General features: G+C 38.4%; 1 protein-coding gene across 1 annotated transcript; it reads right to left on the bottom strand.

Moving 5' to 3' along the window:
- Positions 1-20131: 20131 nt before the first annotated feature.
- PPP4R2 (protein phosphatase 4 regulatory subunit 2) lies at positions 20132-71805 on the bottom strand. The gene is made up of 9 exons (XM_027522263.1): positions 71524-71805; positions 70491-70572; positions 35283-35453; positions 26579-26672; positions 25107-25144; positions 24236-24310; positions 23860-23997; positions 22898-23187; positions 20132-22642 (listed from the first exon to the last, which is right to left on the bottom strand). The coding sequence occupies exons 1-9, from the start codon at positions 71555-71557 to the stop codon at positions 22326-22328; spliced, it is 1239 nt and encodes a 412-aa protein (XP_027378064.1). The 5' UTR covers positions 71558-71805; the 3' UTR covers positions 20132-22325.
- Between the last annotated feature and the right edge of the window lie 284 nt (positions 71806-72089).

Below are 72089 nucleotides of genomic sequence, written 5' to 3'. Positions count from 1 at the left end.
CCTTTATTGTGCCTACCTTTGCATGAAATGTTCCCTTATATCTCCAGTTTTCTTAAGGAGATTTCTATTATGTCCCATTCTAACATTTTCCTCTATTTCTTTGCATTGTTCACATAAGAAGTCTTTCTTATCTCTCCTTGCTATTCCCTGGAACTCTGAATTCAGGACAGTGAAGAACATGCCTGCAGAACCAGCCCGTTTATACCTGATGTCCCACACCTTGGAAAAGATCTCAAAATTCAGATCCAAGTGGGTCACCCTAACCTCAACCAAGCCGTGGGTACCCAAAACCCACTAAACTTTCGACCCACAAAAGCTCAGAAATGTCACCTGGTCTCCAAGTCTCCTGGCGCAGCCACCTTGTTCGCAGAGGCAGCTCTTTTCCAAGGACAGCAACATCTGCACAGCAGTTACTGGCAGCAATGGAGATCGGCCTCAGGGGGTGAATTCTTAGAGAAAAGAGGAGCTGAGAGAAACGCCCTGTGGTCTTTCTTCTGGCATAGTCTTCTGGAATCCACATGCAAGGAACGCAAGGTTCTCAGGGGTCTGCTTCCCAAGCAACCCGGGAGGTCAAGGAGCAGTGTCTCCGCCTTGTGGACAATTGTGGTAACTACAACATCTCTGCCAGAGCTCAGAGGTCTTTTCTATTCAAAAGGCAAGCGGAGCTGTAAAGGACACCTGCTTTGCAGAAATCGCCTGCGGGCAGGCACTTGGGAAAGAACTCAAAACGGGGAGGACCTTTAGCAAATCAACTTCAAAAGATACACATAACGCACACATTACCCTTTGACTTTCTTTTTTAAGAGCAAACGATTTAATAATTCAAGGGCTGCAAATGACAACGGGTAACCAAGTATTGCCTCGGCACAGGAGAAGGGCCGCCGGCAAATGTTTGAACCCGTGAAAGGGCCAGAGTTCGCGTGAAACCAAAGGAACGCCCCTTGGCCTCTTTGGGGAAGATCATGTGTTACCAGCCACAACGGCCAACGCTATGCTGCTAAGTCGCTTCAGTCGTGTCCGACTCTGTGCGACCCCATAGACGGCAGCCCACCAGGCTTCCCCGTCCCTGGGACTCTCCAGGCAAGAACACTGGAGTGGGTTGCCATTTCCTTCTACAATGCCTGAAAGTCAAAAGTGAAAGTGACGTCGCTCAGTTGTGTCCGACTCTAGCGACCCCATGGACTGGAGCCCACCAGGCTCCTCTGTCCACGGGATTTTCCAGGCAAGAGTTCTGGAGCGGGGTGCCATTGCCTTCTCCGACACTATGGGAGTCCCTAATAAAACTGACATGGAGCAAGCACATGATCCACATTCCCACTCAGGGGCCTGGGTGCAATGAAAACCACCAATTCAAAAAGACACTGGTACCCAACCATCTTATAATAGCCAGGACGGCAGGAAACAAACATCCAAGGGCTAAAAGTGGTACAGAGCTAAAAGTAATAGGGCTCACCCTAGAAAAGAATGAAATCAAGTCAGTGTCGCAATAACCAATCATCCGGGGATGATCGTACTAAGCACAGGAAGTGAAACAGGGAACACCAGTTAGCCAACAATACCAGTTTGGTGACATCTAAAAATCAATGCACACTGACTTAATTCTTAAACTGAAAAAGGCTTGCAGTATTAGAAGACATATTATGGCCCACATTTTTGCCCCTTTTCTGCTTTGGGAATATCAGTTGTTACCAGCCACGATGAAAGCAGTATGGGAGTTCTTGAGAAAACCGAATTAGAGCAAAGACCTGAAGTGCAATCATTTTCTGGTCTCTATCTGAGATAACCACCAATTAGAAAAGGCAGTTACATGCCTTCATACACTGCAGCTCTCTTTAAATAGGCAGGAGTCCAGGAGGCAACTAAATGTCCATGTTCCGTTGGATATACTAAAACAGTGTATAGAGTTACAATAGAATATGATATAGTTGTAGAAAATAATGAAATTAGGCCATTTCTGGAAATGCATGGACTTGGGGATGATCATACCAATTATGGAAGTTGCACCAGAAAAACATATAGCCTGTGATATCAGTTATGGGTGACATCTAAAAACTGATACACATTCACTCATTTGCTAAAGAGTGAAAGGCTTGGAGTTAGAATACACAATTGTGGCTCCGTGAAGGCCAACAGTTTGAGGGTAGGGGAAAGCAAGAATTCAGAGGTTAGGATTGGCATGCACACATACTCTGAGCAAAAGAGATGATCACCAGGGATGTATGTGTAGCCTAGGAAAGTTTCTTCAGTGCTCTGGAACAACCTATCTGGGCAAAGAATCTGAAAATTAATAGCTATGTGTATCTGTATAAGTGAATCCACGGCCCAGAGTTTGGGTATCACTGCTGAACCCCACGCTGTGCTCCAGAGCTCAAGGAAATCTCACCGTCTTCCAAGCCTGACTACCCAGGTGGCCCCTCCCGGACTCGCCTCATTCAGTGGACGGCAGTTGCTTAAGTCAAGTCGAAAATCTTGGCATCACCCTGGCTCATTTTTCTTTGCGCCCTAGAATTCCACCATTTGTTTTATTGTGAGTTTTTTCTCCCTGTCACACCCCCACAGTTTGTGAGATCTTAGTTGATCTTAGTCCCCCAACCAGAGATCTAACCCGTGCTTCCTGCCATGCAAGCATGGAATCTTAACCACTGGATTGCCAGGGAATTCCCTCTTTCATACCTTTTCTGTCCTTCTCTCCCTCCCTATTTCTTTTCATCACTCTCAATTTCTATCTCCACGTGACCATGTGGTTTTATTTCCTCCAAAGGACTTGCTTTCTGAAATCATCTTGTCGTTTTTACTTCCTTATGTGTTTATTCTGTCTCCCTCCCTCCCCAAAATGTAAGCTTCATGAAGACAGGGGCATCGTCTTGTTCGTGCCTTGATAGCTGAATCAGTAAAGGAAGTAGAGAACTTATATTCTTAAAAACTAGGCAGCAAGCTCGGCTTGTAGCACAGAAAACTGGAAATGGAAATTCTGCTTTGCTTTTCCACTGATGCTCTGCCTCTGTTTCTCAGCGAGTCTTCTTTTGGGTCCTTGTCCTAGCTCTCACACACCTGAGTGCTCCGTACCTCGCTCCCCTTTCAGATCTCACACGTTGTCCTTCAAAATGGTTTTGGCACATTTTGCTGCAAGATGCTGTCGCCAAGCCTCCATATGTGTCTGCATGTCTTCTGTTGTGGTTACTTTGAAGTTTGTTGAATTGTTTTGTTTTGACAGGACTGTCACATCTCAAAACTTATTGCTGACTAAAAACATATGCACGACCATTTTTTTTTCCATTCTTTTTCAATTTTTAAGAAACACCATTACATCTTGCAACTAAACATATGACCACAAGAGGGCACCCTGAGGCTGTGCTTTGCTCCGTGTTAAACAATGGAAAATTTAAGAGATGGCAGGGACCCAGCTAAACACCGGGACTCTCTCTTTCTTCATTCCAAGATCTGCATGTCTCAGTGGTTAGTACACCATCTGGGGAGCAGGCTTGGGAAACATCATTAATAATAATAAAAATGGCATTAAATAACAAACTTCAGAGCTTCATCCAGTTAATAGGAACTTAATTTTAAAAGTACCATATTTATTTAAATATGCTTATAAGTTCTTTTACCAGGGTTGAGTGGAAAAGTACAAACCAACAACTATAAGCAAAAATCAAAAAAATCTGGTACTCATAAATTACAGCCTTCGGGAAAATTTCCTCCATAATAGAATATCCACACAAGACTGGTGGAGTAGTTGAAAGGAAGAAAGGGAACTTGGGCACTCTTATCCCAAGAGGGCCATTCCTACTCCATTAACCTCTTAGATAATAACACCCTCAGCGGTAAATCTGACCTTCAGTAATACTGTAAAGGGGATGCTTTGATGGATTTGGAAGAAGTGAGGAGAGAGGGGATAAGGAAAGATTTTAAACATTCAAGTAGATGTTATCAGTTGCCCTGACATAAGGCTGAGGAAAAGGGAAAACTGACCTCCCTCCAAGAACCCCTTTTGATATTTAACTGTGTGTCATTACAAAGATTAATTAACCTCTCTGAGTCAACTTTTTTAAAAAAATCTGCACTAGGATGATAAGAGTACCTACTTCCAGGTTGGGAGGGTCAGGAAAAGCAAATCTAAATCCTGCAGTGCATAATGCTTTGGAAGGGCTATGCTCCATCATCACTGATTTCACATTCTAAGTCTGGAAAAGTGAAATGAATTGAAAAATGCTGCCTCTATGTCTTCTCTTTGAATTACACAAGAGATGCTAGGAAAGATTTCAGTTTTAAATTCAAATAAATTCATGAAAACGATCACCCTTTGATAAATGCCATTTGCTTCAGACCTTCCTACGAAGGCAGATAGAGCAATATTTAAGGACCTACTTTTTAGATCTTTTTGACATCAACATCCGGTCAATGGCTGAAATAAAAGCATCTTCAAAATACTTCAGAAAGCATCTGAATGACACGGGTTTCACAGAACATCCAAAGCCCGCTTTGTTCAAATTTTGGGGGGTGAAGGAGAGGAGCAGAGGACTCAGAAAGTCATGCCCTGCTGTAAAGAAGCCTCCATAAAAATGATGGGAGTTTCAATAACAGGTACCTCAAGGATTCACTGGAAGATCATATCCGCAAACTGTAATTTCAGGTGTCTAGTAGTAGCTCAGATGGTAAAGCATCTGCCTGGAATGCAGGAGACCTGGGTTCAATCCCTGGGTCACGAAGATCCCCTGGAGGAGGGCATGGCAGCCCACTCCAGTACTCTTGCCTGGAGAATCCCATGCACAGAAGAGGGTGGTGGGCTACAATCCATGGGGTTGTAAACAGTTTGACATGACTAAGAGACTAACACACACACACACACACACACACACAGTGATCACACGAGTTTGTAACCAAGGCTTGTGAGATGCTACTTGGCAGATTCATCACTTACTACACCAAGATGTAGTTCCCAAACTTTTATTAACCGAAACACTTGATTCCTGCTCAGCCAAGCCTCGTGTGTTGGTTTTTCACCTTCATGCTGGCCTTCTCAAAGGAGAAGATGGCTATTCTCTTCAAGACCTGGGTCTGAATTGCACTGTAGGAGGAGGAGCTCAGGGGAGGGAAGAGAAAGGGCAAAAGGCAAAGGAAACAGAGGCAAAGAACAAAGCCCTTTTTCCTAGTGAGGAAACGCTCCCTGTGAACTTCTGCGTTCACGTCACTGGCCAGAGTTGCATGATGTGCCTGCTTCTGGGAGCTGGGGGCCAGTAGTCATCTTTGCAGCCTCTACAGTAAAGGCAGGGAAAGGGAAAGGGGATGATCATGGCTTTGAGGCTGTCTGTTAATACTCTGCCACGGGCCCCGAGGATTTTCATTGTTTTATTTTACCAGCGAAAGACACTAACAGAGCACCAACTGCCCCCTGCTACCTCCATCATTTAATAAAAGAGAGATTTTAATGATTCAAAAGGAGCAAAGACAATCTCAGAACCATGACTGGTTCTATATAGTGCTGTCATGCAGTCATGTGAGAAGTTCTCCACATAGTCCTTAGTTTCTGCATTTCTTCAAAACCCAGTGAAATGTTCGGCCCAGAATGGTACCCATCCAGGAGATGGTGTGAGGAAGGGCTACCCTCCTTGTCTGCAGGGTGACCTGTAAGCCATAACACTGAGGAGTCTATGGTTTCTTAGTCACTACACAGAAAAAGACTTTCTTTTTTTCCAGATTTGTTCATCCTCATGACCATGAAATAAATCCTAGAGGAATTTAGTCTGGTTACAAACTTTTATGAGCTGTTGTAAATGAAGATGTAGGGCTTCCCTCGTGGCTCAGTGGTAAAGAATCCATCTGCCATGCAGAAGATGTGGGTTTGATCCCTGCGTCAGGAAGATCTCCTGGAGGAGGGCATGGCAACCCATTGCAGTATTCTTGCCTGGAGAATCTCATGCATAGAGGAGCCTGGTGGGCTGTAGTCCATGGGGTTGCAAAGGAGTCAGACATGACTTAGCGACTAAACAATAGCAACGAAGGGAGATGGACATTACTGGGCCAAACACGTCTGTTTCTGTTCCAGAGGAATATGCCATTATTAGAGATCAGGGGCTTCCCCGGTGACTCAGTGGTAAAGAATATTCCTGCCAATACAGGAGACACAAAATTCGATCCCTGGTCCAGAAAGATCCCACATGCTGTGGAGCAACTAAACTGGTGCGCCACAACTACTGAGCCTGTGCTCTCAACACGGGGCTGGAACTACCGAGCCCACGTCCCCAACTACTGGAGCCCTCATGCCCGATGCCCTGCACTCTGCAGTAAGAGAGGCCACTGCAATGAGAAACCTTCATACCGCGACTAGAGAAAACCCTCACAGCAACAAAGACCCAGCACAGCCAAAAATAAATAAAATATTTAAAAATATATTAAATATGAATTTCCTACCAGTTCAGCTCAGTTGTATCCGACTCTTTGCAACCCCATGGACAGCAAACACGCAAGGCTTCCATGACCATCACCAACTCCCGGAGTTTACCCAAACCCATGTCCATAGAGTCGATGATGCCATCCAGCCATCTCATCCTCTGTCATCCCCTTCTCCTCCTAGCCTCAATCTTTCCCAGCATCAGGGTCTTTTCCAATGAGTCAGCTCTTCACATCAGGTGACCAAAGTCTTAGAGTTTCAGCTTCAGCATCAGTCCTTCTAATGAATATTCAGGACTGATTTCCTTGAGGATTGACTGGTTTGATCTCCTGGCAGTCCAACGGACTCTCAAGAGTCTTCTCCAATACCACAGTTCAAAGGCATCAATTCTTCAGCGCTCAGCTTTCTTTATAGTCCAACTCTCACATGACTACTGGAAAAACCATAACTTTGACTAGACGGACCTTTGTCAGCCAAGTAATGTCTCTGCTTTTTAATGTGTCGTCTAGCTTGGTCATGGCTTTTCTTCCAAGGAGTAAGTGTCTTTTAATTTCTTGGCTGCAGTCACCATCTGCAGTGATTTTGGAGCCCCCCAAAAATAAAGTCTCTCAGTGTTTCCATTGTTTCCCCATCTATTTGCCATGAAGTGATGGGACCAGATGCCATGATATTCATTTTCTAAATATTGAGGTTTAAGCCAACTTTTTCACTCTCCTCTTTCACTTTCATCAAGAGACTCTTTAGTTCTTCTTCCCTTTCTGCCATAAGAGTGGTATCATCTGCGTATCTGAGGTTATTGATATTTCTCCCGGCAATCTTGATTCCAGCTTGTGCTTCCTCCAGCTTGGCGTTTTGGATGATAAACTCTGCATATAAGTTAAGTAAGCAGGGTGACAATATACAGCCTTGACTTACTTCTTTCCCAGTTTGAACCAGTCTGTTGTTCCATGTCCGGTTGCAACTGTTGCTTCTTGACCTGCATACAGATTTCTCAGGAGGCAGATCAGGTGGTCTGGTATTCCCATCTCTTTAAGAATTTTCCACAATTTGTTGTGATCCACAGTCAAAGGCTTTGGTGTAGTCAATAAAGCAGAAGTAGATGTTTTTCTGGAACTCTCTTGCTTTTTCTATGATCCAGTGGATGTTAGCAGTTTGATCTCTGGTTCCTCTGCCTTTTCTAAATCCAGCTAGGACATCTTGATGTTCACTGTTCACATACTTTCAAGTGTGGCTTAGAGAATTTTGAGAATTACATTGCTAGCATGTGAGATGAATGCAATTGTGTGGTAGTTTGAACATTCTTTGGCACTGCCTTTCTTTGGGATTGGAATGAAAACTGACCTTTTTTACAGCATCATCTTTTAGGATTTGAAATAGCTCAACTGGAATTCCATCACCTCCACCAGCTTTGTTCATAGTGATGCTTCCTAAGGCCCACTTGACTTCGCATTCCAGGATGTCTGGCTCTAGGTCAGTGATCACACCATCGTGGTTATCTGGGTCATGAAGATCTTTTTTGTAATAGTTCTTCTGTGTATTCTTGCCACCTCTTCTTAATATCTTCTACTTCTATTAGGTCCATACTGTTTCTGTCCTTTATTGTGCCCATCTTTGCATGACATGTTCCCTTGTATCTCTAATTTTCTTGAAGAGCTCTCTAGTCTTTCCCGGTCTATTGTCTTCTTCTATTTCTTTGCATTGATCCCTGAGGAAGGCTTTCTTATCTCTCCTTGCTATTCTTTGGAACTCTGTATTCAAATGGGTATGGTGGTGGTAATGGTTTAGTCGCTAAGTCGTCTTACAATCCCATGGACTGTAGCTTGTCAGGCTCCTCTGTCCTTGGGATTCTCCAGGTGAGAATACTGGAGTGGGTTGCCATTCCCTTCTCCAGGGGATCTTCCCAACCCAGGAATCGAACCCAGGTCTCCTCCATTGCAGGCAGATGATTTACCAAGTAAGCTATGAGGGAAGCCCCTCAAATGGGTTTATCTTTCCTTTTCTCCTTTGCCTTGAGATTCTCTTCTTTTCTCAGGTATTTGGAAGGCCTCCTCAGACAACCATTTTGCCTTTTTGCATTTCTTTTTCTTGGAGATGGTCTTAATCACTGCCTCCTGTACAATGTCACGAACCTCTGTCCATAGTTCTTCAGGCACTGTGTCTATCAGATCTAATCCCTTGAATCTATTTGTCACTTCCACTGGATAATCATAAGGGATTTGATTTAGGTCATTCCTGAATGGTCTAGTGGTTTTCCCTACTTTCTTCAATATAAGTATGAATTTGGCAATAAGGAGTTCATGATCTGAGCCACAGTCAGCTCCCAGTCTTGTTTTTGCTGACTGTATAGAGCTTCTCCATCTTTGGCTGCAAAGAATACAATCAATCTGATTTCGGTGTTGACCATCTGGTGATGTCCACGTGTAGAGTCTTCTCTTGTGTTGTTGGAAGAGAGTGTTTGTTATGACCAGCGTGTTCTCTTGGCAAAACTCTTGTTATCTTTTGTGCTTCATTTTCTTCTCTAAGGCCAAATTTGCCTGTTACTCCAGGTATCTCTTGACTTCCTACTTTTACATTCCAATCCCCTATGATGAAAAAGATATCTTTTTTGTTGTTAGTTCTAGAAGGTCTTGTAGGTCTTCATAAAACCATTCAACTTCAGCTTCTTCAGCATTACTGGTTGGGGCATAACTTGGATTACTGTGAATGAATGGTTTCCCTTGGAAATGAATAGAAATCACTCTGTCATTTTTGAGATTGCACCCAAGTACTGCATTTCAGACTCTTTTGTTGACTGTGATGGCTACTCCATTTCTTCCAAGGGATTCTTGCTCACAGTAGTTGATATAATGGTCATCTGAATTAAATTTGCCCGTTGCAGTCCATTTTAGTTCACTGATTCCTAAAATGTCAGTGTTCACTCTTGCCATCTCCTGTTTGACCACTTCCAATTTACCTTGACTCATAGACCTAACATTCCAGGTTCCTTTGCAATACTGTTCTTTACAGCATCGGACCTTGCTTCTATCACCAGTCATATCCACATCTGGATGTTGTTTTCGCTTTGGCGCCGTCTCTTCATTCTTTCTGGAGTTATTTCTCCACTGATCTCCAGTAGCATATTGGGCACCTACTGACCTGGGGAGTTCATCTTTCAGTGTCCTATCTTTTTTCCTTTTCATACTGTTCATGGGGTTCTCAAGGCAAGAATGCTGAAGTGGTTTTTGACATTCCCTTCTCCAGTGGGCCATGTTTTGTCAGAACTCTCCACAAGGAGTCCTGTTTGTTTGTCAGAACTCTCCACCATGAGTATAAGAAAAAATGAATTTCTTATACTTAAAAAAAGAGAGAGAGAAAGAAAGAAACCAGTCTGGACCTGTAGTTCCAACTTCTGAATGAGAAAAGGATACATGAGCGACCAGCCACCAGTCATCAAAATGCAAAGGCCTTCAAGAAGGGGAGAGCAGGCTGGGCCAAGTCTTGACTAAGTGGGCACACAGAGCTGGTCCTCCCAGCGTGGGGGCCCTAGACTCGAGGGGTCTGATGCCACCTCAGTGGCTCGACCAATGCTGGTACCACAACTGCCGATGACAACGTGTTGGGACGAGAGCTCCAGCGGGAGGTGCTGTCATTTCTCTTCTGTGAAGATGTAGTTTCACTCTTTCTCTCCTTTCCCCAAAGAAGACTCTGCACCTCTTAGTTGCAGCATATACAATCTAGTTCTCTGACCAGGGGTTCAACCCAGGCCCCCTGCGCTGGGAGTGTGGGGTCTAAGCCACGAGACCACCCAGGGAAGACCCCACTAAGTGTGTTTTTATGGCCCTTTATTGAATTTCATGCATCACAAATTTTATTTTTCTTTCAAATTTTTTCCCAACCATTTAACATGTAAAAACTTTTTTTTTCCTTACAACCCCATACAAAAATATGCAGTAGGCAGGTTGTCCACTCTTGAGCTAGAGAAATAAAACAGATAATGCATTCAGGAGCAAACTTAGCAAGAAAAACATGCAAAACCTACATAGGGAAATTAAACGATTTTTTGAAGTCACAGAAGTAAACTTGAACAGAAAGGTACCATGTACTTGTTTAGAAAGATTCAACATCATAAAGATGCCCATTCTTCTATAGTTAATTTTACAAAGCATTATGATTGATAAACAACAGGGAACTCTATTCAATATCCTGTGATAAACCATAATGGAAAAGAATATGAAAAAGAATATATGTATACGTGTGTGTATATATATATATATATATATATATATATATATATATATATGAAGTACTGTGCAAGTCGCTCAGTCGTGTCCAATTATTTGTGACCCCATGGAGTATACAGTCCATGGCATTCTCCAGGCCAGAATACCAGAGTGGATAGCCATTTCCTTCTCCAGGGGATCTTCCCAACCCAGGGACTGAACCCAGGTCTCCCACATTGCAGGCAGATTCTTTACCAGCTGAGCAACCAGGGAAGCCTATTGTGTGTGTGTCTGTATATATATATACATATATATATATATATATATATATATACACACATATGTATGTATAGAACTGAATCACTTTGCTGTACAGTAGAAATTAGCACATTATAAATCAGCTATGCTAGAATAAAATAAAAATTTTTAAGATGTATTATGATCAAATTAAAGTACCAACAGATTGTTTTTCTGGAATTGTACAAGCTGATTCTAAAATTCATATGATATAGCTAATACTAATAATATTGCATTACATTATGGAAAGTTAAGTGAACAGATTTTACTTTTAATTGGAGTATGATGGCTTTACAATATTGTGTTAGTTTCTGCTGTACAACAAAGTGAACCCCAGAGATAAACCCACATTAATGCACTTATGGTGAATTAATCTATGACAAAGGGGACAAGAACATACAATGGAGAAAAGACAGTCTCTTCAATGAGCAGTGCTGGGAAAACCAGATAGCTCCTTGTGAAAGAATGAAATTAGAACAGTCCCTAACATCAAACACAGAAATAGACTCAAAATGAATTAAAGACCTAATGTAAGACTGGACACTAGAAAACCCTTACAGGAAAATATAGGAAAAAACTCTTTAACATAAATTACAGTACTTTATAAAGTAATAAATAAAATGTATATACTATTTTATTTTTCTATTGTTTTCACTTACACAGTTTTACATGTTTAACATATTTTTCATGATTATAATTTTCAATAATCCCACAATATTCCATCATGCTATTATACTCTAATGTTTGTTTCAAATCTGTACTCAGGTTGATTTTTTATTGTGATTTGGTTTGCACTGGGTTGGGTGCAACTGGGTTGAGCTTTTTGGAAAGAAGTGGATTTGGAGGGGTTGTTTTTGTTGTTTGTTTTTATAAAGAATAATAAATATATTCTGGTAAAAAAAATACATAAATTGCAGTAAGATCTTTTCTGACTCATCTCCTAGAAAAATGAAAAATTTTTTAAACGTGCAAATGGAACCTAATTAAACTTTAAAGTTTCTGTACAGCAAAGTGGAAGTCGCTCAGTCGTGTCCGACTCTTTGTGACCCCATTGACTACACAGTCCATGGAATTCTCCAGGCCAGAATACTGGAAGAGGGGTGCTGGTCCCTTCTCCAGGGGATCTTCCCAACCCAGGGATCGAACCCAGGTCTCCCACATGGCAGGCAGATGCTTTACCAACTGAGCCCTCAGGGAAGCCCTCTGCATAGTAAAGGAAATCATAAACAAGAGAGTAGATCTTGAATGTTCTTCCCACAAAAAAGACATGGTAATGAGGTATTGGCTAATGGTAATCATTTTGTAATATGTAAATGTATCAAATCCACACACTGTACACCTTAAATGTGCACAGTTATATATCAATGATACCTCAATAAAGCTAGAAAAAAGCTAAGTTCACAAGAAAAAACAAGCAAGCAAGTTTAGGTTTGGGAAAAATACAGAAAAAGAAGAGCAGTGAGGAGGAGCCAGCTGTGCTAGAAAGTGAATAAATGACACTATAGACAGCAGCAATGAAGCCGATGAGGTACTGGCCCATGAACGAACAGAGCAGCAGGACAAAGAGAAAATCCGGAAATACACCCAAACGCACCTCCAAAATTTATGATGTGATAAAGGCAGCCTATCAAACCAGGGTGATAAAGATGGGCTTTTTAATAAATGATGTAGGATCTTAAAGACCCCACTACACATCAGGGTAAACTCCAGGTGGACCAAACATTCCATTCAAGAAATGGAACCATGTAACTTTAAATGGGGAAAGATTTTCTTAAAATAAATTTTAAAATAATTTAAATCCAAAAAAGATGAAAATACTCATAAATCCAGCTACATAATGTTTGCCTTATGATTTTTCTTTTTTCCAGGCAAAGACCAAAGGAAAAAGACCAACTTGGGGGGGGAAATTGATTGCAAGTCGTATCAAAAAGGAAGAGTTAATTTTCATAATATACAAACAGTTCTTGGAAATTATAAGGAAAAAGAGCAACAACCCACCAGTAACATGGGCAAGTGGGTGCAGGAGGAAGATACCGACAGCCCTTAACCAAGGGAGAGCCCCACAGGGTCGGTGACGGGGCTGTGGGAGCAGGCGCCGGACCTCGAAGTTGGTAAGAGGGTGAATGGCATCACTCCCGTGCAGGAGAACTACCAGAGGGCCTCAGAGTTACCTTTTGTCTCAAGATCCCACTTCTGGGATTCCACCCAGCAGACACTGCTGTGTGTAAATCAGCTGACATATTAGCAAGGTTATTCACAGAGACATTAATGTAGCAGCAAAGACTGGAAACAAGCGTCCGTCACCTGCTCTATGGGATACGGTAGAAAGAATGAGGACGGTTTCTATGTCAGGTATGGGGTGAGCACCGGAATCTATAATGTGAAAAAAGCAAGGAGCACAACTGTATTTAGCATGACAGCTTTGGGAAGGACAGGGCATAATACACACACACACACACACACACACACACACACACACACACACGTTTGTATTTGGGGCTTCCAGGTGGCGCTAGTGGTAAAGAATCCGCCTGCCAGTGCAGGAGACAGAAGAAACTCAGGAGACCTGGATTTGATTCCGGGATCGGAAAGATTCCCTAGAGTAGGAAGTGGCAACCCACTCTAGTATTCTTGCCTGGGAAATCCCATGGACAGAGGAGCCTGGCGGGCTAGAGTCCATGGGGCCGCAAAGAATAAGACATGACTGAACAATTGAGTGCACACATGCTTGTATTTGCATCAGGAAACAAAAAAGAAACAAAATATGAATAAAGAATGGTTACTTATAGAGAGTTAGGGGAAAGGGAGAGGGAGACAAGGGTGGAAGAGAGTTTTATGTCATCTTGACAATTTAACTATTTAAAAAATCTAATTTAAAAAACATTTCCACTTGTTTATTATTTTTTTATTTTGGCAATGCTCTGCAACTTGCAGGATCTAGTTCACCAACCAGGGATTGAACCCAGGCCAAAGCTGTGAAAGCACCAAGTTCTAACCACTGGACTACCAGGGTACTCCGCACTTGCTAATTTTTAAAAACTTTGGGCAATGCCCCAGTCTCATATTAATATGTGAGTGAGGGTGAGAGATGGGGAGGTAAGTGAAGAAAGTGATGCATGGTCATATTTTATCTATTTTCACATATTCAAAAAGGAATCTCTGAATAGCTTCTTTGATGCAAATGGAAAACAATTAAATCCCATTATTGAGAAGACAAACCTGGTTATTAATTGTAAGGGCACGAGTATGAGAAAGAACAAAGAATCCGAGAGATCTCACTGAATTCTCAGAGATGGACAGTGGCTGCCCTTTAGGGAGCAGAGCCCCTCTGTGTGGCATGACCGCCACACTCAACACAAAATGTCATTTCAGAGACACCCCAACATGATAGAATTACTGCTGCCTACCCCCATCTCCCCATCCTCCTCCCCTGCTTTACCTAAGTCCTTAGCGCTGATCACTGTCTTACATATGTTTCTACTTATCTTGCTTATCTTCATTATTTGCTGTTCCCCAGGCCTAGGTTCATAAAGTGAAAGTCGCTCAGCTGTGTCCAACTCTTTCCAACCCCATGGACTATACAGTCCATGAAATTCTCCAGGCCAGAACACTGGAGTGGGCAGCCTTTCCCTTCTCCAGGGAATCTTCCCAACTCAGGGATAGAACCCAAGTTTCCCGCATTGCAGGTGGATTCTTTACCAGCTGAGCCACAAGGGAAGCCCAGGAATACTGGAGTGGGTAGCCTATCCCTTCTCCAACGGATCTTCCCGACTCAGCAATCGAACTGGGGTCTCCTGAACTGCAGGTGCATAAGTACCCTTTTAATATGTTTGGATGAACAAAGGAGCAAGTCAGTGCCTGGACTGACTGCTGGCTCTTTTAGAGATATTGGATTCCACCATGCTGCTTTTAAATTCTCCCAAGTCTGGGTGCATCTCAAATGCCGCGGGCCAACGAGGGACGCTATAGCAGTGGCCACAGTGAGAGCATGTGCAAAGTGGCTGTCCTTCTTCATATTCCAATCGAGCAATGTGCATTGCTTGTGCACGATGTGTGTTGAAATTAATCCCTAATGAAAATGTCTTTAAAAGGGTTTTGCTGTGGTCCTCCATCAGATCAAAAGTTTTCATGTCCCCCAACTAAGAAAATTCTTGCCAAACAACAATCAAGACTTTGCAGAGTCTAAGAAAGAAAATATTATATAGTTACAAAGAAGTGAAGCTGTGTTTTGTTGCATTGCAGGACTATCACAAGCCCCCGCAGGGCAAACAACCAGCAAAATTCGCCAGGAGGCTGTTGTGACTGACGCAAGCTCTGTGCAAGAATATCACTAAGCTTGTCCCATGCTTCCACGGGCGGTTTATTTTCTTTCAACACAATTTAGATGGCTTGAAGTATGGTTTGCCTGACAGATAATTCCCCATTCTTCCTTCTACCACATCACCAGGGGCAAGGATGTCTGTTTTACACATAATAATTCTTTAAGGATTATTGAGACCCAAATAGCTTGGTTACCTTTTGTTGTTTTCCAGAGAAGGGGTTGGAAGGGCTGATTTTTTAATGTCCCAAACTGCTCACACTAAGCAAACTGGCCACAAGGCAAAGGTCACATGAGGCCACCTGGTTAAATAAACTGTGGTTCATCTACCACAGAAATATTACATCCCTGTTAAAATGACTGGGGTGGCTTTCCAGGCACTGATATAGAAGAATTACCACACAAATGTATTAAACAGGGAAGGAAAAAAAAGGCCACGGATATCCCATTGTATGTTACGTAGAGCCACTATGGAAAGGGAAGCCGGGGAATAGGAAGAGACCAACACTGTGCTTGCAGTGGAATTAGGTGAACTTTGGAAAGATAGATTTCTGTATAATACTGTTTTTGAACTCACAGCCACCAGGGAATATACATGCAGTGCTTATTACTACATGTAAAGCTCTTTTCTAGTGGTTAATCCTCATTACAGCCTTGTCAAGTTGGGACCTTATTTTCCAGTCGCACAGAGGTCACACAGCCAGCAGAGGCAGAGCTGGGACTGAAACCCAGGGAATTGACCCCAGATCTTTGCTCTCCAGTCCTAACCTGGATGGTACTGGGCATTTCCCTTCCGGTTCAGGTGGAGAATATAACGGAGGGATCTGGAAGCAATGGAAGTAGGACAGTAACTGTCTGATATATACTGTTCTATTTGAATTTTTGCCAGCTGTGTGCGTGCTAACTTTAAAAATGCATTAAAAAACCACCACTGATCATGTACTCAGAATGTCTAGCTGGAAAAACATGGGTGATAATAGAAAAAAACATGAAGTTAGATGGTGAAGTTCATGCAGTGTGAAACCAAGAGCTTGGGTTTGTGACTAATGAAGCCTTGAGTCTGTTCGGGTTCGTGGGCAAATCCGAGTGTCTCTGCAAATCTTCAGATATCTGGAATGGCATCCTCTCTGTTGCCCTCACCCTAAGTCTACAGGTCTCCCAAGACTAGGCATCGCCTAAGCATAATTGATAACCATCATTGGGCTTTGGACTCACCATCCATCTTCAAAGGGCTCCAGGGTCAGTTGCCGTTAACTCAAACAGCTCATCTGTAAAATGGGGATACTAAGCACCTCATAGGGTTGTTGGGAAGGTTGAGACAAGGTACGACACAGCTACAGACACACAGACCATAAAGTCAGTGCTCAGTTGAAGCTTACTATTACCAGGTATTGACCAGGATTCAAACTTGGATTCCAGCAAAGTTGTATTCCCCAGGGACAATACCTGTCTCCCCATACATGAGTCTCCTCTTTAAAAGAAACTTCAGGTCCTGAACTAGGTCTAGCTTTAAAACCATAATTACCTTGAATGCTCCCAATAACCCTCCCAGGAAGATAGTTATTTTCCCCACTGTATAAATGAGAAAATTGTAATTTACCCAAGGAACCTCAGGAGGGGACGCAACGCTGTGACTTTGCCCACACGTCTATACTCTGACCATTTATACCATGCTGCCTCCTTGGTTGTGCTGCTCACCCCTCAAGGCCAAACCAAACCCCACCTAAACCGAGAGGACTTCCCAGACTGCCACAACTGCACTGTCTGTCCTGTGCATCTCTTCAAGTCACAAGCCGCCCTTTGCTAAACACTGGCAGCTATTGTTCTCCAAACACAACTGAATGGACCGGGTCTACTCTTTTAGCTCTCCCCATACACAGCAATTCATACAAGTTGCCACCTAAAAATTTCAGGTGCCTAGATTCAAAGTGGGAGATCGCATACATCCTTGAATGTATATGGGAATTTAGTCACCATCAATTAAGCTTGCCTTCCCGTTCTGTAGCATCACAAGCAATGGAGAGAAAAACAATGACTCAAAATGAAGACAGCTAAATAATGACCATGTATTTAGCCCTCAAAGTCTCAGCAAACACAGGCACAGTTAAGACTTGCAAAACTACTCAACAGTGAAGATTTCTTGAAGCAACGCGTTCTTGACCAAATGTCAAGCCCCATCACAGATTAAAGCAGGACTTTGCTAATGACCCAACTTGCCACTTGAATAAACACCTGTCCCCTACCAGGCGAGGGTGTGGTGTGGTGGTGACTTTCTATAGGTCTGCTGCTCTAACACTGTCAAAATATGACGGTAGTGCACTCTTCGTTCTAAATGGGCAGGTGGGCCAGAGATCATGCATCTTATTCCTAGTCAGTAGAAGATTAAGTTTTCCTATCAGTAACCCCAAAACTCTGTACTACCTATGTTTAATACTGGAGTGAGTAGCCTATTCCTTCTCCAGCAGATCTTCTCGACCCAGGAATTGAACTGTGGTCTCCTGCATTGTAGGGGGTCTCTTTACCAGCTGAGCTACCAGGGAAGCCCAAATAATAATGTTGGCAGAAGTGAGAGATTAAATATGGATAAACTGCAATTCAATATTTAAACTCAGAAACATCCAGATTTGTACTATGTTCTGAATTCAGAGCCACAGATGTCATTATTTCCTATCACCTACTGTGCAGTACGAAGTATGAAGAAATGAGAACTCAGAACTGAAAATGGAATCTGTCTTTTCCCCTTAGGGTGACTTGTGGCTCAGACAGTAAAGCATCTGCCTGCAAGGCAGAAGACCTGGGTTCAATCCCTGGGTAAGGAAGATCCCCTGGAGAAGGAAATAGCAACCCACTCCGGTACTCTTGCCTGGAAAATCCCATGGACAGAGGAGCCTGGTAGGCTACAGTCCATGGGGTCGCAAAGAGTCAGACATGACTGAGTGACTTCACTTTCACTTTTCACACTAAGTAGATGTCTAAAACTGACACTTCTAAAATTATTCTAATAAAAATGTACATCTGCACATGCCAACTAGCACCAAATTACACCAAGATAAATTTCTGCATGTTAAATCTGGGTTTTTTTAGATACCAGGTTTGAGTTGCTCAGATGAACCATCTCTGCAGAAATACCGTTATCACTTAAGCAACAAGAGCTGTAATGAAGTCATGCATTACGCTCTTCTCCCTATGGATCAAGAAATGCTTGTGGAACCTGAAAACCACCTAAGGTAAGAGAAGACAGGGCAGGGGGTGGGGCAAAACACACCTACACCGGCAGAACAAAATACTCTGAAGCTCCATGCTTTAACAGGCCACTCCTCCTTACCCAGAATTTCCGGGATCCCTTTTCAAGCCAGAGGGTTTTATAGCCCTGATAGGCAATTCTAATGCTCCATTCACACTTTTCAAAGGTATTTAATAAACCACAGATTAAATCTAATAATCAACATTCAAAATAGGCCATTTCCCACTGCTCATTTCTGTTCATCAGTATTTTCAGAACTGAGAATGTATTTTTATTAATTTCACACAATTATGGCAAATAAAGTAACTCCACACATAGATTAATTCTTCTAATTTATATTTTATTGCATTATGAAAATAATACATTTATTTGGCAAAGTAATCTAGGCTCCAAGTTGAAATAAAAGAAAATTCTGAAGAAAGTATACTAATTATTTTTAAAATGTGAAATATTAGATATATTCTAACCAATACATACTAGCATTCTTATTAGGCCAATAATCCAATAAACCTAATTATAATAAGTCCATATGAAATTACAAGGTGTTTTTGCATTCAATCATCTTATGATTAGCACAAATCTCAAGAGAGAACTGAGCTTCATTTGATCAAAACCAATGTATTTAAGAAACTCCTGTTCAGAAGACATTTTGAAACACTATCCAGAATTTTTATTTCCTTTGGTTCTACAAGTTGCATTTCTGTCCTTACCACAAGTTACATTTCTCAAAATCAAACATCATAGCTTTAGATTCTGCCCCAAGTACCTTTATAAGTAAACTAGTATATTACATTATCTGAAAAATTGCTGATTTTACAAATGCAAAAATGCATAAGTACATGCCTATCTACACCAGCAAAACAAAATACTCTGAACCTCCATGTTTTAACAGGCCACACCTTCTTACCCAGAATTTCTGGGATGCCTTTTCAAGCCAGAGGGTTTTTATAGCTCCGATAGGCAATTCTAATCCTCCACCCACACTTTTCAAAGGCCTAGTTACAATAAACCCTAAGTGGATTAAATTTATCTAATAATCAACACTTAAAATAGGACACTTCCCACTGCTCATTTCTGTTCACCAATATTTTCAGAACCAAAGATTTATTTTTAAAAATGTTCTAGAGTGCTTTTACTTTTTTAAAAGGAAAAGTGCTAAAAACATATTACATATATATTCTCACTCTCATTAGCATTTCAAATTCTTTTACATGCTGGGTTCAGAGTCTAGAGTCTAACAGGTAAACAATCTGCTCAAGACAAACAGAAAATAATATTTTTAATCAGAGGTCTTATTTCTTCATTTAGATCTTTTATGACTTTGCTGATGTGTGTTAAGAAAATGTTCCTAAAATTAGCCTTTTAAAAGTACACATCTGAATCCGTTACTATCAGAACTGAGATTTTCATGAAGCAAAGTCTCTGTAAGTGCATCTATGCATACATGAGGAAGTTTACTTCCCACCAGACATCAGTAACCAGCTGAACAAGGTTTCCCAGTTTTACTACAGAAGTATCCCATCTATCCTAAAGAAAATATTCCATGAGCATTCTACAATTATCTGTATAAACAGCAACAAGTATGATCTATGATCAACATAAGAATATCTAATAAATATTAAAACTATTACACTATAGATTAAAATGCAGATCTCTCATAGAGTTGAGTGATGGCATTTTGGTACATTCACCATTATTATACTTTATTTAATAAAGAAATACATTTGCCCTTGCAAAAATAGCAACTGCAAGTATACAAATAAAACCACAGACCTCAAAGTCATGATGCTAAATCTTCAACTTATATCCAACAAAAGTAATTCAGTTTACAAGTGGTCCATGGCACAATTAAAATAAAAAATATCAAAAGGTCACAGGATCTTAAAGAATAGGTTTATTGACAATGATTTCATAAATATTCTAAAGAAAATTTCAAAATTTCTAAACTTAAAATGTTTAAAATCTATTTTCATTGGCAAAATATCCCTTAACAAAATAAAGAATAGGTCACTACAAATGAATGTCACATTTAAAATTTGCTTTAACATTTTTTGCAAAGTTCTTAAAAAAATTTACAATGTGTGATTTTTCTTCTCTCTTGGATACAGTAAATAAATCAATACTCAGTTTTTATTCCAACTATGAGACCTATTTCACAAATATATCATCTAGCTGCTGTGAACCTGACAATCAAGTCAGTCAGTAGTATAATACCCGACAGACATAAACGGAGCCAGCTCATTTTGGTAGTTTTAGTCATAGCAATTGAAGTAGTCAAAATGCAAAACTTGTGGTGGCTGCCCAAGTCACCCCAGAGCGTATGATACAGTGTGAGAAAATGTTTGCATCGGTTTTATCAGTTCATCTGTATACTTCAGGTATCTGAAATTAAAAAAGGGATTCTTGTATATTTTGATAAAAATGTACTCGAGTATTTCATAACATTAATATTTATTGCTTTATATGAATACTGTATTGAAAGCCCAAGCATTCAGTTTACACACAGAAATTATACAATTATATACCGCTTCACAAAGGCAGTGAACACATTACATTCTACAAAATCTACTTTACAGAAATTTAAAAATTCTAAATATCAAAAGGTACAGCTGAAGAAACAGGTATAAATTTAGCAGCCAGTAATTTAGACAGGGAAGTTGCAGCTTGCGCATGACTTTTAAATATGTGAATTTGAAAATATTGAGTTTAGAGTAACCATTGTGCTTTGTGTTGATCTGAAAAATATAACACTGGCTGTCGAAGAAGCATGTTCAAAAATATTTAATTCACTTCAAAATGTCATACAAATTACGGTGGCTTCTATGCACCCCTAAAGCTTCAGTCATTTAGCTCTGGTACATTACTAAAGTAATATATTAATTTTTCCAGTACAGTGGTGTTTCATACCATTGACATTTGTATACTCTAGAATAATTTAGAAAGAAATGTGTAATATTCACAAGGTTCAGAAAAGCAAGCAAAAAGTAAAGGAACCAGCCTGGTTCTTCTGAGATGGTCTCATGTCAGCTTTATAAGCATTCATTCTACAAAATAGTAAGCTAAATGTTTGAACACAATTTCCAAGATAAAGCACATTTTCTCATAAATAATGTAGTCTTTTTCTCAGGCACCTCAGAAGTATACAAAAGAATTTAGTTTGAACAGATCTCTTGGAATGTGTTTAACCTGGTATTTCAACAGACGTAAGATTTCCAGGGTTTCACAGGGGCCAGATTTTATCTGAATTACTCAGAAGAGAAAGAAAATGTCTTCTGAAAGAGGTGAACTCAATCATTACCAATAGAAAAAGTATCCACTGTATTCATCTCTTATAGAAACAGAAAAATATAACATTTCCCCCTTAGAATAATATATATATGTATATATGACTTAAAGTTCCATTGTACATAGTCAAACAATAAAATCTGGAAACCAGCATGAAACCCTATAGAGTTCACATGTTAAAATGCTCAAACTATGACCAAAATATGAAAACTACTAGAGCTGTCAGAAAGAGACAAGACAAAAGCTTTCTTGCATATGTAATAAACTAAGTGTGATAATCTCCAAAAAAGTTTTCAAAATTATAATTATTTTCCAGTTTAAAATTTTTAACCCTAAAAAAAAAAAAAAAAATCTATACACAAACCACTGATTTGACCAGACCAAAAAAAAGTCAGCGGTAAGCAGGACCCAGAGGAGCTGATATTCACAGTTCTCACATGAATAACTCTTTTAGGATTTACCCCATAAAGTATTTTATTTTACAACCTGCTTCTCTTGTAAAACTAAAGGTCCACTTTGTTACATAAACGTTTTATACAGTGTAAAACCAGAACTGTATGTAAAATACTGCATCTAAATATTTCTAAATAGTTAGTCTTGTTCCATTGGTTCATCTGTGACTTCTGTGGCTTCGTCATTTTCCATGGATGACTCTGAAAGAATCTCTCCAGTTTTACTGGAATTGGATCCTACTAATTCTTCGGTTTCATGGCAATCAGAACCACTACTTACAGGGCCTGTATTTTCACTACCTTCAGAATGTAAACCTCTCTCAACTTGAGTCAGATCAGATTCTTCCATTTGATTATTTTCCTCAGAAGTCTCTTCATTCACAGTTAAGGCATCATCAGATTCTTTTTCTTGATTTTTTCTTTCTGCGATCATTTCTCTTGATGTCATAAAAGACTCTAAAAATAAGCAAATGTTGTTGTAGTTAAATTTGATTTTCAAAATACCTCCACAGTTAAGTTTCATGAATTCTGATATTCTACAGTTCAAATCATATCCCCTGAAACTCAGCAGCAACTACATACAGGTGGGAGAAAAAACCCAACATCAGCATTATAAGGAGTTCCATTATGTTAAATTCTTTCAGGCAAAAATGAAGTACAAGAATTTGAGGATCTCCTTACTCCACCCTTTTACAGATGGTCTCTAAATACCTTCTTCTTCCTCCTCATCCTCTTCTTCCTCCTCTTCTGTACAGTGCTGCCTGGTACAACTACTTTCTTTGTCTTTATTCTGAGATGAAGATGGAGATTCTGTTTCTTCTACCATAACTGAAGAAATTTCACTGGAAGATGTTTGACTGGCCATCTCTCTGACTTCACTTTCTTTGTCGAACCTGAGTCTTTTTACCTCATGCCCTTCTGCCTCCACAGTATCTTCGTCTGGATGTTTATTTTTTATAGGGCTCACCGAGGAAACTTCTGATTCAGATGTTGAAGAGTCACTGTAAATATTTTTAAAAGTGTCATTAATAAAACTGTTTCTTCATCCTTTACATTCTATTTTTAAGATCTAATAATATGTAACTTTCACTGTGCAAGTTAAATTGTAACATCTGGGCAAAGAAAAACAAGAGAATAATTCCAAGGACACCTAAACTGTTAAACATTTCCCACTAGGACTACTCAATGAATTACATGACCTTTGTGTTCAATTCTTCAGTGAGTTAAATGTCCTCTTACAATAAAACTACAAGTTCCCCACTGAGACATACTCTTAATTCCTCTCACTCCTTTCCCTTAATGTGATAAGAAAACTTGAGATGGGATATCAATAAAAAGACTTCCTTTTATGATCTACGAAGAGAAATGATTCACAGAATTTGAACTCATTTACAAGTATCTTCTCCAAGTAATTTTCTAAAAGAAAAAAATGTATCATGATCATTTTCTTAACACCCTATTATAAATAGAATCTTCCCAAACAAGCAATTAAGTCTTTTCTCTGCCCATCATCAGCATATGCTAATGCCCTTTTTAAGTGCATTAAAATATTTTCTCCTTCTCAAAACAACAGTAAATAATAAATAAATTTTATTTTTTTTAATAAAAAAATCATCCATAAATGTCACTTTTTTGGGAAAACATTTGTTTTCAAAAATAAATCACATACAAACCTGTGATTTTTGTCCTCATTTTGCTTTGACTCTTTGCTGTCTGTGCTCTCAGGCAAGCCATTTGTTGTCATGGGAACTGACAAAGGAATTTTTGGTCGATTAAGTGGCCTGGGTGTTCCAGGCCCATTTATATTAGACCTATGGTAAGAGAAATGAACATCATTTTCCCAATTTTTGTAAAAAAGTCATCCCTCCCAAGGTTTATATGCACACATCACAGAAATACTTTCAGAACCAAGGGTCACCAAATTAATTCTTTTTGGTATATCATCCTATACCTCCCATAAAATTCCCAATTTTTAAAAAGTACATTGAGTTTCCTATTCAAAATTAAGAAACTGCAGCTCTTTGAATAATAAAAAATCAATAATCTCACCTCTCAGTGTAACTTGGTGAATTTCCAGGAAACATAACACCATTCATTCGATTTAAACTATTGGAATTGTTCTTCCTATGAGAGGGAAAAATTTTTTTTAATGGATAGTTCAGTTAACTTTGATAAAAGTCAAGGGTCTAAAAGATCTTTTGTAAGACTTCAATGTCACAGAATCAAACAAAAGACTTCTTAGAGAAATAACCATGAAATTATCCTAGTATCTCATTTAACAATATACAAATATATTCTTCAAGAGTTCTGAAACAAATTCACCATAATCATTCTATGAAATCAGGTATTTTAACCATTAAACAAATACTTCTCAACAGAGGGCAATATTTTCCTACAATCCCTCTTCCTTCACTCATATCCTTAGGGAACACATTTAGCAGTGAATAAATAGATTTTTTTGGTGGAAGTAGGGGAGACATTACTGATATTCAGAGGAAGCCATGGACACTGTGCTAAACTTTTCATAATCCCAGGACATCCACTCCTAGTAAAATTACCAGTGGTACCAAGGAATGTGCCCTACACAACTACCTAAATTTACTATTTAACTCATGACAATCAGAAATAACAGTCCATCATGAAGAGCAATGTCATCAAGATAGTACATAAATCCAACAATGTAAGATTGCAGTAAATCATGAATCTATTTAATACAAATCTTTTCAATGGAAAAATACTTAGGTAATGTTTATTGGTAATATTCTACTCTGGGAACTGGTTGGTAGTTTTGTTAAGTATTTACAAATGTTACCATGCTTAATTACATATAAAATAATTGTAATATATTTTTAAGGCATATATTAAAAATGAAAGAACAGAATATAATATACTAGGAAAAAAGAAAAGTAGCTATACTTACTCTGAGGAGGGATAAACACAGCTAACAACCATCACATTCTGCAATAACAACATTTACTGATTAATATGAGGAAATGTACAACATAAAGTTTACCTCTTTTTAATTTCCCAAAATCACCCTGGTATCAAGTTTCCATGTATTATATTTTTACTAATAAAAGAAATGGCTAAAAACAAAAACCTTCAATAAAAAAGCAAAAACTAAAACAGTAGCAACAGACTAAAATCTAATAACTTACTAAGCTATTTGTTTTGTCAGTCTCATTTTTCCTCAGTTGCTTTGGAACCCTGCCATCATGTGTTTTATGTACTGTATGTAATAGAACAGAACCATGTCCTCTTACCAAGCTATTTAGAGGCTGAAGTATTCAGGCCTTGTAATAATAAATTCCCGGTAAAGCAGCACCCACTCAAAATCTTGATGTGTAGCATGATACAACACAGGGAAAGAGACGCAAACCTTTTTATAACCCTCCTGATAATCATAACTTTATCAATGGTTTAATATTCATTGAAAGCTTGCTGAGCCAAAGTAAGTGCTTTATATTTAATCCTCCTCACAGAACTCTTATGGTCCACATTTTACAGATGAGGAAACCAAGACTTGGATACGTAACTGGCCCACAGTCACACAACTATGACTCCTGTGACACTGCCTCTTCATCCAAAGAGTGCCAAAATTTAAGTACTGAAGTCTTTGAACTGTTAAGTACTGAAGAACCATCTCAGCTTCCTGCCCTCAGAGTTCAACAAACACATTAATCCAGTTAGACCCTAAGATCTATTTTAAATCACTAGGTAATGATTTTGGATTCCTGCTCCAAGGGTAAAATGAACAGATTTGAAAAGAACCTTAAAATGTATACTAGACTATATTTTAGGAGCAATCGCTATAGGAATTAGCAAAACCAGTGGTCCACATCTCAGTTCACATGCAGTTCCTTCATTCATTCTTCGCTCCACACAAGCCAATGACTTGCTTTTCATTCCCTGAAACACTTTGATGTAGTTGCCTCTCAGATTATTTCCTTTGTTCAGAATGCTCTGCCCTCTAACATCTCCTCACCCACAAAAAACCCAATTCTTCTCCTATTCTTAAATGTGACATAATTCTTCTCAATACCTTGTATTAGTGATTTTCCAAGTTGTGTACCTCTGAATTCTAAAACTAAAGAATTCTATAGGTAAGTTTGCAAAACCCTCTATTTTTAAGATATCAATTACAGAACTTCTCAGAACTGTTAATATGTTAAGATAAATTAAGAATTTCCAAGAGACAATAATAAACTGCTTTTCCCAAGCATTCTTCTGCCTTCCTCTTATTAAATCTTTCTCTGAAACTTAGAACACAATTTGGGAAAAACTTCAGGTAGGCTGAAAAACCTATTTCAAGACAAGATGCCTGAAGTAGAGTCTATTCAAAGAAAATCTATTATGCTACAGTTTAATATAACCCCATTATACAATGCATACCTTTTCTACTCCTCTGAGAAATTTGTCTGTTCCCGTGTAGTTTCTCCTTGGATCTGTTAGTAATTCACATAGTCGCTGAATAGTAAAAGGTATACTGCAAAAGAATATAATTTTATAGTTTAAGGTTATTAATTTTCAAGAAAATTCGAACCATTACTCTCGCCATTTCAAGCTTTATCTAGTCACCCATGTTAAGCTACAAAAGAAAATGCTACAAATGAATGGATGAATCACCTAAAATTAGGCAAAACAAGAAGCACACCTGTTCTCTTTAAAAAAAAAAACAATTTCCCCCTCCATCCCTTAAAAAGAACATCCAAAATGAACAGAAAGCTTCAAAACTGAGAAAAAATTTTAACATTCTTATTTATGATAATTCAATTTTAAGTTTATAAGAGAGGCAACACAAACAAGTGAGAGTCTACTTAATACATAAACTTTCTCAAGCATTCTTTTGCACACCAAGTTTTTTTTACAGTGTTCAAATAAACTACAAATGTTATCAGAATACAAAAAGTGATTCCAATGAAAAAGTATTATACAGTTCTGCTCCATAATAAAATTTTATATACAACCTACATGTTTCACCAAACTTAAAATACATACAAACACACACACTATATATATTTGGTAAGTACCTTACTGACAACTTTACCAAATACTTAACAACCACAATCAAATTTTCACTTGATCATAGAAAATACAAACCTGAGACATAAATTGAACCTGAAATGATTTTATAAATCAGTGAGTTTTTATCTCACACACTATTAGCATTCCTCAGAATTACAATATGAATAGCAAAATCTCACGAAATAATGATAAATGCAGCTAAAACGTGTATGTAAACTTCAAGACTTCAGTATTTGTCACATGAAATCTACTTATTCTCCTTATAAAGACAATTATAAAGCCTCAAATAGTTATTATTTACCAAGTTGTTTATTGTTTACAGGCAGTTCAACACAAAATTCTTTCTCTCCCACAATGGAAGGCAATTTAGTGAGTGCAGAACTCAAACTCAGGTTCTCAAACTTCAAATTCCATGTTCTGTCTTCCACTATACCACACACACATAAAATTATAAATGTACATTTTCTAGCTGGACCAACAATATTTAGTTCTTATATTCTTAGCATCAGTACTACTCTTTTAGCCAAGTTCTTTGAGTTTCTGAGTCTTATTACTTTTTACATTTCAAAATCAGAGTAAAATACACTGTCAAAATAAAGTATCTTGTTTTTCCAAAGTGTGTCTTTTTTTCATATTTGAAAGCTTCTTAAGGGCAGGATCTCTTCACATACATGACATTCAATATATAATTTATATATATATATATATATTACCATCATGGACTTCAGAATATTAGTGGCATACCAATATGTTGCCCCTCACTGAGCTCATTGCTTTCCAAATCCTAAACACCCACATACTGCTCCCCCAACCCTATTCCCTCAATGAAGCTCTCAGAGTGATACTGTAATTAAAAGTTTTTATACATTTTACAAAATAAGCAAGGTAGGATCCAGTATTAAGGACACGCAAATACTATTTACCAAATACTTACACTCAAATACTATTTACCAAATACTTAAACAGATATTGTCTATTTATATCTATTCCTTCAACTAAATTTCCTTTACACACTGACAGCCGTGTTTCTCTTAAATTAAAATTAACCATAAAAGATGAGAATCTTCCAACTTCTTGCTTAATCATGGTTTTAGACTAAAATGTTTTGGCTAATTTTCTCTAGAAAAGTAGATAAAATGGTAGTCAATTATTAACACTGTATTTGTGGGTAAATGTCAATACTGCTTTAGAAAGAAAAATGTATTATGTTTGCATAACATGTCAGCCTATGACAAAGTAAGTTTACAATTAAAACATTTTCAGAAGCTTTTTAAGTCATTTTACCAAGTGTCCAATAGATGGCACTAAGATGTTATACAACTCTCACTCAAGTGAACAGTTTTAAAATACAAACACTTCCTGTAAATCAAAGTACCCACGGGAAACAATTATTATAATTTTGACAACTGCATTTAAGATTAAGTACTTTTTAATCTTTTATGTAAACATGAGAGCTGACTATAGTTTACTCAATAGCAGACTTGAAAGACACTTAAGGTAAACAATTATGACAACAAACGCTAATAAAATTGTGTACACAGTGCTACAGAGAAAGAATAAATTGTATGCCAGGGAATCGAACATAAAAATGGGAACACTTAATTTGAGGTGGGTCTTTAAAAGAAGGTATAAAAATAAACCAGGTAAATCCAAAATGAATGCTTGGTACAACTCTATGACAGGTCTGCTTTCTCTTTCTCTTCCACTACACAACAGTTTACACAGCACACAAGACAGTTTCCTGAAAACATTAACAATTCTTCTAATAAAAAATTATCACTAGCTAAATTAAGACATGTGCTAAGAAGAAAAAAAAGAGCAAAAATGAACACGACTAACTCTCAATGAAAAATATGAACCAGAATCCTGAAATTGGGAGAATGGGGAAAGATATTTATTAGTAAAGGTGCACTGTGAAACAATTAAGTAGAAAAATATTTTGAGTTATTTAAAATGCATTCCGTTTACTTTGCATTACCTATATATTACTTGTCTACATCGTAAGATGAAAATTAAGATTACATAAGGAACTGGAAAATAACTTATTAAGGATATGATTAGCACGCATTTTGTTAAGCAAACCCCCAAAAAATATGTCTACAACATCTAACAAAACACTAGTTACATATAGGGTAGTATGGCTTTAAAAAAAAAAATACTGGCTAACCCTCTGGGACACTGTGCCCAGGTTGAATTTACCTCTTTAAAGTCTTCTGGAAAACAGGGATTCTGAAAACACATTTCTTAAGTAATTATTATGAGCGCTGATACATAATGCATATAAACCACTTGAAAGTGAAAGTCGCTCAGCTGTGTCCAACTCTTTGCGATCCCACGGACTATATATACAGTCCATGGAATTCTCCAGGCCAGAATACTGGAGTGGGTAGCCAGTCCCGTCTCCAGGGGATCTTCCCAACCCAGGGGTCTAACCCAGGTCTCCCACGTTGCAGGACAATTCTTTACCAGCTGAGCCATCAGGGAAGCCTAAGAATACTGGAGTGGGGAGCCTATCCCTTCTCCAGCAGATCTTTCTGACCCAGGAATCAAACTAGGGTATCCTGCATTGCAGGCAGTCTACCAGTTGAGCTACCAGGGAAGCCCATAAATCACTCAGGGCCTGAAATACTTTATGAATAAATCTTAGTTCCTATCATTATCCCAATTTCATCTGCTATTTACTGTAGATTTTGAGAAGGCACAAACCCTCCAGAGACCAACTTATGGTGAAACCAAACAAAAAATGTTTTTAAAAATATTCCTTTTAATTCCAAAAAGTAACTAAATCTGATGAAACAGGATCACAGGTTGTACATTACGTATATACCTTAATTTGCCTGCAATCTGTCCCCATCTATTGACCTAAAAAAAAAAAAATTCAAATCTTATGTACCTAAAAGCTATCGGAATTCAGATATCAAGAATGCTGCTGAACAGAGAAAGACATCTAAGCATAAATTACAAACTGTAAACACCAAGCTCTAAAGTTAGAATTTCCTGTCTTGTATTTTAACCCGAGAAAGATTTTAAGTGACTAAAATTAATATTTTTTAATTTATCTGTTTAAATGTTTGATCATCAAGATGTGCCAATATTCTGGATATACACCAAGATATTCAGCTGGAAAGAAAGCATCCATCAAAATAAAAATCTTTATCTTACTTCTACATTATATAATTATATGTGTGTTATATAGTTATATATTGGGCTTCCCTGGTGGCTCAGCTGGTCAAGAATCTGCCTGCAATGTGGGAGACCTGGGTTCGATCCCTGGATTGGGAAGATCCCCTGGAGAAGGGAAAGGCTACCCACTCCAGTATTCTGGCCTAGAGAATTTCATGGACTGTATGGTCCGTGGGCTCACAAAGAGTCAGACACAACTGAGCAACTTTCACATACGTTATAAAGCAATGTTCCTCATAAAAAAAGATGAAGGAAATTAAAACACAGAGACCATTAAAGTAAAAGGCTAAAAGAGCTAACCATAAAATCAGACACCTGATTTAAAAAATGCTAAAACAGCCAATAACTTTTATGCATAAAGGTATACTTTTTACTACATCTTTATTTTCTATTAAGGTCCACATTTATACTGTCTTAATTAACAGAATTACTATTTAAGTGGAAATTAACTTAAGTATCTCTTAGACATCAAAGATTAAATGTATTGAGTTTTGTTTACTCTAAAGTTCTAAAGAAGTTAGAAATCACCAGTGGAATCTTGTGATACAATCTTACTTAAATCAATATGTTCTTTCTGGATCAGACTTTAACATCTATATAAATATATACATGTCATAAATACTCATGTGCATATATTTTATACCTCAAGACAAAGGTTAGAAATTGGGATTTATTGAAAAGAGCACTGTAAGTTAAGAAAAAGAAAAATTTGGCCCTTTCAATAATGGTACATAACCGTGAACTAGTATCTACGTCATTCCCTACCCTAAAAGGAATCTGCAGCAACTGACACCACTTTTAACCAGTTAATCACCTTCTACAGTGCCTGAATTACTTTACTTGCTTCAAATAAAAATGTTAAGAAAAATTAATTAGGTTTCTGTTATTTCCTCTCTTTCAATTATAAAATTTTATTAAAGACAGCATCACATCAAAACCTATTACCAACACACAAAGCAAGGCAGTTAAGGGGAGTAAGGAGGGAAGGCTACTAAGCAACCTTGAGTCTCAACAAGTTATGTTAGAAAAGGTAATAAAGAAAAAATAATAAGTCTCTTCTAATAGATTCAACATGCTCAACAAATACTGACACAAATAATGAACATAAAATGCAGTAAGTCTATTTTCCCCAAGAGGAACAGGTACACCAGCAAGCAGAAATAGGTAAAAGGAGTAAAAGAACCAAGTAACAAAAGGCTAGAACCCATTCTCTCATCCTTGAATAATCTTAAGCTAACTATAAAGCAAACAATATAAAATCAAAAAAGGAGTAAATGTTTTATATCTACAATCCAGATTTTAAAGTACTGAAAATCTTGTATATAAGCCTTTAAAAAAATATGAAGAGGCAAAAACCCTCAGGTGCAGAAACTTACAAGGTATCTGCACTGGTGCACGTAAGCATACAAACAAGTCATTTGGGTGCAAGAGGGAGGGGACACACGTATACCTGTGGCTGATTCATACTCATGTACAGCAGAAACCAGCAAATCATGGTAAAGTAATCATCCTCCAATTAAAAACATAAATTTTAAAAAAGAAAAAAAAACAATCCTTTGAAAGTTTTCAGGACTAAGCGAACTCTGATTATGCACATTAAAATAACCTAAAAAAATAACTCCAGAGAAGAAATTTTATAGTCAGGCCATCATGCCAAAAGATAAGCACTCCTCAGTTACAACTGACACGTTAGCAGTGATATAACCAAGATTTTTAGGTATCAAATGGTTGTGCACTTTGCCTGCTGCTGCGTAGTCACTTCAGTCGTGTCTGACTCTGTGCGACCCCAAAGACGGCAGCCCAGCAGGCTCCCCCATCCCTGGGATTCTCCAGGCAAGAACACTGGAGTGGGGTGCCATTTCCTTCTCCAATGCAGGAAAGTGAACAGTGAAAGTGAAGTCGCTCAGTTGTGTCCAACTCTTAGCGACCTCATGGGCTGCAGCCTACCAGGTTCCTCCGTCCATGGGATTTTCCAGGTAAGATTACTGGAGTGGGTTGCCACAGTGGCTAGATGCCCTCATAAATACACAGCCATGCCCTTTTAGTCAACTACCCACAGCAAGGGAAGCTTACTGCTAATTTTCGAGAGGTCTTAGGTGTAACACATTGTCAAAAGCAGAGGAAGACTTAAGTAATTAATTTGCATTCACCCTTGGTGTCCAGAATCTCATAGTTCAGAAAATCCGGCCAACAAGTAAACGGATAATTTCCACTTAAAAGAGGAAAAATTTATATACTGACAATACTAGTTTTAGAAAATAATCTTTTCATGCCAAAATAATTTGAAGCATTTATTATAGAGCTTTCACTAATTAAAAACAAAAACAGCAAAATGAAGTTACCAATAATAAAATCACTGAAAGATAAGAAAAACCAAAAAAGATGTGAAAGAAACCAATTCATTAAAGAGTCATTAAGGACACGCATGCTCCCTTTCACTTGCAATCAAAGAGACACAAATCCACAGACAGACCCACAAAAATACTGGGGAAAAAAAACAAAAACAAAAACAAAAAAGAACAGCATTTACATATAACACAGAAGCATAAATGAAAATACTCTGTGAGGTCAATCTGGCAATAATAATAAAATTTTAAGTGTGCATACATGATAACCTAGTAACGGTTTCTACAAAATAAAAAAAGGAACAATAAATCTATACAAAAATTCAACATACACCATTCATCATACACAAAAGTGTATGTACAAGGGGGCGCACTACAAGCACTTGTAACAGCTAAAAAAATTAATGCCCACCAAGGGAGCAGAAAAAATGGACTACATAATCTGTTAATATAACAGAAAATAATGCAGCCATTTCAAATAAAGACAAACAGAACACACAGACGTAACTGTACTGATATAAAAATTTCAAAGCTCTTCTAAAAGTAAAATACAACTAGCATACAACATGATCCTCCTTTCTTTTCTTCATATACTCCTAGGACATATGAGGATATTTTAAACATTATGAACACACTACTGTAATTTTTTTAATTTAAAAGATGATCTATTACGAAGAGCAGAAGAGGAATACTGGCAAAGACAAACCCTTCAACCAGGTGAAAAAGATGCTACTTTTACTCACCACTTTGAGGGAAAAAATTTTTATAGCAACAACTAATCGATGTATATTCAAACACAAAAATAAAACTGAAAAATATTACAAAGATGTTTCAATGTACCACATATCAAATATTATGATATAGATAAAAATGGGTAAATCAAAAATGAAAAATACAAAAATACTAATGTATCATTAAGACTTGAGTTCTGCTTAAGAAAAATAATTTGCAAACTGCCATTTTGAAATACCAAAGTAAAAATATAAATTATAGTTTAAGATAAAAAATATTTTAAAAGAAATTATATTTACGTATGCTTAGGCATTTAAGGACTGTTAAGTCCTTTTCAGACGTAGGTCAATTACCTATTTAACAAATTATGTGTGTGTGTGTGTGTGTATAAAATATCTTGGAGAAGGAAAGGCACTTATTTAACAAATAAAGAAATGAGAAATATTTAATACCTATATAGCTGTGTTTCATCCAATTTAATGTTTAAGAACTGAAAATGGTATTACTAATTTAGAATCACAAGTAGCTTCACATTCACAAAGCAGTGGTGTATAATTTGACCTGTTTGACCATAACTCTTAATTTTAAATGAGCCGTAACTTACTGAAATAAAAGATGAATTACCATAATGTCTAAGTACTATCAACCTCTGCACTATTTATAAACATCCCCAAGAAGTATTCTTAACCATATTCAATAGTAAGCCTTATGTAACATACTTCCAATACACAGCACGTGGCTTCATCATGGTATATGCTTTAAAAAAATTAGTAAGTAGATATATGCATACAGTTAAATAATTTTCACTAATACAACAGGGTACACGGAAAACAAGTCGCCCTCCAATCCCAAACCCCTAAGAGCAGCTTTAATTTCTCCCATGAGTATTTCGGCAACATACCCAAAACCAAAGTTTAAGAATTTGATACCTTAAATCAAACTGCTAAGCAGGGAAACATGACATAAAATAAAGGGTTAAGTGAATTAAACTATCTTGTTGCAAATCCCATGTGATTAAATATCTGAAGAAAAAATTGAGACCATTCATGCTACCTAAAAATACAAATGAAATCTCATCAAAAACTGTCCCTAAATATAAATTCATGGTTAACATATCCACAATTCACTAAATTAGGTATTGTCATTCCACACTCCAATTTATGCCAATTTAAACACTGAACAATTCAACTTCAAAAATACTTCTTGCCTTCAATAAAGGGAGCCCTAAAAATACAAAGTCCTGAAAAGAAAGTATTTAAAATAACAGAATATGACACATAATTTAAAAGTCAGCTTCATTTTTAGTGGAGAGTTAACTTTTCAGTGCTATGTTTTATAAAAGGCTAAAACGGTTCCTTACTGGAGGGAAAACAGGGACTCTTACAAAAATATTTTTAATTAAAAAGTAGAATCTAAGTAGAATCCTTTCATAAATTGCTTTTCATTTTAAAAGAAATGCTACTTACCTCAATAACAGGTTCCAAAGTATAAAGATTTATAATATCAAATATAAAATAGAAAAAAATTTTAAATATTTGATGTTTCCACTGTCACACACATTTGAAGTCTAAATGCCAGTGAACCATATAAAGGTGGTTCAAGTGTAAAAAAAAAAAAAAAAAAAAAGCTGTGAGAATTTCAACTACTTGTAAAATGGAACTCAATAACATCTATCTATCTATCTATATATATCACGAGACATAGAGCTTATTCGAATGAATGATCAAACAACTAGACACTTCAAAACTTTGAGGAAAAATCTTTAATGATCTGCTAAAAATTAAACCTTTAACGTAGAATTAAATGCATACCCATTAAATCCAGTGACAATTTTCAGTATTCTTTCCTTCATTTCATCAAAGGGAATATATTCAACATTAGGGTTGGGAGGACCTCTTGGTTCAGGAGCTGAAGTTCTGAAATCATCCATCACCTTCTCCAGTTTGAAAATAAAATAGCCTTTAAATTGGGACCACTGAATCCTATAAGTAAAAAATTAAAAAAATATATATAACACCATGTAGAGTCACAATTCTTGAACAAAAAGTACAAATACAGAATATATCACAACACTAATACTAACAAAATTAAGATCAGGAAAAGTAGTTGTGAGAATGACTTTGTTCAGCAGCCTGCACCACACCTGATCATCTAACTCACAACCTCCTACATGCTTCCATCCAATTCTCCCAAACTCCTGATCCAAATAAAACCTAAATCAGATTACAATCTTGAAAATTAACTACTGGTATTTCTAGTTGAAAGCTTATTGTCTAAGTCCCACTTTCCACATTTTAAACACATTACTCTGCCTCCATCTCTTACAACAAAGGGACGTGTTACTGTCCCCACTTAAAATAAGTTATTAGAAACTGGCCCAACCTTACATTTACAATTTTAAGTGGACTCCCATACCCTAAGCTCTTAACATCCAAGGTATAAATAATGCTTATGTGTGTGTGCTTAGTTGCTCAGTTCTGTCCAACTCTGCGACCCCATGGACTGTAGCCTGTCAAGACCTTCTGTACATGGGATTATCCAGACAAGAATACTGGTGTGGGTTGCCATTTCTTCCTCCAGGGGATCTTTCCGACTCAGGGACTGAACCCACATTTCCCGCACTGGCAGGTGGATTCTTTACCACTGAGTTACCTGGAAAGCCCCCTGTAATGCTTATATAGACTAGTAAATTTTCTTGTCTTGTTATCTGTTAAAATAGTAAAATAAACTTCAATTTCTCCTAGTTCTTTTGCTTTCAACTAAAATTTTTAGTATTTTTATCATTTAAAAGGCATATACCGCACGTTCTATACAAGACATATCTTGCAAAGTAAAAAGTTGATTAATATCTGTATATAACTTTCACATCTGTTCATGAAAATATCAACATCTTTTTATTCCTGTCCCCTCACATTTTACCACTCACATAAGGAAATTTAGTGATGAAATCTGTCTGAATAACCTAAATTCTAAGAGATACAAAGGTCAGGAACGCCAACCATTCCTCCAAACACTGTAACCATTAATGGCAGCAGATAGATCTCATACACAGGAGACTACTTAAGCAAGCTAAGACTGCTAGTCTGCAATCACTCTTCCACCCGGTTCAGCAACCCTACAGACTAAGCCAGCAGCTCTCAAAGTGTGGCCCCAAGAGGTCAGAGCTATTTTCGTAAGAGCAGAGTTGACTTTTTCACTGAGCTGACATCTGCAGTGACAGTGGGTGCAAGCGCAGCAGGGGCAACACGGCCGACACTTGAGCACAAGGCAAAGCAGCAGCACCAGCTCCAGTGGCAGCAGCTGTACCTTCCTTATCAACACAAAATCACAATTTAAAAATGAACTATTTTACTGCAAAGTTCAACAAAGCAAATTTCCTAAGTTGTTTAAATCTTGATCTTTGAGTACACATATGTCTTTTTAACCACCCAGTGGTACTAGAACCCGCCTGGCAATGCAAGAGACAAAGAGATGAAGGTTTGATCCCTCAGTCGGGAAGTTTCCCTGGAGGGCATGGCAACCCACTGCTGTATTCTTGCCCAAAGAATCCCACGGACAAAGGAGCTTGGTGCGCTACAGTCCACAGGGTTGCAAGAGTTGGATATGACTGAAGCGACTTAGCATAGCACAGACAACACCATGAAAAATATACATAAAGGATTTCTGTTGCCTAGCCAAATACTGTAGACATCTCAAGTAGCAAAAAGCTAAATACTGGTGCCAGCTGAGTGAGCTATTTTACATAGAAAGCCTTTTTTACTTGAAAGGAATGTCAAATAAATAATGCTTATTCAAAACCAAAAGAAACCAGTAGACATGTTCTCAAAAAAAAATCAAGAAAATCAACTGAAATATTCGTGACCACTGATAAAAATTCAACTTCAAAATAAAAAACTTAAAGTCTAGAAAATGTGAGCTTCACTGTGGGCTTGAAAAGTTCCTGATACATTCCAAAGACATTTCCAAACCTACCACTGTTGATGTGAAAGATATTGTAACACCCTCCCACATAAGTACAGGCAACAAAAAAAATAAACTGAACTGTATTAAAATAAAAAAACTTGTGTATCAAAGGACACTTATCGGCAAAGAGTGAAGAGTCAACCCAGAGAACGGGAGAGACTATATGCAAATCATCTTTCTGATAAGGTGTTAATATCCAGGACATGGCAATAAAACAGAACTCCACATCCATTAGAGGGCTATCCAACAAAAACCAAAACAAAACAAAGCAACACCTCCCCCCGCCACACACACACACACACACACAGCAGAGATAACTGCTGCCTGGCCAGTATGTAGGGAAACTGAAAACTATGTGGCACTGCCTGTCAGAACGCAGAACCAGCGGAGTCACTGTGCCAAAGATGCTTTAAAAGAACCAGTTACTACATGACCCAGCAAACCCATTTTCAAAAGATAGAGATGCAAAAGATCCAAAAACAGAAAGTCAGATGAAACTCACTTACATACAATGCTGGAAACTACTCTAATGTATCTCAACAGATGAAGAGATAAACAAAACGTGCACACACACATGCACATACAGTGGGATATAGCCTTAAAGAGGAAGAGAAACTTTCACATACTAAAACAATGATTAATCTTGAACACGTCACACTAAGCAAAATAAGCCAGACACAAAAGAAGTAGTATTCTTATTTCACTTTTATGAGGTATCTAGAATAGTCAGAGAGACTGCAGAAAGGCATATGCCAGGGCTTTGGAGAAGGGATGGTTGACACATTATTGTTTAAGGGGTACAGTTTCAGGAGATAAGACTGCCAATAAGTTCATGAAAAGATGTGCATTAAGGAAATGCACATCAAAACCACAAGATACCATTCCACACCCACTGAAATTGTTATATTAAAAAAGATGTATTCAATGACAAGTGTTGGGGAGGAAGTACGACAGGTGGAAACCTACACACTGCTGATGGGAATGTAAAATGGTATACAGCCATTTTGGAAAATAACTTGGCAGTTACTCAAAAAGTTAAAAAAGAGCTGATGTGTGACCTCACAACTTCCTGTTCAATGGGTGGATTATATGGTACGTAAATTTTATTCACTACTAGCATTTTTACTAGGCAATGCCAAAGAATGCTCAAACCACTGCACAACGGCACTCATCTCACACGCTAGCAAAGTAATGCTCAAAATTCTCCAAGCCAGGCTTCAGCAATACATGAACTGTGAAATTCCAGATGTTCAAGCTGGTTTCAGAAAAGGGAAAGGAACCAGAGACCAAACTGCCAACATCCACTAGATCATCGAAAATGCAAGAGAGTTCCAGAAAAACATGTATTTCTGCTTTATTCACTATGCCAAAGTCTTTGACTGTGTGGATCACAATAAACTGGAAAATTCTGGAGGAGATGAGAATACCAGACCACCTGACCTGCCTCTTGAGAAATCTGTATGCAGGTCAGGAAGCAACAGTTAGAACTGGACATGGAACAACAGACTGGTTCCAAACAGGAAAAGGAGTACGTCAAGGCTGTATATTGTCACCCTGCTTATTTAACTTCTATGCAGAGTACATCACGAGAAACGCTGGACTGGAAGAAGCATAAGCTGGAATCAAGATTGCCGGGAGAAACATCAATAACCTCAGATATGCAGATGACACCACCCTTATGGCAGAAAGTGAAGAAGAACTAAAGAGCCTCTTGATGAAAGTGAAAGAGGAGAGTGAAAAAGTTGGCTTAAAACTCAACGTTCAAAAAATTAAGATCACGGCATCAGGTCCCACCACTTCATGGCAAATAGATGGGGAAACAATGGAAACAGTAGCAGGCTTTATTTTGGGGTGCTCCAAAACCACTGCAGATGGTGACTGCAGCCGTGAAATTAAGACACTTACTCCTTGGTAGGAAAATTATGACCAACCTAGACAGCATACTAAAAAGCAGAGACATTACTTTGCCAGCAAAGATCCATCTAGTCAAAGCTATGGTTTTTCCAGTAGTCATGTATGGATGTGAGAGTTGGACTATAAAGCAAGCTGAGAGCCAAAGAATTTATGTTTTTGAACTGTGGTGCTGGAGAAGACCCTTGAAGAGTCCCTTGGACTGCAAGGAGATCCAACCAGTCCATCCTACAAGAAATCAGTCCTGAATATTCATTGGAAGGACTGATGCTGAAGCTGAAACTCTAATACTTTGGCCACCTGATGTGAAGAACTGACTCACTAGTAAAGACCCTGATCCTGGGAAAGACTGAAAGTGGGAGAAGGGGACAAGAGAGGGTGAGATGGTTGGAGAGCATCACTGACTCGATGGACATGAGTTTGGGTAAACTCCGGGAGTTGGTGATGGACAGGGAGGACTGGCGTGCTGCAGTCCATGGGGTCTCAAAGAGTCAGACATGACTGAGCGACTGAACTGAACTGAATGGTTTTAAAATTTGATCATGGTGATTATTTAAAGCTATATGCATGATTAAGTTTTCCCTCCTTTCCCTAGATTTCTTTTGGGAAGGGGAATTTGACGCTTAATAGGCAGATGCAGCACATTTTAATTTCTGACATGACTAATATTAACTTCTGAGTACTATCCAATTGCCAGTGGTTACTAAAATTTATCTTTAAATTTCACTAGATTCCCTATAGTCATTTCAGTTCAGTTCAGTCACTCAGTCGTGTCCGACTCTTTGCAACCCCATGAATTGCAGCACGCCAGGCCTCACTGTCCATTACCAACCCCCAGAGTTCACTCAAACTCACGTCCATTGAGTCACTGATGCCATCCAGCCATCTCATCCTCTGTCGTCCCCTTCTCCTCCTGCCCCCAATCCATCCCAGCATCAGAATCTTTTCCGATGAGTCAACGCTTCGCATGAGACGGCCAAAGTACTGGAGTTTCAGCTTTAGCATCATTCCTTCCAAAGAACACCCAGGACTGATCTCCTTTAGAATGGACTGGTTAGATCTCCTTGTAGTCCAAGGGACTCTCAAGAGTCATTTAACTAAAACTTAAACATACTAGGGGAGGTTACTGAAATAAGAGTCGTATACTTTTCATTTCTTAAGAATTCTTTCCATAGTTTTAATAATCATTCCCTAAGTCATAACCTGTTTCATGAATTAGAATTTCCATGTACACATTTGAGAAAAAAAAGATGCATCTTTCCATTAATTGCTTTAAAGTCCACCTATGACACCTAAATACCACCACATTAATGTAAAGAGCAAGACAAAACGTGATGGGAGACCTGGTAAAGCAAACTATGGGGAGCTTCAATGACTCTAGGTCACTAGAGCAGACAGTAACTAAGTCCCGTAAAATGAAATGAATTACTGAATTTGTACTTTAAGCTTCACATGTAACAAGCAGACTTACTCTATATATCATATCCAACTGATACAACTCAAATTATGACATACATAATTGGGGGAAAAAAAAGCTTCTATAAAATGTGAAAGGTAACTTTTTAGATGCAACACAACCAATAAAAACAAAAGCAGAAAATGCTTCCCTGAAAATTATGTAATTTGAGCACAAAAACAAGCCATGAGTAAGTCAACTAAAAATTTGGCAACAAAAATAATTTTCTTATGAATGTACTCATAGAACGAGAAACTAGAAAAGAAAAACAAAACAAAAAAATCCTTAGTTTTCAAATGAAAATAAAATTATTCTAAACAGATGGCTCATGATACACAAACACGTTTTCAACTTTAGAATCAACTCCTCCACATAAAAATTTCCTCCAAAAATACATACTCAGAATTTTCATCTACTCTGCTCAAATTAACTCAAGAATCCACTGAAATGCATTACCGTTAAGTAACTTCACCTCCCTCTGCTTCCTTTGTTCTCATTCCTCTTCATTTTTCCCTTTATGCAGTAGCTCCTCTATGAAGGAAAATACCTCATACCACTAAAAAACGTATTCTCCTTCCAAACACTGCATTCATCTTTTTCCTCTATAGGAACTGGTAAGTACTAGAACAAATATGTTTCCCTCACAATTTTCAGGTTAAAGCTATTTTTCAGAGCCCAAGGGTAGAAAATCCATTTCTTTATTTCCCAGCTACTTCTGGAACATTTTAGTGGCCAGCAGCTACATCTTAACTTGTTGCCTCTTACAGTTCCAAATTCTAGTAAGGTGACTCAGCTCACTGCTCTCCACGCAAAATCTGTGTGGGAAGCTAACACAGCAGAGCACAGGAGAGCCCGACACTATCTCCAAGGGAAAGCAGATGCCATACAATCTGTAAACAAAGGGAAATGTGGAAAAAAATGAATGGACGAAAACAAACAAATTAATGAGACTTATCACTGACCCAAGATGACGGGGCTTTGAATCGGGAGACTTCAGCTGTAACAATCTGACTGGAGCAAACAAAGACAAGTCAACTGAATCTGAATTTCATCAGCAGACAAAGTGTGATAAGAATTTAATCATAACTATCTGACAAATACAAGTAAATTTAATCCGAATACTGAATTACATGAGCGGAAGATGGGCAAAAATAACGTAATTGCTTACACAAAATCCTGACATTTTTAAGAACTTTAAAATATAAATTACCAAGTCAGAAATCTCTACATGGAGCCCCAATCAAGAGAACATTCCTTTTGTATAATTATACTTTTATAATATCTTTACCAATTAATTGAGCAAACATTAAAAATGTCAGTGGAACAGAGAGCCCAGAAATAGACCCAAACATAAATGGAAACTTAGCATATGGCAAAGGACAGATTTTTCAGTTAACAGTCTGAGAAATGACAGCCCTATTACAAAACTGTACCAGAGATTAAAAATTAAAAAGATGCCTGTCCCACCCCTTCCAATTCTATATATAGAATACATGCATGTACATCTTCAGCCATGTCTTGATTCTCTGCAACACTATGGACTGTAGCCCACCAGATTCCTCTGTCCATGGGATTCCTCCTCACAGGAATACTGAAGCGGGATGCCATTTCCTCCTCCAGGGTATCTTCCAAACCCAGGGATTGAACCCATGTCTCCTGCACTGGCAGGTGGATACCACTGAGCCACATGGGAAGCCCCATATAGACATAGAATAGTCATCGGAAAAAATTTACAGAAAATGAAAATTCGCCATAATGTGCCCAGTAATCATTACTACAGTACATTTTTAGTAGTATACATATTATAGTAGAAAATATATTTTCTCTAATATATTTTTTTAAATCTAAGCTGGGCATCCTAAATTAGTATTCCTTTGATCCCCCACCTCATTCATTGTGGTACAGTCACCACGCAAGCAGTCTCTGAAAGTAAGATTTTTAATATGTACCGTATTTGATGTACCATTATTTAATAACCACCTTAAAGAAAAAATTTTAGGTCTGCTTCCAGCTCATTACAATTAAAAGTAATTGCGTTTAATATCGCAATAATAAACTTTGTATGGCATCTATTTATTACCTTAGGATAGATTCCTGTAAGTGGAATCAATGAATCAAAAGTATGAAATACAAAGAACTTTGATATTTTCAAAGGCGCCTCAGAAATGTACCACTTTACAGTGACACCAGTATAGAAACACTTATTTCATCCCAGTAATACACACTTTCAGAACTCATACATTTAACAGTAGAAACACACTACACTCTGCCTTTCCTTCACTGCCAGTGAAGCAGTATGTTTACTGGCCACAAGACCTTTCTTTTGGGTTTGAATAGGTCCTTTCCAATCCCTTATCCTGTAGTTCCTCAGTCTTGGAGCCACTGACATTGTAAGCCTGATAATTCTTTGTCAAAGGGGGATGACCTGTGAACTGTAGAATGGTGAACAGCACCCTTGACCTCTACCCACAAGAAGTCAGGACCACCCAACCTTAAAATGACCCCCAAATTGTGACAGCAATAAATATCTATAAACATTGCTAAGTGCTTCCTGGGAGACAGAAAGTATCCCCAGTTAAAAACCACTACCTACTCCACCCCTCTAAAATTGCCTTTTTCTTATTCTCCGGTATTAACAGAAAAAGTAAAATTACTACGTATAATAATACAAGTATAAACAAACTACACAAGTATAAAAGTAACATAACTTTTGTATTTCATTTCTTACCAAATGCTTCAAATATAAAACTTGCTGTTTTCATATAAATGTTAAAGTGACTCTAAAATATTTATCTGCTTTCTATTTTAAAATTATCTTTGAAATGCTATACATTTCCCTGCTCAGAAACTCGTAGGCAGATGGAATGGTACCTGCTCCAAAGTACCATGTCAAATAAAATTATGACACAAATTCTGAAGGTAAAGTTACTTGCCACTAAAAGTGAAGTTTTCAAATTAAGAGTGTTAAAATACCGAATGATAACTGTACATACAAAGGACCCAATCAGATGGAAAAGAAAGCTTCAACAGGTAACACTAACGTTTAGATAACACCTCAGCGTAAACTTGGGTTTCTTCTTTGGCCACTTGTATATTCGTAACAATTCCAACATGTCTAAAGATTCAAGTTACTTTCCTCCACTCACCCATTTCTCCCTACCAATTAAAACAAAAAGTTCAAGAAATAGTCTATCTTAGTTAGCCTGATTTATGCTTAACTCTTAGCTAACCCTTGATCCTTTTTTGAAAAAATTTCTCAAATTTATTAATATATCAACATGGACCATCCCTTCCACATAGACAACTGAACTGAACAAATATGAAACAAAGACAGGTCTCCTCTAACAGTACCATTCAAGCTAAAGACAGCCAATTTGGAACTCAGAGGGTACTAGGTTTTAAAAAAGTTGCACTAGTTTAATGGCTGGTGGATCTATTCTCCTTCTTGCTACTAGACAGTCACACTACTCACAACATTCACCATTTCCTCCATAATCCACTGATATCAAAGCCAATTTGCCATCAAGAGAGATGAGTCCATTCTTTCACCACATTTCCCAAAGCCTAGGCAGGCCCTGAGCCCTTTTTTCATTTTACCAACTGACAATGTAACATCAAGTTCAAAAGCAGTTGAAACAATGAAAGACAATGATCCTTAAAACAGTACGAAAAACAAGATATACAGATAATAAACAAACAGAAATAAGACAGCATAAACTATCAGATGCAAAGAGTTTAATGACGGTATAACAGAACCAACAAAAAGGAAATGAAATATAGGTTTAGAGCCATATCAAGAAAAGACTTCAGGACAAAGTGGGACTTTAAGGTGAACCCTGAAACCATGAGTACAGTGTGGAAAAAGGAAGTGGAAAAGTTTAGAACTTAAAGACAGAAGGAACTTAATACAGACAAATGAATTTTTCCATCTCAGCACCACTGATATTTTAGGCTTGAGGGTTCTGAACTGTGGTAGGCTGTCCTGTCCATTGTAGGATGTTCGGCAATACCTGCAACCCGTACACCTTGATGCCAGTAATCCTCAGCACAAACGGTGACAACCAAATATGTTTCTAGAGATTGCCAAATGAACCCTGGGGTGGGGGGTAGGGGAGATGGGAGGCTTGGTCCCAGCTGAAAACCACTGCAATACACAATCCCTTCTGTTGAGAATTATACTGGTTCCTTCTAAAAAACAGTAAGGTCAAGAAAATCAGAGGTGCAACACAGATTTCTCAAAAAATCTAAAGAATAAAATGGCATGAACATGTGTCCAAACATTTTGAGAGACAGAGGAGAAATTCTAAAATATACACAATTCATTAAAAAGAACTCATTAGCATTAATATCTATCTCATGAATCACTTCTAATCATACAGGAAAATGTGCTATGGAGATCAGAGTGATCTAGAATATTTTTCCTCAAGTTCATTGAGAAAGCTGAGAGAAAAAAAACAACAGGAAAGCCCTTCTACCTCAAACCAGAGATCAACTGATGCAGTGCAAAGCAAAGGAAGAAATATTGAGCTTTTTTAAGGAGACTGAAATGAGCATACATAAATGGCTTTATAATTTGTTACTGAAAAATAACATGAGCTGACATGGCAGTGGTGGCAGATTACTGTTTAGTACACAAGTTTCATCTTAGAGAATTCTTTTAGAATTTGAAGGTGAAGCTCAAAGTGTTGTAACAGTGTTTGCAACACTGGCTTTTTAGTATGGTATGTGTCTATTCTGTGCTATTCTGTTTACAGATGGAATTAGCCATAAGCACACAGAAAAGTAAATGAAAAACACAGCGTTCACTAATACAACGTATGTAACAAACGCTGGGCTAATTTCAATACACTTATACTAAAGAAATCGGGCAATGGAAGTCAGAAGTAGGTATGAACAGAGTAAGAGGGAACAGGTAAAAGAAACTAAATCCTGTTATTATTGTGAAATCAGTAATTATTCTAAAATTTTAAAGAAAAAAGTAACCGTCTAAAACTGTCACTTAGAAACAGGTAGGTCAACACCCCTCCTCCTAAAAAAGCAATGGTTTTAAAGTGGTTACCTCTATGGAATAGGAAATAAAGGAAAAGCACATAGAAGATTTTTCTGTTCCCTTTGTTGTACTAAATAAACTCCCTAAATCTAGTGCATTTAAAACTTCACTGAAAGTAAAAACAACAGGGTAAAAAAAAAAATTAAAGTGCTGGTGCTAGAGTCTGAAAGCTTATCTGGGTTCAAATTTTAGTTCAGCTACTTTTTCATTTGTGCGACACAGGAGCGGTAACTCTAGCCTCCTTTTGTTTCCCGTATCTAAAATGGAGGTAAGTTATTCACTTCACAGAACTGCTGTAAGCATTACATTAGTGTAAGGAGAGTGCTTATTTTAGCAAAGTGGCTGACTCCTACTAAGCACTCAATGGCTATTCATCCTCAAGAAACTCTGGATGTGGAAAACATCTGAGCAATACTGTAGAGATACGGAGAGGGCTTTCCAGGTATAAGACAGGACTGAGGCAACAAGAAAGGCTTCTGTTAGATCCTAAGATAGTTGGGCTTATCTTACGTACTCTCACATAACAGATATTTAATAGAGGCAATCTCTCCAGCCTAAGAGCACTTTTAGAGGCTCTTTAACCATTTCCTTCTATTACAGAAAGGAGAAAATTTACCCAATATTCCTTCTTTACCCATTCACAAAATTATTTCCTTTTAGAAAATGAATAAATGCAGTATTTTTGCTAACAAAAATATAAATAGGAAAAAAAAAAACTACACATCACCCAGCTTCATTTTTAATAGTTCTGGATGAACTAGAAGATATTTAAATATATTGCACTTACTGTGGAAATTCTGACTCTACAAGACCTCCAATTCATTGATCTAACCACCTTTTTACTGTCCCTCACCACTTTATCAAATTAAATAATAGTTAATCATTAAGCATTAGCCACCTGCCCCCCAGCATAGAGTTGATTCTCTAGCCCCTCTCTAGCTTCACTGTACTCACAAAATCAACTTTAAAAAATGCAAACCCCACCAAATCTGTGCCTATGCAGCGGCACACATGGGCACTAACACAAGATGAAAGAAAAATGCATCACCATACTAGCTTATTTCAAGTACAATATTAATGCTATCAGATTAGTATTTTATTTTCCTAGTTTATTCACTCCCAGACACTTCCAGGTAACTATTTCATATCTCCTCCAGTGGGTCAGATGGGAAAGAATGTGTCTGCAATGAGAGACCAGGGATTGATCCCTGTGTTAGGAAGATCCCCTGGAGAAGAGAATGGCAATCCTGTCCAGAATTCTTGTATGGAGAATTCCAAGGACAGAAGAGCCTGGCGGGCTACAGTCCATGGGATTGCAAAGAATCAGACACCACTGGGCAACTACACTTTCACTTTCTTTTCTCTCCTCAAACCCCCACTGAGTTCTCTTTCACTCTCATACTTAACACCCTTGAATTTCCTGAGTCCCCCACATTTATCCACCTACTACTAGAAGGGTCACCCACACCTGGAATTCCCACCTGTTATAATAGAAGTATCCATGCTCTCATCTATTTACATACCAGATTCTCCATTTGTGCACCTACTCAAGAGCATCACCTACGTAATCCTTTTAATCAACCACAACAATTTTTTAATCTCTGATGGATCATTTCCACTACCATACAAATAAATTAACATTTCTCCCACTTCAGAATTTTTTTCTTCCTCTACTTACCCTCCGAGCTCCTCCATCATTTACACATCACCCGGTTTCATTTTTAATAGTTCTGGATGAACTAGAAGATGTTTAAATATATATGCTCTCCTTTGAAGGAAACTCCTTGAAAGGGTTGTCTCCCTTCCATTATCCCTCAAACCCACTTCAGACAGGCTACACCACTAAAACTAATCCGTGCTTATCAAGGTCATCAACTACCTCCATAATGCTAAAGCCAATAATCGTTTCTCACATCTCATCCTAACTGGCCTATCTAGGGTGTTTCACACAGTTGACGATTCTTCCTTAATTACTTCCTGATACTGTCTTTTAGGACTTCCCTTATGGCCCAGCTGGTAAAGAATTCACTTGCAATGCAGGAGACCTGGGTTCAATCCCTGAGTTGGGAAGATCCCCTGGAGAAGGGAAAGGCTACCCACTCCAGTATTCTGGCCTGGAGTATTCTGTGAACTCTATAATCCACTGGGTCGCAAAGAGTCGGACACGACTGAGTGACTTTCACTTCACTTCACTCCACTGTCTTTTAACTTGCTGATCTTCCCTACTCATTGGTCCTTTCTGGTTTTACAAACTGCTCCATGCTGGAGTGATCCAAAGCTCAGCTAATCACTTCTGTCTACACTTGGTGATCTTCTCCTGTCTGAAGATTTTAAATACTATCTGTTAATGCATTCACACGTCCAACCACCTGCTACACAATAGAAGAGAACTCAGCAAGTCCAAAAGTGAACTTCTGGTCTTTCCCACAAATTGCTCCTCCCAAAGCCTTTCCCATTTCAGGTGTGAGAAATTCCACCCTTTCGGCAAACCGGAGTCATTTTTGATTCCATTCTTTCCCTCACACACCACACCGTATCTTCAGAAAATCCTCCCAGTTTTACCTTCAAAATGTATTAAAAGTATGACTAATTCTCACAACCTCCTGCTATGACTTAATCCATCTCTTCAAAAATATTATCTTCAATAATCCCTGCTTTTAGCTTACTTTGTGGCCAGTGAGTGCTCAGCTGTGTCTGACTCTTTGTGACCACATGGACAGTAGCCAGTCAGGCTCCTCTGTCTATGGAATTTTCCAGGCAAGAATACAGGAGTGGTCTGCCATTTCCTTCTTCAGGGGATCTTCCAGACCCAGGCATCGAACCTGTGTCTCCTGCATTAGCAGACAGATTCTTTATCACTGAGACACCTGGGTTTTACCTAAAACCTATTTTCAGCACTGTCGTTCATGAAATTCTCTTAATGCTTAAGTCTGACAATGTCATTTCTCAACTCAAAAAACTCCACACTGGCTCCTGATTTCACTCAGAGTAAAGGATAAAAACTCCTTACCATGGCTCACATTGCCTTAAATGATTTGACCCCAGCCCCCTCTGACCTCCTCTCCTTGATCAGTCTACTCCAGTCAGTGGCCTCCTTTGTTAGTCTGTGAAAAGGCGGAACACACTCCTTCTTAAGGGCCTTTGCACAGAAGTCCTCAGCCTGGAATGCTCTTCTACTAAGTAGATGCATGGCCAACTTCCTGTCTTGCTCAAATATCACCTTCAAAATGAGGCTGACTCTGACCACTTTATTTAAAATTACAACTGCCTCTCTACCCTTAAACTCTCGTTTCCCTTGCCATTTTTCTTATTCCTCTACTGCCCTTACAATCCAATAACATAATACATAATGTTGTTGTATCTATCTGCTCACATATTTGTTCACCATATATCATATATGTTCAGCATATATCACAAGTACCAATAATACATAAAGCAAAAAGTAATTGCTCGATAATTACTTGGTAAAAATACCCTGAAGTCTACTCTGAAATAACACTCACAACTACCTACAGTGGAAAAAAAGAAATCAGGAAGAAAAATACCACTTTCCAAGCAGATTTGGGAAGTATTACATATGCAACTGTTTTAGCAATAGGAACAGAGAATTATATATGAACTTCAATGCGTAATTATAATAATAGCAGCAAACACATAACGACTAATTCAGACACTGTTCTAAGCACTGTGTACTACTCAATCCTCACAACAACCCCATGAGTTAGGTAGTATTATTTCACTCATTTTATTATCAATAAAGCAACTAAGAAATAAAGTGGTTAAACAACCTGCCCACGGTTGTATAGCTAGTTAGGCAGTAGAGTCAAAATTTCAATGCAGGCATTTAGGCTTCAGAATCCATACTCTTGTTAAGAAGTCAATACACCTAGTAATAGGAAAAGTATAAGCAAAACCAAACAAACACACACAAAAACCTATGCAAATATACATCTCTAAGCTACACTGTAGTAGGGAAAATTATTTAAAAAAAAAACTGTACTTGCCTTCAGGGACTTCACAATATAAACAAAAAATAGTAAAATTACCAAATACACAATAGAAGCAATCATGAAGTACCATAATGGACGAAGACACACCTAACCCAGGGTCAAGGAAAATTTTCCAACCCCTTAAAAGATGAGCAAAAAGGAAGAGAAAGGTCTTTCTTCCAGGGAGAGGAAACAATATGGGCATAGGCACTAAGATGAGACAGTGTGATCTACCACAGAACTGTGAGTAGTTACAGTGGCGGGGGGGGGGGGGACAAACTGGGGGACAAGAAAAGACATAATCACATATATTTTAAATATCATTATAATTATCTTGGGCTTCCCTGGTGGCTCAGACAATAAAGGATCTGCCTGTAATGCAGGAAACCTGGGCTGAATCCCTGGGTTGGGAAGATCCCCTGGAGGAGGAAACAGCAACCCACGCCAGTATTCTTGCCTGGAAAATCCCAAAGACAGAAGAGCCTGGCAGGCTACAGCCACGGGGTTGCAAAGAGTCAGACATGACTGAGCGACCAACAGTAATCAAAGGGAAGAGGCATAAAGATTTTAATTATAGGAAGAAGATATTTACACTGTAACACAATCACTGCTAACAGCATAGATTAGACAGACTGCCGCTGCTGCTAAGTCACGTCAGTCGTGTCCGACTCTGTGCGACCCCATAGACGGCAGCCCACCAGGCTACCCCGTCCCTGGGATTCTCCAGGCAAGAACACTGGAGTGGGTTGCCATTTCCTTCTCCAATGCATCAAAGTCAAAAGTGAAAGTGTATTTCAAGTTCTCATTTCCTCTAGCTTAAATTCCTATAATAGCCTCCTAAGTGACTGCCCTAACTTCCCTGAATTAAGACTTTAGCTCCACAAGGCAAAGCTCTCTCTCCCTTGCCCTCAAATCATCAGTAACTTGTGAACTCTTTCTAAAAGCAAAATTCTATGTAATAGCAAGACACTCTCCGATCTATGGCCTTCCCTGATAGCTCAGTTGGTAAAGAATCCACCTGCAATACAGGAGACTCTGGTTCAATTCCTGGGTTGGGACGATCTGCTGGAGAAGGGACAAGCTACCCACTCCAGTATTCTTAGGCTTCCCTTGTGGCTTGGCTGGTAAAGAATCCACCTGCAATGTGGGAGACCTGGGTTCGATCCCTGCATTGGGAACAGCCCCTGGAGAAGGGAAAGGCTACCCACTCCAGTATTCTGGCCTAGAGAATTCCATGGACTGTTTAGTCCATGGTGTTACAAAGAGTCAGACACGACTTGAAAGTGAACGACTTTCACCTTCTCCAATCTATCCCAAATTTACCTTCATAGCCCTGCACTTTTCCTGACTACTCCTTCGTTCACTGTTCCTTCAAGCTGGACTAAGCCTGTCTCACACCATGAAGCCATTGCTAATTCTCCTGTCAGAAGTCAACCTCTGACTCTACTGCTCCCAAAACATTTATTGCTCCCTTAAAGTAACTATTATATTTTGCCTCAGACCATGATCTCTAGTTTTATGTCCTTACAAGATCCGGTTAGGAATCTTAGGAAGCTAAGAAACATGTAACCCAATTTCTCTTTTGGGAGGGAACTGTCTTTATCATAAAAACACTTTGACACCAACTTAGCTTAGCAAAAGCTACGGCTTTAAAGCATAATTATGCATTCCTGCAATTCAGATAGGTTGTTAAGAATGTTGAATTTCTCAATAACAGAATAGGGGTTAGTGCAAACTCTAACTAAATCCTTAAAAGTCAGGAATTTCCTGCTGACAAATAAGTGAGTTATAACCTCACAACAGTGAGATAATATTAGTCATACACTTCACCTGTATGATGAATTTGGGGGTACTTCAGATACATATATACTGGTTACAGCATATGCCAATGGGTACATATACAGCATATACCAAGATACAAATAAAAGGATGGACCTCCAGCTGTTTCCCTGACCACACCACCTGATCCCTTTCTAAAAGAGAATTTATCCTGGGGTAGGCCAACTGTATGTTCTAGTCCAGGAAAGTAAAACAGGGAGGAACAGGAATTTATTAGAACTAAATCACCGCTTTGGCTGGAAACTAAAAAAAAAAGTGTCCAGCAACTTCTAGTGCTGATACCCTGAAGCACCCTATCTATCACACTGGCTTGGAGATATAGCTTAAGCTTTGATTCCAAGCACTACCTCAATATTCTTCCAATAAATCTCTCCTTCTCTTCTCGTTTCCTTTTGGGCTTACATAAAACAAAATCACTCTGTGTTGCTGCCAAGCAAAAAGTTTAAAATAAATCTGATGCTTTCAAAATGCTGAAGATTCCTTCAAAATTAAATCTTTAATACTCCAGTTTTAAGCAGAAATCTAAGCTGTGGAAAAAAGCCTCTTCCAAATTTTCAAATTACAAGTTTATTTAACATTTTATTATTTAAATGGTGTGATGCTAGTAAATTAATATAAGCCTGCTTGTGCTTTCCCAAATGAGCCATTTGAACATTCAGTCTAGCAGAATACCCAAAGGATTCAGAGAATTTGGGTTTTTAATTTGTGTGTAACTCCAGAATGTCAAAGATCTGGCATGTCTTATACACAGTGATACTCTCCTTATGACACATCATTTTATAGCTATTTTCTTCTTTATTATAACTTCAACACCGACTACAGTTTGGTGAATTTTCTCTTTTTCCAGTATAAATATTGTAGGACTTCAAAATATATAAATGCTCTGAAGCTTGATTCCCCTACATAAGAAATTAAATCTGAATTTATAAATGTATTTATGAATTTGAAAGACCAAAGATCATACATGTCAACCAAACATATCTACAAAGCTTTTTTTCAATGTGAACTTTTCACCTTTTAAAAATATAAAAAGTATAATTGCTTACAGTCAGTGAAATCACAAATTAAGAAAAATTAAATGATGAATGGTGAAACTCATTCTGGGAATTCAGAAATAAAAACATTCAGACTGAAAACTAAAAAGCAATGTTGATCCAATTATATTTGTAAAGGGCTACTGGCATTTCTTTTTCAAGTATGCCTGAAAATTTTAATTTGAATTCCTCAGAATACAAAGGTCTGCTCATGTACACTTTAGTTTTTTCTGATGACTTTTTCTTTTTTTGGAAACTACTTATTAAATTCCTTCTTTTTTGTTTTACTGAGAGCATATAAATAGTAAGTGTATTTAGAGGCATAGAATGAGGGTGACTTTTCACTTCTTTTATCAAAGACTACAATGTTCAAATTGTTTTAAATAAGGTACACTTCCCTACTTTTATAATAATAAAAAAAAAAAAACACACCACATTTTAAATATTTGGCCGCATTTCTCAAAACCATGCCTCACACTAACACCAAATAATTTCCAAATCAGCACATTTGGAAAACTTCATTCCATTTATGTGTTTCTATAATTTGAAGGTTTTTATAACAGTTCAATTATGAATGTTTTAAAAACAATCGCAAATAATTTTATCCACAAATCCTCATACCAACCTGAACTTTAAAGACTACCAACCAAATAAAATAGCAACTTACTCTTAAAATGTTTAAAACCTTTTCTTACTTGAAACATGCCAACACTTAAATCAATCTACTAACACTAAACTTAGAAGCCTTTCTTTCAAAATAATTCTTCCAAACTGTCTGTACTACTGGTCCAAAACACTTATGTTTTCTAAACCTTCAAAAAGCTAACGACACTGTATTATTCAGATATAAATCAGGAGCAACTGTAAGACTCTATCATTTTAAGAAAATTTTAAGAAATCTAGGATACTACTGATGTGTGAAAGAATCAATTTCTGAGATATTTAAAATGTGGGGAAAAACATGCTGATGAGAAATATTTACAGAAGTTTAATTTTAAGATGTCTTTCTAGGTAGCAAAGAGATTCTAGGATTAAACCTTTATTTTTTTAGATTTATAATTATGTCAAAATTTTGAGGACTATCTGGAATTTATATGTTGATACATAGCAGAAAAAATTAAAAAAGCAAAAACTTGAAGCAATTTCAATTTTATTCCCACCTAATCTAATTAATCTCTTCAGCACTTCATACATTATGAAGCTAGTATTATTTGACCCCAAAGTTTTCACCTCTCCAAAATTTAAAAATAGAAATGTGTATCAAACATGGTAATTATTTTTGGTTGAATTCTTCTGTCTTAAGCTTATAGCATATGCTTATAGCATATGCTGACTTAAGGGTCAACTGAAAAAAATTACTCTCTTAAGGAACTACATTTATAAGCTTCCCCTAGTCCTAACTTTAAAGATGAAGTTAACGTAGCTGATACTGGCAAATACAGATAATAGTAGTGAGCAAAACATTAAATGAGGGACTTCCCTGGTGGTCACATATTTAATCCAGCTCCTACACTGCACCACATTTTGAGCAAGGCAATTTCAGCCCCATCAAAGCCTACAGAACCACAAACAGAAACAAATAGAAAATCTGATCGATGAATGTCAGAAATATGGTAGTTTCTATGGAGAAAAGGAGATCCAAGACAGCTTTTCAGTAGATTCATATGCACTTGAATGGAGCTGGCTGAACAGTCTTAAAGAAAATGTCAGAGGCAAGATGATGACAGAAAGATGTTACAATGCAATGCTAGCAAAACAGAGCACTGCATACTCAGTGAACTGCAAATCACTTGGCAAAGTTATATACCCTGGCAAGAGACAAGACTGGGAAGGTAAATAGAACTCAGATCAAGAAAACAATTTCAAAGACAAAAAGTATCCATTGAACAGGATGAAAGTTTAAGAAAGAATGATACAAACTAGTAATACTATACAAGGGAGGCTTCAAATGAAACTTCAGAAGAGAGTGACCATATACCCTAGTTAGAACAGTCCTGGTCTCCATCTGTACACCTGGTGTTCTGCCCAGCTTACCATGTGTATCATATTTAATGAAGTATTATTAATAATTACATTAAAATGCACAGTTTTGGTAACCTCTCTAATTTGTACTTCCAATTTCTATGACCTTGTCAGACTGTGAAAACCATGTGTAATGAAGAATGCTTCCACTTAAACACACAGTTAAATCTGAAAAATGACAGAAACAGCCACTCTCTCTCTCTCACCTGTCTCAGGCTCAATTTAATCCTTCCGTTTCAAAGACAGTAAGCAAGGGTGGCTAGGGCAGCTAACTCCTTTGGAGGGAGAGAAGTGGTCAACACTGTCTTCACTAATGTTCCACTGGTGTACCGGCCGGTTGTGTAGTGGCCCGTGACTCTGTGAGATACACACAGCAGCCACGCTACCAGTCAGCAGAGTTCATGGGTACATATAGACTAGGTACATACAGAGCAATTAATTAAGATACCAAGTTGTTACTCCATCCACAAAGTGAGAAATTAAAGGTTCTTTCTCTTCCCTACACATGGAAGAATGGTCCAATGAAGCTAGTTAATGGTGTATTTGTGAAGTAATAAGAAATATGCATACTGGTCTCTGCTCCTAGATCCTAAGAGCTCCTAAAACCCTTGAAAATAAAGGTTCTAAGGAGAATCTTTTGTTCTAATATTTAGTCTCTGGCCCCAGTTCCTCACACAGAGCTACTAAATTCTTTGGAATTTCCTGGGTGATAAGTCTTTTATTCTCATGAGGTGACTCTGACTCTTGGTAGGTTCCTAGATGGAGACTGGTCACCAGAAACATCGAGTCAGAAGCTTGAAGCTTTCAGTCCCACTTCCCACTGTCATTCTCTGGAGAGGGGCTAAAAGTGGAATTAATCATCAATCATGCCCAGTTGATAAAACCTCAATGCTATGCTAAGTCGCTTCAGTCGTGTCCGACTCTGTGCAACCCCATAGACGGCAGCCCACCAGGCTCCCCCATCCCTGGGATTCTCCAGGCAAGAACACTGGAGTGGGTTGCCATTTCCTTCTCCAATGCATCAAAGTCAAAAGTCAAAGTGAAGTTGCTCAGTCGTGTCCAACTCTTAGTGACCCCGTGGACTGCAGCCTAATAGGCAACTCTGTCCGTGGGATTTTCCAAGCAAGAGTACTGGAGTGGGGTGCCACTGCCTTCTCCAAAAAATAAACACCTGTAATCTATGGGGTTCAGAGAGCTGAACTGGTGAATCTTGGTCTGGATTGGTGAACAGTAATGTATCCACATGCTGGGAAGGTGGTGCACCCCAACCTCCACAGGCATCTCATCTTCTGCTCAGAACCTTTCTGGACCTCACCGCAGGTATCTCTTCATTTGGCTATTCATTCATAACCTTTAATATCCTGTGTAATATTAATAAACCAGTAACCTAGATAGTAAACAGTTTTCCTAAGTTCTGTGAGCCACTCTAGCTAATTAACAGAATCCGAGGAAGGGGTTATAGAACCTCTGATTTTGAGCCTGTTGTTCATAAACACAGGTTTAACAACCTGGAGTTGTGACTGGTCTGCAGGTGGTGGTGGTGGGAGGCAGCACTGTGGGGCTAAGCCCTTAACATGTGAGATCTGACGCTAACTCTGAGTACAACATGTAACAACTGAATCGTAGGAGACTCAGAATTGCTTGGTGGGAAAACCTCCCCAACAAATATAATGTCAAGACTGCTGTGAGTATAACCAGCAAGGAGAAAGATTTCTAGACAATATTTGATTAGATAAAAGGCAAAGCATTTTGGACTTTAACTGAAAATCAGGGAAGAGAACACTTTATAATTAAACTATCAAATCTTGATAAGTATACTTCTCAAAATTAGACTAAGTTTCTCAAGTATCAACAGAATCCTAAAAGATAAAACTAAGAAGCCTTGGTTATACATATCAATATTTTTATTTCACAGGTCACAAAACAAAACTATCAAAGACTTTTTAAAGCTTAATGTATGCTTTTTCCTATGAAGCAAAATCTTTCAACCTCAGCACTACTGATATTTTGGGTTTGATAACCCTTTGCTGTGGGTGTTATCCCATGCCCTGGAGCATTCCTGGCACTCACTGTATCCTGATGCCAGCTGCACCCTCCATTTATAACAACCAGAAATGTCTCCAGATGTTGTTATCCCTGGCTGAGAACAGTTATGAAGTATTGAAAAGGAAAGTGAAGTAAATTACATCATTAAATGCAAACTTGGAGATAAATCCCACATCTCAAAATTCTCACACATCTTCAATTATTTTTCCTTAAACACTGTTAAGTATTTTACTTACATTTAAATAAAAGTATGTATTTATTCAAAACTAATTTTAAGATAGTAGGAAACAATCTTTAAGATATGTCCGTTTTGGGGTGGGGAGTATTTTCACTTCTTCTGCTTGACTAGGACTTCATGACATTTTGAGGTTCACAGCATGTTCTCAGTATTCAGTCAACCTAAGGGCAGAATGGGAAAAGGCAATGGCACCCCACTCCAGTACTCTCGCCTGGAAAATCCCATGGGTGGAGGAGCCTGGTGGGCTGCAGTCCATGGGGTCACTAAGAGTCGGACACAACTGAGTGACTTCACTTTCACTCTTCATTTTCATGCATTGGAGAAGGAAATGGCAACCCACTCCAGTGTTCTTGCCTGGAGAATCCCAGGGACGGGGGAGCCTGGTGGGCTGCCGTCTATGGGGTCGCACAGAGTCGGACACGGCTGAAGTGACTTAAAGCAGCAGCAGCAAGGGCAGAATGTAGCTTTTTCTAACTTGTTGTTTAGGATTATTTACAAATAAGTAAACAAGGGCCACATGGAGGGGTGGGGGGGGGCGGGGGGCGGGGCTGGATTTACCATAACAAAATTTCAAATACAGTCATAAAAATTAAACATATACCTTTGTATTTGAAGTTTCTTTTACTGATAAATATGACTACCTGTCTCGGGAATGGGAGAAAAAAAGACAGATACATGCCAGAAATAACAATTCCATCTACCCATTACAACAAAGACCACCTTTTCCTATACAGTTTAGACCATCATGAGACTATTTTAAACTCAAATTATTCCTAATACAATAGAAGCATACCTTATTTAAAAGCAACTTTATCAAGCTACTCTATTATTTTAAAAATAAAAATCTAGCAAAAAGACTGAAAACAAAGGGACAAATCATAGTTTAATAAATGAGGGAAACGGAAAACAACAAAAAGCAATAAACAAATGCAAATACCCTGGAGTAAAAGAAAAGAAAGCACATTAAAATGAGGTAACATTTTTCATCTATCAGATTTTCAGACTTAATAGTCTAATAATGCTCAGTGCTGACACTGGACAGGTAACTTTGATATACTGTTTGTATACAGTTCTGTTCAGTCGCTTAGTCGTGTAGTCATGTCCGACTCTTTGCGACCCCATGGATTGTAGCACGCCAGGCCTCCCTGTCCATCACCAACTCCGGAAGTTTACCCAAACTCATGTCCACAGAGCCGGTGATGTCATCCAACCATCTCATCCTCTGTCGTTACCTTCTCCTTCCTTCGATCTTTCCCAGCATCAGGGCCTTTTCAAATGAGTCAGTTCTTTGCATCAGGTGGCCAAAGTATTGGAGTTTCAACTTCAGCATCAGTCCTTCCAATATAGTCAGGACCGATTTCCTTTAGGTTGGACTGGTTGGATCTCCTTGCAGTCCAAGGGACTCTCAAGAGTCTTCTCCAACACCACGCTTCAAAAGAATTTATGCTTTCAGCTTAATGTAAAGAAAGCACTCAGCTTTCTTTACAATCTAACTCTCACATCCATACATGACTACTGGAAAAACCACAGCCTTGACTAGATGGACCTTTGTTGGCAAAGTAATGTCTCTGCTTTTTAATATGCTGTCTAGGTTGGTCACAGCTTTTCTTCCAAGGAACAAGCATCTTTTAATTTCATGGCTGCAGTCACCAACTGCAGTGATTTTGGAGCCCCCAAAAATAAAGCCTCTCACTGTTTCCATTGTTTCCCCATCTATTTGCCACCAAGTGATGGGACCAGATGCCACAATCTTCGTTTCCTGAATGTTTAGCTTTAAGCCAACTTTTTCACTCTCCACTTTCACTTTTATCAAGAGGCTCTTTAGTTCTTCTTTGCTTTCTGCCACAAGGGTGGTGTCATCTGCGTATGTGAAGTTATTGGTATTTCTTCCAGCAATCTTGACTCCAGCTTGTGCTTCATCCAACTCAGCATTTCTCATGATGTACTCTGCATATAAGTTAAATAAGCAGGGGGACAATATACAGCCTTGACATACTCCTTTCCCAATTTGGAACCAATCTGTTGTTCCATGTCCAGTTCTAACTGTTGCTTCTTCACCTGCATACAGATTTCTCAGGAGGCAGGTCAGGTGGTTTGGTATTCCCATCTTTTTTAAGAATTTTCCACAGTTTGCTATACAGTCAAAGGCTTTGGTGTAATCAATAAAGCAGAAATAGATGTTTTTCTGGTATTCTCTTGCTTTTTCTATGATCCAACAGATGTTGGCAATTTGATCTCTGGTTCCTCTGCTTTTTCTAAATCCAGCTTGAACATTTGGAAGTTCACAGTTCATGTACTATGGAAACCTGGCTTGGAGAATTTTGAGCATTACTTTACTAGCATGTGAAATGAGTGCAATTATGCGGTAGTTTGAACATTCTTTGGCATTGCCCTTCTTTGGGATTTGAATGAAAAAAAAAAATGTTTTTGAAGGCCAGTTGGCATTATCTATCAAGACAATAATGCACATAAATTCCAACCCATAAACCCCATTTTTGCATCTGTGCCAACATAATTATGCTCACTTAAGCATCGTTTGAATTGTTTTAACTGTAAACAACCCTTTAAGACCATCAAAAAAGACGCTAAATAGTCAAAGAATTGAATACACGCGACCCCAAAAAAATCAGTGATGTGTTTTGATAAAAGATATATAAATACAGCAAGTTACAAAAACCAAACTGCAGAATTTGGTATCACGTTTAAAAGAACCTTTACACATACATGCATTTAAAAAATCTATTAAGAATATACACAAAATAGGTTAACAGTATAGTTTGATTTCTCTTTATTCCTGTGAGCATTTTTAAAATAAAAAGCTTTTAAAACTAGACAGGCTTCTCCAAAGGAGTATTAATTTCCATAATCTTTGCACATGATTTTAATCTAACTTATTACAGATACAATAATTAAATTAATGATCCATTAAATTCAGAATGCAGTTATTCTAACCAAACTTGTTAACCAATATGGAGATATAAAATTGAAAAGCATATATGTGATATTCCCCAGATTTAAGATACTTGTAGAACTTTCAGTCTTTTTAGAAACACTGAAAGTTCTGCAAGTATTAATATTTACCACTTGTCCATATACTCACCTAACATTTTGGAATTTTTTAAAGTGGCCCAATCCAAACAAGAAAAAAGATTAATAAAGTGGCCAAATTCTAGTTGTGGCATTCACTTCTGCCAAATGCTAGAGCAACTAAGATGGCAAAACCAAATGCCAGCAACCACACTTATCAGAAAAGTGGATGACAAGGTAACAAGGTATACCCAGGAACCCTCCAATATGAACAGTTAGGACAAAATTATCTTACAACAGCCTATTAACAGGAAAACCCAGAGTTTACCAACAGTCTTCACAGGTGATAACAGAAAACCAGGCCATATTCTACCCACTTCAATATTACTCTTTGCAGAAATATTCTAATGTGCAAAGGCCCTAGAAAAGATGGACCAGTCTCCAGTTAAAGAACCACTTGGAGAAAAAAAGACCAAAATCTCAAAAGTTACCTTAGAATCCTCATGGACAGTACCCTTAAAATAAGACCAGAATAAAACCATCTCCAGAAATACTAAATTCACTTTAGTACAAACAATTCTGAGTGAAATATTTTGTTGTTAACAAAAAGCTATCTCACCCTCCTTCCCAACAATACACAATAGTGCAAAAATTACAGATACACTTGTAAAACCTCTTGAAAAAAGTGAAAGTGAAAATTGCTCAGTCGTATCTAACACTTTGTGACCCCACGGACTATACAGTGGATGGAATTCTCCAGGCCAGAATACTGGAGTCTGTAGCCAGTCCCTTCTCCAGGGTATCTTCCCAACCCAGGGGTCAAACCCAAATCTCCCAGGTGGATTCTCTACCAGCTGAGCCACCAGGGAAGCCCAAGAATACTGGAGTGGCTAGCCTATCCCTTTTCCAGCGGATCTTCCCAACACAGGAATCAAACCAGGGTCTCCTGCATTGCAGGTGGATTCTTTACCAGCTGAGCTACCAAGGAAGCATAAAACCTCTTAAATCAAACTTCAAATCCTTGTATAGTATGTACTTTCTCATTTCACCACCTGTAAATAGTATCACCTACCTCCCAATATCACAAAGGTAAGATTTTTGGGTGATTGAGAATAACAAATTCAAGATGCATATATTAAAGAGGCGTATACATTCCAGCTAAAAGTACAACAGTCTCACTACCTATATGCTTCCAATTTATACCTCTGCAAAATTACAATTACTGAAAAGTTTCAGCATTTGACATCACTGGAAAATGATCAAAATTACAAATGTTAGGGTACATCAAGTCACCTACCTTACTAACTCTTTCAATCAATATCCCCTAATAGTTTTTCTTGGAGAAGGAAATGGCAACCCACTTCAGTATTCTTGCCTGAGAAATCCCACAGACAGAGAAGCCTCTAGTCCCTAAGGTTCTAAGAGTTGGACACAACTTATGACCAAACCTCCACCACCACCTTCCCCATACGTGCCACAACCCCCTTCCCCAGGAAACTATCTGTAGTGTCAGTGCCTTAGGTGATGATATCACAATACAGCACAAGGAAGGGGGGCTGGACAGGTATGCAGGGTCTGGCTTGGGTAAACAGCATAAAAGCCTCAGAAATTACAAAAATAACAGTGATAACAGATTCCTACCAAATGTGAAGCTTCAAATTCTAAGTAGTTTTGTAAGGATTCTCAGATGTGAGAAGATTGCTGAACAAGTGCCAAGTGGTACAAAGTACAGGTTATGGGAGAATCTGAAGTCAGAATCTGCTGTGCTGTGCTTAGTCCCTCAGTTGTGTCTGACTCTTTGAGACCCCATGGACTGTAAGCCACCAGATTCCTCTGTCCATGGGGATTCTCCAGGCAAGACTACTGGGAGTGGGTTGCCATGCTCTCCTCCAGGGGATCTTCCCAACCCAGAGATCAAACCCAGTTCTCACATGTTGCAGGCAAATTCTTTACCGTCTGAAATCAGAATGCCTTGAGTTTAAAACCCAATTCTGTCACTCACCAGCTGCACCATCAAAACTATTAAGTTCTGCGACCCTTGGTACCCTTATTTTAAAAAGGAGATACCTACTTCAGAGAGTAATAGTGAAGATTAAATTAGGGCAAGCACTTTAAACATCTGACAGTGTCTGGCACAAAATAAATGTTCATTAAAGGTACACCTTTAAGGAAGGAAAAAAAACAAAAACAAAAACCCAAAACCTGAAATAGAAGTTCTTATGTGAAAATTCTAGTCCCAAGATTTCTGACTCACCACCTCAAAATCAAAGACTCTAACTAGGTAGAAGTACTAACCAGCACCACATACAACAAAAAATAACATTAGCAGAATCAGACTTAAAAGAGTCAAAATACTAAAAAGGCCTCACCTCCTGCAGGTAGCTCAGGCAAATAAGGAGATAGTACAAGTACAGGTATGCACATCTGAGACAGTCTAAGTCAGACTTGGCTATAGGAAGGAAAAAATATAATAGCTGAAGCCAAATTCTGACAAGCCAGTCAGCTCAGTCACAAGTATAAAGAAGCTTGATGAGATTAGAGAACTGAGATCATATTACCAGTCAGTATGTTTTCATTCCTAGGATTTCATTTCAGTAAGCTACAAAAACTTGCAGGTATCAAAACTAGTATTAAGTAACTGTCATTTTTACTATTCATTTCTATTTTTTATATCACAGTATATAAACAATCTATGATTTGTTGAATGCTTGGTTTAGTCGCTAAGTCGTGTCCAACTCTTGCAACCCCATGGGCAGAGGAGCCTGGCAGGCTGCAGTCCATGTGATTCTCCAGGCAAGAATACTGGAGTGGGTTGCCATTTCTCTCTCCAGAGGATCGTCCCAACCCAGGAATCGAACCTGGGTCTCCTGCATTGTAGGCAGATTCTTTATCAACTGAGCTACAAGGGAAGCCCCAATTGTTCCTTATTTTGGTACTGGACCTGGTGGTTGTTGAATGCCTGGTATTTCATAAAAACGCTGTGACCTAAGTGTTATTAATCATCTTTTCAGCTGGGGAACAGAGCAAAAGAGGGCTTAGGTGACTAATTTACTCCATCACGGTCACTGAAACAGCTTATAATGAAACCAGAACAGCCTGCTAACCTCGAGTCAAGGAGATGTAAGCACAGAGACAACAGAGATACCTTGACATAAACAGCTCCAAGTTTGTCTTTTACTCTACAGTAGATTGTCTCAATAAAGCTATCCACCCCGCCACCTCGCCACAAAGTCAAACTGGTACTTTGTAAAAAAGCCCTACTTGAACTACCACATATGACATGTTATTTACTATATGGCACATTATTACTATTATTTATATATTTTTTATTATTATTTTTTTTTTTTTTACTAATTGAGACTTAAATTAGCTCTTATACACTTTACAATCAATGGCGTATGTTCTCAGTCATATTCAATCTATTTTGATAGGAACAGAGTTAGGAGGGTGGTTATAAGGACTGTCAAACCCAGACACCCTGATACATAAAAAGGACTGCTTTTTATATAAATAGCATACATAAAATGGGTGAAACCAAAGAAAACAAAAATGAGCAACTGAAGACATCTGAAGGCCTAGCAAAAATGAAGACCTAACAGTTCTCACGTTCACCAAGTATTTTAAAATATAAAGCTTTCACAGGCATAAGTACTAAATTAAATAACAGGTGACAGTCTCCTCTTCAACTGTCTACACTGTTTTGCTAAGTGACTTAAATTTTTCTGCTATTAATACTGAAAACTGATTTAGGAAGGCAGACACAAACACGAACACTCACTCACCCTTCCACCCCAATAAACTCCCATATCAAAAAGGTAAAAGACCAATAGTCCACAAAACAGAGGGAAATTATTGCAGGCTGTGAATCATAAATTCCTTATCTTCTTACTGGACCATAAATTCCTTATGTTCTTACTAAGATGATGTTTTGAAACCACGTGAAGTTGGTGACAGGCTTCCCAACAATCCATAAGCATTACGAATTCACGCTCACTGGCAGGCACAAAGAAGATCTCTGGATGCAGATAAAAGGCAACTTGTAAGTGCCTCCAAGACAGACATCATGGGAACCCCTTTGTGGCTCTCATGAGCTAGTGAGAACACTGGCTGGTGTCTCTCATCCAAGTACAGACAAGTGATCCTCATTTTTTTTTTAATTGTCTCCAAACTACTGACCTATGCAACATACCCCCAGCAGTTAACATCTTCACCACTGGCAGACATTTAACAGCAACCACTATGATTATGCCCCACCCTTAATCACTGTTACTGCAATACCACCCCGCTAACTACTGCCATAATATAAACTCCTACAAGGCTTCTGAAATGGAAGGAAGCTTGGAAATCACCCCTTCTAAGCTCCTCATTCAATGTCTGAAAGAAGTGTGGCTCATGGTACGTAACTTGTTGGAAACTAAAACAGTAGTGGAAGGGAGGAGAGGGCTGTCACTGTCCACTAGGGACCAAGTTAAACACTTACAAAGTATAAACCCAGTGAATCACCACAACATCCCGTGAGGTAGATTTACTTCATTATCTATATTTACTATAAGGAAATAAGGCATCAAGTAGTCAGTCGGCCTGCCTTGGTGACAGACTAAGTGGTAGAGCTGGGAATTCAAACCCAGGCCTGTCTGTCGCTGTCCTCACTCTCAAACCAGCTCTTTCCACAAGATTAAGTACCTCAGACTTGTTTCATGAACCAAATGCTCTCTTATTTAAGCTCAACACATAGACAACTGTAGTTTTTATTCTTTCCCCAATTTTACTATCTATAGTTACATATTTTCATTTATTCACATCCTCACAATATCTGAGGCAACGACATGGTATAAACCCCATTTTTCAAGTGCAGAAATAGGTTCACAAATGATCAGTCCTAATTCACACAGACACGCTGCTAACCTAAATTCAGAATCAAGCCATGCTCCTTTCAAGAATGACATTACCACATGCTAACTCTCATGAAATTAGGGGACTAGCCAACTACTAGTAAAAATTTGGACTAAACATGGAAAATATGAACTCATTTGTACACCCAAATGATTGAAGAGTTGAAGTTAATTCCAGTCAGAAAACAAAGTTGGCACATCTAGCTTCTAGGGCCTCACGCAGTAGACACTGTGCAGTGTACACGACATACTGGGTTTGCAGGTTCGATGTGATGAAACAAAGTAAAAAAACTATAATTTTCTTCATGTTCCCATCTTAATCACTGCAGTTACTAAAATATTTAAATGCAAAAGGACATCCACACTTAACTTTATTTACTGAAAATCTACTGTGCTTACTCTGTGTACCGCTGTGATAATGGCACATACATGACAGGAATTTAGATGGCACATGGGTAATCAATACTAATCAACACTTTATTATTCATAGATTTTAAAAAGATGCAGAAAGATGTAACTAATTCAGCAAACCACTGGTTTCAGACTTTATTTCTCATTAGATTAATAGGAAGAAATTAACATAATGATTATACTTCTGGGGAGGGGCAAAATGAGGGCTTAATCTCTATCTGTAGTATTTTTACATCTTAAAAAAAAAATCTAAAGAAAAAAGTAACCTAACCTAAAAATAAATAATTATACAGATGCTAGGATGTGGCAAAAATCCCAAAGGTAGTATGTGAAACTGACATTTTAGAAATAACATTCCAAGTATCCAACACTATGCCAGACAAAATTCCCTCCTAAAGAAAGCCAGAGAAGGATTTAGCAGCTTCACGGACTTAAGGAGATTTTATTTATAATGATGCACATCTCAGTTGTTGATTACTACTACTTTAAAGTAACTTAACTGTGATTTTCTTAGTGATATGTCAAAATTAATAAACACAAAGTGCTTGAAACTGCAAGGAGGGAAAAAAGCAGACTCAATATAAGCAGTATCAACACAATTAACAACTACTATTTATTGAGTAAATAAATAATGTTAACACTTTACCAAGCAGTGTGTGGTTTTCTAAGTTTTCCATGTATGATGTACTCATGCTATGCAGTACTATCATTATCCCCATCTTACAGATGAAGAAACTAACTTAACAGGGACTGACTTACAAAGTTCTCCTAAATAGCGTAATTCTAAAAGGATGGCAGAGGTGCTAGAATTTTTCATCTCTCCAAAACCCCTTATGTCAGATGTTAAGTAGACAGCAAAACCCAAAACCAATAAGCAAAAACATTTATCTACCTGAATAAGGTTATCTCACAATCCCCCCAAAATAAGTTAATGAGGAAAAACTCACGGTCAGATGACCTGAACATTATAAGAATCTGTACACGAGGAAACAGAAGTCATAGTGTATCTGAAAGGGCTACAAATAGGAGAAACACAAAATAGCCAACAGTTGTTCACAAGAAATCATGGCAGGTCAATCTGAGAACAGCTGAAACTGAGATATGTATTACTCCAATACAGAGTGAAGTAAGCCAGAAGGAAAAACACCAATACAGTATACTAACGCATATATATGGAATTTAGAAAGATGGTTACAATAACCCGGTGTACGAGACAGCAAAAGAGACACTGATGTATAGAACAGTCTTATGGACTCTGTGGGAGAGGGAGAGGGTGGGAAGATTTGGGAGAATGACATTGAAACATGTAAAATATCATGTAAGAAAGGAGTTGCCAGTCCAGGTTCGATGCACGATACTGGATGCTTGGGGCTAGTGCACTGGGACGACCCAGAGGGATGGTATGGGGAGGGAGGAGGGAGGAGGGTTCAGGATGGGGAACACATGTATACCTGTGGCGGATTCATTTTGATATTTGGCAAAACTAATACAATTATGTAAAGTTTAAAAATAAAATAAAATTTTAAAAATAAATAAATAAATGAACAGAAAAACCTCCAACAAGAGCTGAAAGCGACAAAGTCTTGTTCCCATGAGCTCTTGAAAGTGACCCACCAGACCTCCCATCCAGAGGAGACCCCACACACAAGAGAAAGAGACAAGATAAAGGAAACAGAAGCTCCAAATAAAAGCAAAACAAAACCTAGAAATTTCAGAAAGCAAGCTCCATGCTCTAACACTTCACAAAAACAATGAGAGCTCTGGGAAGTTACAACAGCTACTCTGAACCATGACTCCTACTCAAAAGTTCAGGAAAACTACTTTTATATAAAAATGCAAGACAGAAAATATCAAGGTCAAATCAGATATGAAACTGTTGTTAAGAGAAAAGGAGAATAAGGAGCAGAATAACATCCCTTAAGACAGTGAAGCAGAGCTAGAAAGACTTGATCAAAAACCTTAAACTATTTCAAAAGGAGCTAAAAACATGAGAAAAATGATGCAAGTCAGTCAGAGAAACTCAGAAAATGAAGCAATAGAATACAGCAAAGATCCAGAACAGAAAAAACTACTTCAGGAAACAATGACTAAACTAGAAAGCATAGAAGAACAAATGATCACAACAAATAATGCAGTAAGAATCCTTCAAGAGAGGAAATTTTTAAAAATCAAAATGGAATTAAATTTAAAATTTCACTTTCAAATACACTGTTAAGAGAATAAAGATAACCCACACAGTCGAGTATTTGCAAACCACATTAGATAAAGAATTTGTATCCATATATAAAGAACTCTCAAAATCCAGTAAGAAATCAAAGAACTCCATTTTGAAATGGGCGAAGATGTGAAGCATCAACTTACTAAAGATACACAAACAGTAAATAAACACTTGAAAAGACGCTCAACATCATTAGTAATTAGGCAAATACAAATTACAATTCCTATGCCATAGGTACCTATTAGAATACCTGACATGAGTAAGACTGATCATAGTAAGTGTTGGAAAGGATGTGGAGAAACTGATCTGAACTCCCATACTGCTAGTGGAAAAGTAAACTGGTACAATCACTCTAGGAAACAGTTTGGCAGTTTCTAAAGTTAAACATACACATACCATATGACCCAACCATTCCACTCATGGACGGGTTGCTATCCAAGAGAAAAGAATGAATACAAACACACATACAAAAATGTTCATAGGTTTTTTTTTTTTTAAACCTGGAAATAATGCGAATGTCCATCAACAAGTAAATGAAACAAAATCTGTAGGATATCCATGTAAAGACTGCTACTCAAAAATAAAAAGGAATCAATTATTGATTTCTGGACATGGAGTCATCTTAAGTTACCCTGAGTGAAAAAAGGCAGACATAAAGCAATTCTCCTCCAATTAAAAAAAAAAAAATGTTAAAAGGCAAAGAACACACTGTATGATTGCATTTACATACAATTTCAGAACATGCTAACTAATCTACCTGAGGGGATGAGAACACACACATGGAAGACAGGTAACAAAGGGCAAGAGGGAGTAATGTTTATATAGTCTCCACCTGGAGCACAGTGATAGTTTCATGAGTGCAGATGTCAAAATTTACCAAAATACATAGTTCAATAAATGAAGTTCTTTTCAATAAATGAAGGGTTTAAAAAAAAAAAAAATTACTGAATAAACTTATTTTCTAAAATCAGAAATGAGGGGAAGAAATCCAGGAATTCTTAAGAAACCCACCTATACTAAAACATCAGAAAGATCTGAACTGCTATCCTTTAGATTTTCATTCTCCTATTTACAATCTTAGAAGTTAGACAGAGCTCAGTTTAACCATAAATGATGACGGAAACTGCAAATTTCCATATCAAAAGTTAAGGCATGCTCAAATTGCTTAAAAAAACCAAAGGCTAAATAAAACTAAATGTAAAAACTGTCTGAATCATAAATTTAAAAATATCTTCCAAAATCCATAAAGAATCTAACACCACCAGTCATTTTAATACAAAAATAGTAAGACCTGTAGTAGTAAGACATAATAGTAAGACAAAATAGTAAGACAAAAATAGTAAGATCTAGAGATTGGGAGGGAGGGAGCAGGAGTGTAGACAAGGATGGGACAATTGATGATCTTCTAAAGTCCTCTATTAGATAAATAATTGTCCAGAAAAATCAGGTTAAATTTCCCAAGCCACTTGGTGATCCAGTCAAACAGGATATTAAAAAGCTTCCTTGAAGAAACTTTTAACTATTTATACATTTACGGCCAATGCACTGTATCAAGAAGGGAAGGCAATCTCCACAGACCCAGAAAGAGGTTTTAAGTATTTAACTCCAAACAATCTTGTTTATTAAAACTCTGAAGTAAAACGCTTCTCCTCCTGCTATTATAGAGATATAAGTTAGGACCAACTAACAATTAATACAAATTAGTCATTCAGCATCAATTTTTTTTTAAATCAAGATGTTCTGAGAGACTATAACTCAGAAGCAAAAATTACTTTTTTAAAATTCTGACGGGTTCCACTTTTTTAAGGCAGTAAGTATAAACTTAAGATTGAACGCATCAAATTCCTAAGGTGACTGGTAATATTAATAAGCACCAAGGAGTTTCAGTTTGTTGGCCATGGCCATTAAAGAGGTTCCCCCCGCCCCTTTTAAAAGCAGGCTAGTTATCAGGAGACTATGCTGCAACTATAAGCAAATCTTGTAAGAAATGAACATTTGCTAATAAAGCCAAACAAAGGATACATTACATAATTGCTGAAGCTTACACTCTTTTTATTAGGCCTCAAAAAGAATTTTTAAAAACCCCACTTTTTAACACTACACCTTCCAAAACCTCTCCCCTTCCTGCTCCCTACCCCTACACAAAGACAAGACTACAAACCAGTCATCAAATCTGCACTGCTCTCTACAAATAAACAGCCCAAGAATGAAAACAACTGCAAAACACACTAGACACAACCAAACAATATGTTCCTTTGAAAACAATCTTAACGTCACAGTGCAAGTCTTAGATTCATAAATGTTCCTTTGAAAACAGTCTTAACTTCACAGTGTAAGTTTCAGATTCACAACATTTGGAATCAAGCCTAATAAAATGCTGAGCATATGCTAACAAGTTAGCTATCCTAGAAAGTTTACAGGACAGTCAAGACTGTAGCATCTGGAATTTGTCAGATAATCACCCTGAGTGCCCAGGAGAATAAACAGTAGTGACACTTCCAGCACCCACATATATAAATGACAACAAAAGGCTGGATACCGGACAATATGAGAAAATACCACCAAAAAAAAAAAGAATCTGAAATAGAATCAAAGCCACAGAATTCTGGAAATAAGCCCGCTTGTTATGGCCAAAGAGAGTCACAATGGAACATGCATTTTTCCTTTTTCTGGCTGTTCTAGACTAATACATTCTAAATGTGCAAAAGCATAAAGAAAAATTTTAATACAATTTAAAAATTCATTACAGAGCATGGTGTGAAGTGAATGAAGCATATACACTGAATAAATGCTTTAAATATGGGGCTTGTACAATTTAGACAGATGGATTAGTCAATGCTTATGAAATACACTTCTGTCCCTTTCCTAAGCGATTCTTAAGGACACACAGGTTTATGAATACGATTACATGTTCTCAACTCACATTGTTTCTCCAGTCTTGGCTACATGACAAAGAAACTGATCCAGGACCGGACAAACTTCTTTTTTCCCCCTCTTCTCAAAATCTAGATAAGGGAAGAAACAAAAGTTATTAGTATTTTTCAAAGTCCACCAACCATTTCCAATGCCCTTTAAAAACAAACTTTCCTCTCCAGTCATTCCTCATATTAAGAAATTAATTTTTTTTTAATTTAAAAAGCCTCCCAAATAAATTCCACCTGACTCTCCAACTTCACATGTCACTCTTTACAGATAACGAGACCCTTCCTAAAGGGGGCACTTCTCCACCAACCATCCTTAATGTAGTCCGGGGATTCATCTCAAAGACCTGTTAAAATACAAACCCCAAATCCCAACACCCCCCAAACTGTTTACGTGAGGTTGATAAATCTGCGTTATATGAAACACCAGCTCCCTCTTGCAGTCATCAACCAATGATCCTTGGTATCAAAGTCTAATTCTCAAAACGCTGCAATCACGTATTCTAAGTTCTCAAGCCTGTTGCTCGGACGGCGAGCAGTTCGGAGCTGGGAAGGCGACCACTTCAGAATTGGGGCGCGTGGAAAATGACTCCAGAAGCTTTGAAAAAAGGGCCTCCAGAGACACTTCAAAGTTGCTCTGCCGCCCCCTCTACCCCCGCCCTAAAACCTTTCACTTTTTCTCTCCCCTCGAAGTCCGGTGTGCAAGAAAGGGGATGACAGAGAACGAAGCCTGCCTGCGAGGGGTTTGCGGGCCCACGAAACGTTCACGGGGAGTGGGAGAGGGACCGGGGCCCCCTCGAGAGCTTCCCGACTCCCCTCCCCCAGCCCAGACGCCGGCGGCCGACACAAAGCCCAGAGCGGGGCGGGAGGGAGCTGCCCACGGGGCTCCCCGCCCCCGGGAAAGGGGGAGGGGGATGGGAGCCGGGGAAGCGCGCCCTCCCCCCAGCCTGGCCCCGCGGAGTCACTCGCCCAGAAGGGAACGGAGAGGCGGCCACGGAGGGTGAGGAGGAAGGGAGAGGGGGCAGCTACCCCCACCTTTCAGCGCCTCCTGCAGCCTCTCGACGTCCATGGCTTCCCGGAGTCCCTCGCAGCCTCCGCCTCCTTCCGCGGGTCTCCCGGGGACCGGAAGGCCTCCCCCCACCCCCCCGACGCCCTCCCCCTCCCTCGCACACACTCCGGCACGCAGGCGATTCGGGGGGGGCACCGAAGGGAGCTGGGGGAAGCGAGCGAGAGAGCGAGACCGAGAGAGCGAGCACCTCCCCGAGCCGCTACCACCAGCCCTCCAACATGGCGCCCGGCACGTCACCGCGCGCACGCTCCTCTCCGCCGTCCTCGCGCCCGCGGCGCGTCCGGACCCGGAGCCCGAGAGCGCGTGCGCGGCGGAGGCGTGCGGCCGCGGCCAGCCCCCAGACCCGGTAGGGCCGCCCCGCCTATCCCTTGGGTTGGCCGGAGCTGCCTGCACCAAGCTGGAGGCGGAGTGGTCTAGGCGGCGGGGCGGCGCAAACAGTTTGACTGTGGATCCCTGCTGTTGGCTAGCTGTGTGACCTTGAGCTATTTAATCAGTCCCTCTGAGCCTCCCTTTCCCCGTCTGTACAATGATG

The sequence above is a fragment of the Bos indicus x Bos taurus genome, chromosome 22 (genome assembly GCF_003369695.1).
Source record: "Bos indicus x Bos taurus breed Angus x Brahman F1 hybrid chromosome 22, Bos_hybrid_MaternalHap_v2.0, whole genome shotgun sequence".
Taxonomy (NCBI): Eukaryota; Metazoa; Chordata; class Mammalia; order Artiodactyla; family Bovidae; genus Bos; species Bos indicus x Bos taurus.
This window is presented reverse-complemented; position numbering and strand designations above follow the sequence as displayed.

Excerpts from the sequence above, each read along its gene's own strand:
- PPP4R2 (XM_027522263.1), bottom strand. The coding sequence starts at position 71,557 with ATGGACGTCGAGAGGCTGCAGGAGGCGCTGAAAG. Across the intron at positions 70,573-71,523 it reads GCTGCAGGAGGCGCTGAAAG|ATTTTGAGAAGAGGGGGAAA; the intron begins GTGGGGGTAGCT and ends TCCCTTATCTAG. Across the intron at positions 23,188-23,859 it reads AATGAGGACAAAAATCACAG|TGACTCTTCAACATCTGAAT; the intron begins GTTTGTATGTGA and ends AAATATTTACAG.